This window comes from Mesoplodon mirus (assembly GCF_964341445.2).
Source record: "Mesoplodon mirus genome assembly, chromosome: 3".
NCBI lineage: Eukaryota > Metazoa > Chordata > Mammalia > Artiodactyla > Ziphiidae > Mesoplodon > Mesoplodon mirus.
The window spans coordinates 125403990-125476078 of record NC_138978.1 but is presented as its reverse complement, the minus strand read 5'-3'; the positions used below and the strand labels follow the sequence as shown (position 1 = coordinate 125476078).

The window sequence follows — 72089 nt, the reverse complement described above, 5'->3', positions numbered from 1 at the left end:
CAGTGCCCCTCACCTCCTCCTTTTTTTTTTTTTGAGGGAGGTTTCTCTCTTTCACTCTTTCTCTTTTAAGTATCATTATAAACTCATGAATTTTTGTATAATTCTTTTTTTTAAACATTGCTTTTTAAAAAAATTATTTTATTTATTTTTGGCTGCATTGAGTCTTTGTTGCTGCGCGCGGGCTTTCTCTAGTTGTGGCGAGCGGGGGCTACTCTTTGTTGTGGTGCGTGGGCTTCTCATTGAGGTGGCTTCTCTTGTTGCAGAGCACAGGCTCTAGGCACACGGGCTTCAGTTGTTGTGGAACGTGGGCTCAGTAGTTGTGGCTCTCGGGCATAGTTTCTCCGAGGCATGTGGGATCTTCCCGGACCAGGCCAGGGCTCGAACTGTGTCCCCCAGTGCATTGGCGGGCGGATTCCTAACCACTGCGCCACCAGGGAAGTCTGCATTAGTCTTTTATAATTTCTTTGAATTCTTACACATGAAGGTATTCCAGGCTCAACTTGTTCATAAACTTCCACAGACATAAAAGCAGCCGTTCCTCAAAAGATCCCTTATTCCTTTAATGGGGGAATGCTACTTAGACACCACAATTTTGTCTCTAAGCATACTCATTGGTATTGGGTTGTCATTGCTTACAGACATTTTCAGTGGACAGAATTAGGAAATACATATTCTTTAAAGAAAAAATGGAACAGAAATTTGTATTTTTCCACTTTCTATTTAAATTCTTTGATTTTACATATATCTCTTTCTTTTACAAGAAAACGTCTTGGTTCCTAACAGCACTAATGTAAAAATGTGTTTGTTTTATCCTGGAAAAAAACATATACAGTTTTAAGATAGTAATAATATCAGAATTTTTCATAGCAACAATAAACACTGAATAAGTTTAACATTTCTTTGTAGGTTTATTCATCCTGTAACCAAGCAGGCCTTCTCAGACTAGACCCCCACCCATGTCCTCTGCCTGCCTTTTGTCTGTAGTAAAACTTTAGTTAAAGAACAAATTTCATCAGAAAAGTGAGAAAACACAGAAAGAAAGAAAAACAGTCAAGCAAGACAAAATAATAATACTCTAGCCATTAAATAAAGTCAAGGACCTTTAGTTCTTCCTCAAGGACTATAGATAATATTCTGAGCCATGTCCTCTGAGCTGTTTTGCAGATACTGAAACCCCCATCAGCTTGAAAAAGTTTACTGTATGCTGCCCACAAGCACGTAGACCCCAGACTGGTTGGAACCAGATGTTGATGATGCTGATTCCCGATTACCCCACCACCAACCAATCAGAAGAATGTCCGTGAGCTAATCACACCCTGCTCCTTGAAGACTCCTCACTCCCTCCTCCAGGGTGGGTCACACAGTCTTGCGGGCATTAGCTCACTGTGGCCCTCTTTGCCTGGCAAAGCAATAAAAGCTACTCTTTTCTACTTCACCCAAAACTCCACATTTCTATTTGGCACCAGTGAACAGAGGCCAAGTGTTGGCAACAATCCATAGATATCTTCCACACAGAATGTACAATGAAAATATTAGGGCTGGCTTTCTGCAATCAAATCAGCTTGGGATACAAGAGGAGTCCCCATGGATCTGCCGTATTACCACAGCCCTCTGTCCAAGTGAGACTGTGAGACCTTGCTGCTCAAGGAAGGGGTGGACGGCAACTTTCTGTTAAGAGACAGACAGTGAGTCTATGCCCGGAGTCCTGTGCCTCTGTGTCTCATGAGTAGCCTCATCTTCCACACATTTGGAACCTTATGCTAAATGTAGGACTGATAACCAAGTGGAAAAGAAATTCTACTTCACTGACTTCGCAGCCCAAATGAGCAGAATGAGAAATAGTTAGACTGCCAAGAGGGGATGGAAGGAACGTGTCTGTCCAAGCTCCTTCACCTGCCCTTCTCTCCCTGGTGCAAATGCCATACAAGCAATGAGCAGACTCTGTGGGGCAGCAGAAATGGGACTGGTGAGGAGAAGAGTGTAGGCAGCATGGGAGCGGAGTGGGGAGGCAGCGAAGGTAGCCATGTGAGAAAGGTCCTTTCCTCCATATGTTTATTTATTATGGAAAAGGCTAGAGACCCTTTATGAAATTTCCACCTGAAAGACCAATTATTACATGCATTCTGCCACCTCTGCTTGCAATATTTAAAACACTAATAATATTTCACATTTTATTTAGATTTATAAAAGGCTTTAACATTTATCATTTGCTCTTGTCTCTCTCTGGGTCCACTAAGGTAAGTATAAATAATCGCTATAATTTAGGTGAATAAGCAAGGCCCAAATTTCTCAAATGACTTACTCTTGCTAAAATTCATCTGATATCAGGCCAAAATGCCAGAGCTATCCTACCAAAGTGATTACTTAAAGACTAGTATAGAAAGCAATGCTGTGTGAATAATCACTTTAGTCTCCCAATAAAGTATGGACCACTGAGAATTTTCACATTTTACCTACTATAGAATTAAAATCAAGTCAGTCAAACATAAGGAGAAGATATATATTTCTCTCTGGGGATACAGAGATGAGACAGGTAGCCCTAATTTGTTCTGGGTCTATTGGAAGAAAGTGAGTTTAAGCAAATACTTATAATATTGTATCTTATCGTAGACTTAGAATTTCCAACTCTTGCCCATCTTCCTGTGCCAACCTTGAAACCTCTGGCCTTCTGGGACCAGTTCTTACCTGGACCACCACATATATACCAGGCCAGGCAATGAATTACCACCTTCACCAAGCCTCGACTTCTATTACTCTCTGGGGTCCCAGCCTGGTTCTGCATTGAAGCAATTTTATTATTTGGGACTTCCTATTCTTTGTTTTTCTTCTGTGACCCAGTTCTTCTGCCCTTTTCTTTTTTTTTAAATTTGTTTATTTTTGGCTGTGTTGGGTCTTCGTTGCTGTGGGCTTTCTCTGGTTGTGGCGAGCGGGGCTACTCTTCGTTGTGGTGTGCGGGCTTCTTATCGTGGTGGCTTCTCTTTGTTGCAGAGCATGGGCTCCAGGAGCCCAGTCTTCAGTAGTTGTGGCCCACGGGCTTAGTTGCTCCATGTCATGTGGGATCTTCCTGGACCAGAGCTTGAACCTGTGTCCCCTGAATGGACAGGTGTATTCTTAACCACTGCGCCACCAGGAAAGTCCTTCCCTTTTCTTATACACCTTTCCACTGAGCCTTCTGGACCCCTTATTTCATAGTCAACAAATTTCCATATATCTTTCATCTAATTGCAGGATGTTCACTTTATTAGTTATCCGTAACTGGAATCAGGCTGGCTATCAACATCACTCTCATCTGCTTCTGGGGCATCCCATAACATGTGGAGCAATCGAAGATCCTTAGCAAGTCTTATGAGGACCTGCCATTGTCTGATTTGTCTCTTGAGCCTCATTCTTACACCTCTTTGCCTTGCAGCTAACACCCCAACAAGCTTAAAATGCCTACATCTTTCCCTGTGCTGTATTCTCTCATCTACATTCTTGGCTCCTGCTATGCTATCTGTCTGGAAAGCTCTTCCTCCCACCCTTTATTTCTCCTTCCCCTACATAGGGTAACTCTTAATCATTCTTTAAGGATTAGCTAAAAATAATTAAAATAGTAGCCAACATTTATTGAGGGCTTACTCAGTGCCAAGCACATGAATGTTCTCCTCAAATCCTTTCAGCCCTCAAATGTGGTAGGTTTTATTATTTTTCTCATTTTATAAATGAGGAAAGTAAGGCTTTAAGAGTACTGGGACCTATCCTGCCCCTAGGTTCATCAGACCCTTTTTTTTTTTAGATTCCATATATATGTGTTAGCATACGGTATTTGTTTTTCTCTTTCTGACTTACTTCACTCTGTATGACAGACTCTAGGTCCATCCACCTCACTACAAATAACTCAATTTTGTTTCTTTTTATGGCCGAGTAATATTTCATTGTATATATGTGCCACATCTTCTTTATCCATTCATCTGTTGATGGACACTTAGGTAGAGAATAGACTTGAGGACACGGGGAAGGGGAAGGGTAAGCTGGGATGAAGTGAAAGAGTAGCACTGACATATATACACTACCAAATGTAAAACAGATAGCTAGTGGGAAGGTGCTGCATAGCACAGGGAGATCAGCTTGGTGCTTTGTTACCACCTAGAGGGGTGGGATAGGGAGGGTGGGAGGGAGGCACAAGAGGGAGGGGATATGGGGATGTATGTATACATATAACTCTTTCATTTTGTAGAATGAAACAGTTATATGTATACATGTGTTAGTAGAAACTAACACAACATTGTAAAGCAATTATACACCAATAAAGACATCAAAAAAGAAAAAAGCACTGGACCCCTTTCTCCAGGAGGATCCCACCCACCAAACAGGTTCCCATATTATCCTATACATATTTTTATCATTGCACTTAGTACATAGTATTGAAATAATATTTGTATATGTTTTCTTTTTTCACTGGGCCAATGAATTCCTTGAGAGCAGAGATTGTTTCTTACTTATCTGAATTCTTGAACCTAGCAAGATGACTGGATCAATGAGTATTTGCTGCATGAATAGCTCACTTTATGAACAGATGGATGGATGGATGGATGGGTACCATCATATAGCCTGTTCAACTCTTATGGAAACATAGAAGAGGTAGAACAAACTGCCTAGGAGCAGTAAAAAAGGACTCAGGGAGGAGGTGTCCTTTCTAATGAACTTGAATGAAGAGTAGGAGATGTCAGACAAACAAGTGAATGAGGGCACAGCAATAGCTTCAGTGCATGCCAGGCACAAATATCTCAGATTTAAGGTGTCCCAATGTGTTTGGGCAAGGCTGACAAATAGAATATGTATATTTAGAAGAAGAAGGAGATGACAATATAAAGAGAGAGAAAGACCAGATTGTAAAGGGCTTTGCATTAATTACCTTGAATGATTGTAAGCAGGGAAGAACCTATTAAATTATTTGAATCATCTGTTTAGACAGTGGATGGAGAATGGCTTGGAAGGAATATAGAGTGATCTGTGAGAAGTTAATTGAAACCATCCAGGAAAAAGAAAAGGACATGAGCAACGGTGATGGTGGTGAAGAAGATGAAGATGGGATGGATATGAGTGTTAGGCTGTATGGATATGAATATATGGATATGATGGGATGGATATGAATGATAGGCTGAAGTGACTGAACTTAGTTACAGGCTAATTGTGGGAGGTGTGGGAGAGGAAGAAGTTTCAAATGACTCCAAAGTTTTTGACATGGGAAATGAGATAATAGCAGTGCTATAAACCAGTAGTGACAACCAAAAAAAAAAAAAAAAAAGAAGAAGAACAGGTTTTGGTGAGAGGAGGCACAGACAGACAGAGAGGAAAGATTATGAATTCTGTTTGGAGTATATTAATTCTGTAATACCTATGTGATGTCCAGGTAAGTTACATGCATTATCTCATTTATCCTTTGCAAAGCCATCTTCAGTAGGTGACATAGTGACATAGCCCTATTTTGTGGGGAAAGAAACTGGAGCTTCTTATTAACTAAAACATCCAAGGTCAAACTGTTAATATGTTGTTGTGTTCCCTCTCTTATCAATGTCCCCAGTTCCACTGAAATATGTTCAAGGTGGTCCCCTTAGAACTGTGTTATAAAGTGCCCAGACGGGGGATTTGAGGGTTTGGCAGTAGATCCTGATATGTGGAATCTTGCATTCTGCTTCCTAGAAATGAGCTACCCTTTCTTCTTTGTTGTATTAGAATGGCAATATACTAACTCCCATGCTTTCTCAGATCTAAATGAAGATATTATGGAGGAGGTTAGAAATAAAGGAAGGAAGTCACAGAGGAGAGTTGGCCCAGCAGCATATAGCACCCACCAGAAAGCTATGTATGTGGTAACCATGGACAGGAAATGTTACTTGATCTCACAGCCTGATAGAGCGTGCAGAAAACACCAATGTGCAAAACACTGTCTTTGTAGGTGACATTGTGAGTGTTAGAAGTTGGAACTGGATCTGGCTTTATAATCAGCAGGGTCAAAATGGAATAGTTATTCGGAGATGCAAGGAATTCACCTACAGGTATGAAGGGAAAGGAGGGACTTTCTGTAGTCGTAGGAAGGCTGCAAGTAAGAAGAACCTAAACCCTGACTCAGGGCATGTCCTCACTGAGGAGGAGGATGGCAATTAAAGAAATTGGGAAGAAAGGCCTTTGGAATGTCTCTACGTTTTAGAAAAAAAAGACATTTTATAGAGGTTCATAGTAGAAAAATCAAACAAAATACAAAGGCATAAAGAAGAAAGCAGAAACCCTCTAAAACCTTGCCATTTATAAATGATCCTTATCAATATTTTGGCAAAATTCTTTCTAGACTTCTCTCTGTGCATATACATATACACATACACATACACATAAGCATGCGTGCACACACACACACACACAAAATAACACACATATGTGCTTAGGTGGAATCATCTGATTTTCTGATCTGCAACATTTTGTAACTCAAAAGATATATCAGGGGCCTCCCTGGTGGCGCAGTGGTTGAGAGTCCGCCTGCCGATGCAGGGGATGCGGGTTCGTGCCCCGGTCTGGGAGGATCCCATATGCCGCGGAGTGGCTGGGCCCGTGAGCCATGGCTGCTGGGCCTGCGCGTCCGGAGCCTGTGCTCCGCAACGGGAGAGGCCACAACAGTGAGAGGCCCGCATACCACAAAAAAAAAAAAAAAAAAAAAAAAAGATATATCATAGGCACCTTTCTACATCCATGAAAGCATATATTCATAATACTTTTATAATTGCCTAGTATTCTATTGAGTGCATGTATTGATTTACATAAAATTATGCTAGAAGTGTTTCTCAACAGTGTGACAGTAAAAATTTTCATACTTACATTTTTAAAAGTTTACCTAGATCTCTCTTGAGGTTAAATTCCTAGAAATAGTATTGTTTGGTCAAACACCTGTACATCTAAAACTTTGATATGCATTTACAAAATTATCCTGCTACCCAAATATTGTACCAATTTAACAGATGGAAAATTCTTAAAGTATTTTTATTGACTTGGATTCCCCTGCATGGGTCATGTCATGGAAAAATGAAGGCCACATAAATAACATCACACACTCATGCATTCAATTTTATTTCCTCCAAGTGACTTTCCAAGTTGTTTAGAGCAAAAATTAAAACTCAAGCATGAATATCAGAACAGAATGTGAGCAGGTTTCCCCTGAGATACTGGTCATCTGCAGTTGTTGAGGGACTAAGCACAGACTCAGAGACACATGTTCAGCTCCTACATTTACTCTATAGAAACAGAATGGACTTCCACCCCAAATGTGGTTCAAATGTCAGAGTAATGGTGCCACACACATATACCAAGAGGGTCTGAAAGGCTTATTACTTCTATAATGAGACTTTCTGGCTAGAGGAGCACAGTCTTCCAGAACTGGTCTGAAAAAGTGGAGAGAGCAATGAAAAGTGTTAAAATGAAACACAGAGACCAGACTTAAAAATTCCCTGAGCAAGCAAAGCCAGTTTAGTCAAACAAGCAAAGCTTAATCTGGCTTATTCTGCAAGACAAATGAGGTTAACTTGGGTCACTTCTTGCTTATGCCTCTTGAGAATCATAAACGAAACTTAAGTTCCCCAAAATTGATATTAGATAACCACTAACCAATTCCCGGTCATTTAAGAAAATTCTTGTATTAACAAATCACTGTAAAGAATAAACACTCACTGCTTTCACATTATATAAGCTGCTTTACAGCAATATACCTCTGAGCTTCATTCCATGTTTTGCTTTGAATGCTTCCAGTTTGCAAACTGTCTTTTTGGTGTGCACAATAAACTTGTACTAATCACTACTTATGTGATTCATTGATTTTATTTATATTTTTTAGTGAACTTTGACAAAGGAGTCTGGCTTGGGGCTTTCATAGTACATCAGAGTGGGGCTGGTATGAGTGTTCCTGCATTTGGTCAGAGGCTTGTGTGTTTTGAACTTCTTGATTGTGACAAAGGAAGGAATATCCAGCTTTTCTTATCAGCTTGGTCAACTTGCTCAGTTGTGGGGAAGGGAAAAGGATGAGGTGAGGCTTAAAATCTGTCAGCAGTCAAACATCAAAAATATAATGTCAGATTCTTACTGCATTTACAAGGCCAAAACTTTGTCAAAAAGAGCTTAGCAGTTTCATGAAGAGCAGAAATGTAGAAGGCCTATAGTCTTCTTTAAACCTCAACTGAAAACATCAAGCCAAAGATTGACAAATGGCCTGTAAAAGACCTATGGAGTTCTAATCTCTTAAATGAAAATAAAAGTTCCCACTGCAGAACTGATAAAGGAGGCACTTCAATAGCCTAAGACTTGCAAATATTTGAGAGGATTTCATCCTTCTTGTTATATCTAGAGTGGTCATCCACTGAGGTCCAGCCAGCATCTATATATTGAAAACCTATATCAAATATAGGAAATCTTTTTTCTATATAAAGCTAAATATCCACCTAGAAAACATCAAGATCCACATTTGTCAAATCAACTCAAATTGTTTTATATTATAACAAGAAATTTAAAATGTTCCATTCATAGTTTTAATATCAAGCACAAGATATATAAATTTATATTTAAATAATAATATTAATAATAATGTATTACATTTATTGAACACTTACTTTGTGCCAGATACCCCATGTTTATTGCACATTACTTACAATAGCCAAGATATGGAAACAACCTACGTGGCCACTGAAGGATGAATGGATAAAGAAAGTGTGGTACAGATCTTCCTTGACTTACGATAGAATTACATCTGGATAAACCCATTATAAGTTGAAAACACTGTAAGACGAAAATGCATTTAATACACCTAATCCACTGAACATCTTAGTTTAGCCTAATCTACCTCAAACATGCTCAGAACACTTACGCTAGGCAAAATCACTTAACACAAAGCCTACTTTAGAATAAAGTGTTGAATATATCATGTAATTTATTGAATTCTGTACTGAAAGTGAAAAACATATTGGTTGTATGGGTACAGAATGGTTTTAAGTGTATTGACCATTTCACCATATCATTGTGATTGTGGACTGACTGGGAGCTACGGCTGCTGCCACTGCCCAGCCTAAGGGGACAGCACCGGAAGGCATATTGCTAGCCCAGGAAAAGATCAAAATTCAAAATTTGAAATACGGTTTCCACTGAGTGTGTATCGCTTTTGCACCATCGTGAAGTCAAAAAATCATAAGTTAAACCATCGTAAGTCGGGAACAATTCATATATATATATATATAATATATATATTTTTTATATATACATATATTACTCTGTCATAGAAAGAATGAAATCTTGCCATTTGCGACAACATAGATGAAACCTGAGGGTATTATGCTAAGTGAAATAACTCAGAGAAAAACAGCTTATATGTGGAATCCTATAAAAAACTTATCTGTGGAATCTTGAAAAACAAATCAGGCTCATAGATAAAAAGAACAGGTTGGTGGTTGCCAGAGGTGGGGAGTGAGGGAGGTGGAAGAATGGGGGAAGAAAGTCAAAAAGCACAAACTTCCGGTTATAAAATAAAGTCATGGGGATGCAGTGCACAGCATGGCGACTATAGTTGATAATACTAAATTGCGATACTTGAAAGTTGCTAAGAGAGTAAATCTTGAAAGTTCTCATCACAAGAAAAAAAATGTAACTGTGTGTGGTGACAGATGTTAATGAGACTTACTGTGGTGATAATTTCACAATGTATACAAATACTGAATCATTATGTTGTACACCTGAAACTAATATAATGGTATATGTCAATCATACCTCAATTTTTAAAAATTTTTAAAAAGTAGAACCTTTCAATGAAGTCATTTGGGTTTGAAGTTTTCTTAGTGGGAATTATTTTTCTAATTATATCTTTATTGAACTGTAATGTACAGAAAAGTGTGCATATGATAAATGAAGAGTTCAGTAAACTACCAGACAGTGAGCCTATCATTGTTAGCACTACTGACACCAAGAAATTAAAAATTACCAGCAGTCCTTAAGCCTCATCTGTTGCCCTGTCCCAATATCAACATGCAATCTCTCCTGAAAGGTACCAGATATTCTGGCTTCTAATACCATAGGTTAGTTTTACCTATAACCAAACTTTATACAAATGGGGTCATACAGCATATGTATTTTTTCCATCTGACTTCTTTTGGTTAACATTTTGTTTGTGAGTCATTCATGTTGTGGAGGCTAGCTGAAGTTTCTTCATCTTCGTTGCTATATGGTATCCTTCTGTATGTGTACACCACACTTTATTAATACATTCTACAGTGATGAGCATTTGTTTTTTCAGCTTGGGTCTATTGTAAATAATACTTCTATCAACACCATGTACATTTATTTATTTATCTATCTATCTTTTTATTTATTTATTTGCACTTACATGCTCTCATTTATTTAAGGTATATACCTAGGAGTAGAATATTACTGGTTCATAGAGTATGTCTATATTAACTTTAATAGATAATAAAAAACCATGTTCCAAAGCAGTTGCACAATTTATCCATCCATCTGCAGTATATGTGGGTTTCCATTGTTCCAAGCAACATTGCTCCACTGATAACACCTAGTATGATTAGTCTTTTTATTGTAACTGTTCCTTGTGGGTGTATCTTGGTATCTTATTTTAATTTTAATTTTTATTTGCCTGATTACTAGTGAAATTGAAACCTTCACAAATGTTTATTAGTTACATTGTTACATATTTTTCAACTCCTTTGCTCATTTCTCTATTGAATTGTCTGTCATTTCCTTTTTATTTGTATAAATTCTTTATATATTTCAGGTAAGAGCTTTTTGCTATATGTTTTGCAAATATTGTCTTCTATTCTGTGCTTTGTTTCTTTACTCTCTTAATGGTGTTTTGATGAGTGGAATTTCTAAATTTTAATTTAGTACATCTTATCATTTCATTTAGGCTTCTTTCTTTTAGGTTTTGTTTAAAATTTCTTTCCCTACCACAAAGTCATACAGAGTACAGATATTCTTCTATAAATACAGTATCTTTTAGATTTGTTGTTTTACACTTCACATGAGGGTCTACAATACACTTAGAATTTTTTCATTTCTTTCCCACATGGATAGCCAATTGATCCAGCACTATTTGTTGAAAAACTGTCATTTCTCCATAGCTCTGCAATACTTTTTGTCATACATAAGTGTTTATATACATCTGGGTGTGTTTCTGGAGCTTTTATTCTGTTCCATTTTTCTATTTGGGCTTTCTTTTGCTTCAACCACACTGTCTTAATTGGAGTAGCTTTATAAATAGATTTTGATATCTGGTAGAATTAGTTCTGACCTCTTTTCTCTTCTTCAACAGTGTCTTGGCTGGTAGTAATTCCTTTCATTTTCATATAAATTTCAGAAGCATTTGTCATTTTCCACACTAAAAAAACCCTGCTGTGTTATTGTCTGGGATTGTCTATATATATTAATCTGGAGCTATTTACATCTTTACAATATTGATTCTTCCAAGTTGGATACATATGCATTCATTTATTTAGGTCTTCCTTTATATCTCCAAATAATGCTTTATAATTTGATTCTGGAAATCTTACACATCTTTTCCTAGATTTACTCTTAGGTCCTTGAAGTGTCTTGATATCATAAATGGTGTCATAAAGATTTTCAAGTTTACTTTTCTAAATGTTATTGTTATATGCAAATACAATAAATTTTTACATAGACTTTGTATCTTGTGCTTTTCTAAACTCACTTATTGATTTTAACAAATTATCTGTAGATTCTTCGGATTTTATTGTCCAAACAATATTGTTTGTGAATATGGATGGTGTTATTTTTTCTTTTTTAATCTTCCCCCACGCCCTGTCTTACCACTCTGGCTAGAACCTCTAGTACAATATTAAATATTTTCCTTTTTCCATTATTATTTCTTCTTTGATACATAGATTATTTAAAATTGTATTTCTTGTTTCAAAATATAAGATTTAAAAAAACTTGTGATAATTATTCATAGCCTACATTCATTATCATAAGAGGACATTATAAAGAGAGTATGTCAAAATATTTCACTTTGTGGATTTGTCTATTTCTCCTTATAGGTCTATCAATTTTGTATTATATAGCTTAAGATTATCCTACTAGGTGCATGCAAATTTTAAATTGTTACATATATAGTTATATTTTAAGATTGTCTTACTAGGTGCATGCAAATTTTTAAATGTTATGTATTACTCATAATTATATGATATATTATAAATTGTTATATATTAAACCTGTTTCATTACAAGGTGAATCTGTTCATTAACACTTTTGTCATAAGCTCTATTTTGTCTGATATTAATATAGCTACTCCATTTTCTTTTGGTTCATATTTACATGCTATAATCTTTCTCTATGATTTTACATTCAGAATTTCTGTTTATATGTTTTATATGTCTCTTTAGTAAACATTACAAAGTTAAATTTTGTTTATTTTAATCCTATCCATCAATTTTTATGTTTTACCTAGAGCACTTAGTCCATTTACATTAAATATAATTACTAATATACTTGAGTTTATGATTCATATTATTCACCAACTTTGTAATTATTCAGCTCTTGATTTTTTTCTGATTTAGGGGGATTTGGAGAATATTTAGTAATTCATGTCACACTTTTTGATTTGCACTATTCAAAATCTTATTAAATATAACCTGTCACTATATTTGATATACAGTTCAACAATGTAATCTTTTTTGAGTTTTTTTAATCTCCTTTTATCTTGTGTTTTTGTTTGCTTGTTTTTTTGATTGACTAACTTGCATATCACTGTGTACAAAGAAGGGAGATATGACAAGACTCTGCTTATGGGAAAGGGGCAAGGGTGTCAAAGAGAGTTCTTGACATTTCAGTTGGCTGAAAAGTCACTCTGTGGAATCAGAATGTCTAAATATATTTCTAAGTTATTTTGTTGTGGAGTGTGCAAGGCAAACCTCTCCTCCCCTACCTCCTCTTCAAATCTTCAGTAAATTCTACTTTGCTCACCAATCCTTTCTTATGAGTGAATTTTGATTTTGGCAGGGAAAGGCATTAGAAAAAGTGTTGCAGTATTGCTTTATGGGTCCACATGGCAGTTTTAGGAGAGAATGTGAGGCACAGGAACTTGGAGGCAGAGGAGATCATAAAAAAGTAAGTCCCTAGGAATTTACAGAAACACTGGAGAAATTTCCCAAGGGCACGGACTTGGGGAATTGAGGTAATTCTACCTAAATTTCGAGTGCTGGGGAAGGGTCCACTGCAAGCTGTGTTGTACACTACTGGAGTTATTCCTACATTAGCCAATCAGGCAGCTGCATCGTCTCTGAAATGCCCAAGAAAAACAATTTATACTTGGGAGAAACCCCTTAGACCTCTGCCATCAGTGCCTTTGGGTGGACATTAATTAATTAAATTTATTGAACCAATGGTCTTGTGTACAGAAAACCTCTCAGGACTAACCATGCTGAGCATTCACTGCCTCAAGTTAGTCACACTGGCTTACTGAGCCTCTGGAGGGACTGCCCTGACCAGAGCTAGCCAATTCCTAGAGATACTAAACAGCTCGCATCACTTTTCAAATGCAAAGACAACCAATCCAGAGCCCATACTCCTAACCACCTCCATTATCTCACACTCCCAGACACTATCCACCAGCCCTAACCACCCAGGGCGAGGTACCAGGCAACTAGGAACAACCCCTATGCTCCAGAGTCCACTGAAATGATTCAAACTAGCCAATTCTAGAAACAGGAAGTATTCTGTGCTTTTGGATACAAGGGTCCCTAGATAGTTAAGATGCATGTCTAGCGGAGAATTTCAATGACCCCAAATTCTTGCATCTTCCTATATGTAAAAAAAGCACTAAAATCATTAAGTTGAGATATCTGTTCTTTATGATAAGCATTAATAGTTTTATGTTTGAATACATGTATTTCTCAGACCCCCCCGCAAAAAAAATCACATATATCCTGGCTCCTCTCCCACCTCTTCAGAGCAGTTCCTCATAGCTATCTGAGAGACTGCCTCCCAGGTTATAGTCCTCAGTAAGGTCCTTGTATAAAACTGAAACTCACTACTCTTACATTGCACTTTTTTTTTCAGTTGACATTCTCTATACCAGTAAAGAAATGGACCAGCAAAACATTTCACTGAATTCAAGTTATGTGGCCAAAGAACAGCATAAAGCTAATTAGCTTAGATAGAAAATTAGCTCATCCTTTTCAACTCTTTAGAACTATGGTCTAACCACTAACTGAGATAGTTAAATCATAAAGCAGTTCCTAAAACTGCCAAGACATTTGTTTTTAATATCAAGTGTAATCCATGGTTACTGTTTGAGATTCTATTTCTCACCTAACAGTTATTCAACTAGATAATAAACTACCTCCTAGTTAGAAAGCACCAACATACACTCATACACACACGTGCACTTTCTCTTCTCTGTATACTGTGTAGGAAAAAAAGACCTGTGATCTAAGGAATGCAAGTTAGAGGAGATGCAGATAAAATTAGTTTTATTTGGAATGAAGGATTGTGGGACTTTTGCCTGACAAGTAATAGAGACTTCTTAGAAGAAACAAACAAACAAACAAACTAGCCAATTCTAGGCCTGCTTACCCTGCCTCGCCTATTCCTTCCCAGGGAAACCACAATAGAGGCTATGGCCTCAGTTCCCCCCCACCCTCTCTGCTCTTGTGCCTGTGACCTATGTTTTTCCGTGTGCCCCCTCCTCTTGGGAACTGTGAGAAAAAAAGGTGTTTTTTCCATGGCAATGGTCTCCTGATCTGTAGGCCTTTCTGATCTTCAAACTTTCTATGTATTCACTATATTTTAGAGCAGCACAGTACCTGGATGTGCCAAGTTCCTAAGATGTCCAGGATCACAAGGAGAAGGGACACTTGTCCCAGGAGAATTTACATCACTGGGCAGTAAGTACCTGCCACTGCCCTGACCTGAAAAAGAAGTGAGAGAGGCCAGAGCACGTATGTGGACAGTGGAGCGTGTGTGTGTGTGTGTGTGTCTGTGTGTCTGTGCCAGGAATGGGTGTGTCCTTTTCTCAACACTCCCTGACCTTCTCAGAGCATTTCCCAGGGGTCCTGGAGATGCCAGAAGGATCAATTACCTGCATAAGGTGTGTGGATGGAATACTTGGACCTTTGGCAATCATCTTGGGACCACAAGAGCCAGGCTGCCTGCTGAGAAGGCCAAAGTGGAAAGAGAGAAAAAATCTGGGTCTTCAACAGCGGCATTGAGCTGCTTTACCAACTGGCCTAGGAGGCCATGCCTCCTCTGGACTTCCAGTGGGGTGGAAGATGAATTTCATCCCTGTTTAAGCTATTTGAGTTGGGGCTCATTTTTGCAGCAAAAAGGATCCTAAGAGATACACTGACACAGGGCATTGAATTGTTAAATTAGTTTAGATACTATCTTAATTAATCTGGGTTTTTTTTAATGTGGTAGATGTTACTCATCTACTAACAGTGTGTAGATGTCACTACAATGTTGAACTCCCCCTATTTTCTGATTTCCTCATATCTTGAACTAACAGCTTTCCTAAAGTCCCTCTACCACAGATTGACTATCTATCATTTTCTCCTTATCATTCATTAAGTAAAATTTTAAAAGCTGTGTTATAATTGTATTGAATATTGAAAATAATAACTTGGTGTTAAATTAATATAAGCATACCTATGACATCTAAGAGGTGAAAACAGATAATGTATCTGTCTTACTGCTTCAACTATTTTGTATACTGGAAAATAGTTTTACATGCATCACTTTATTTAAAAATTGAAATACTCAGAAGTAAACAAAAGAAAAAAGCAAATAATTCATCTGAGGTTATTTAATCTTCAGCCTGGATCTGTAGGTGAGTTTTATCACTGAGATAAATACTTTCTCTGCTCTATAGTTTCTCTGAGGGCCTTGGAGCTCATTTCTACAGTTCTTATTTAGATGGTGCTCATCTCATAAACCACTTTGAAGTTTAGAAGAGGACGAGGAAGTGGAAGGAGAGGGGAGTAGGAAAGTACACTGGGTTGGATAGTGTCCTCCAAAAATTCATGTCCAGCATGAATGAAAAAAGAAAACCCTGAAGAATGCAAACAAAAATCTCAAAAGCGGCTGAGACACTCCAATCAAATATAAAAGGTAAACTTGGTAAGTATGAATTTTAGGAGAAGATGTGATTAGGAAATTTGTTCATTTGGCAAGTAAACATTAGGTAACTTTTTTTTCATGCAGTTTGATTTAGATGAACAGGCTTGACTGTTCATGGAGCAGTGTGAGAGAAAAGGAAGTTAAAATGCTTTTCCTGCAACAAGGCTTGGTTGCTGGGCTAATTCATAGTAAATAGGATCCTACTCTTCAATGTAACTACAGATGAGTGAGGAGAGAAAAGTTAAGGGAAGCTGCTTCAGCCTCCATGAGAGAAATCTGGATTTTCTTCCTGAGGTACTCAGATTTGTTAGGTGTATTAGTTTTCTATTGCTGCTATAACAAATTACTACATATAGTATTTGTCTTTGTCTGACTTATTTCACTTACTATAATGCTTCCAAGGCCCATCCTTGTTGTTGTAAATGGCAGGATTTCTTTCTTTTTTAATGACTGAATAGTATTCCATTGTATATATATTTACCACATCTTCTTTATCCATTATTACATTGATGGGCATTTACGTTGTTTTCACGTCTAGGCTATTGTGAATAATGCTGCATTGAACATGGGGGGTGCACATGTCTCTTCAACATAGTGATTTAGTTTCCTTCAGATATATGCCCAGAAGTGGAATTACTGGATCATATGGTAGTTCTATTTTTAATTTTTTGAGGAACTTTCATACTGTTTTCCACAGTGCTAGTACCAATTTGCATTCCCACCAACAGTGCACAAGTGTTCGCTTCTCTCCACATCCTCACCAACACTTGCTATCTCTTGTCTTTTTGATCATGGACATTTTAACATGTGTGAGATGACTTCTCATTGTGATTTTGATTTCCATTACCCTAGTAATTAATGATTGTGAGAACCTGTTCATGTACTTGTTGTCCATTAGTATATCTTCTTTGGAAAAATAATTGGTGAAAGATGTTACCTCGGTATGGATTTAATTTTCATTTCTCTTATGATGAGTGAGGATGAAGGGACTGGGTTTTAAAACAGGAAAAAAAGGCATGAAAGCCCCTGTGATGATAAAGACCTTGGGTGTATATCCAATTATTTCCTCTGTTATGCCCCAAAATATCCTCACACCAAGCTTAGCACCCAATTTCCTCTGTCATGAGTAAAAGTTCTCTCCTCAACTGCCATAATTCTCAAAAAAATTATACACCAAATGGCCTGAGTTCACACAAGAGAAACTGGGGTTTGAAAGCATATCTCTCTGATACAAGCTCCTCAGTTAGTGTCACTCCATTACACTACATTAAACCAAGAGCAGAGCAGTGGGACTTCCAAGGAAGAACAAAAATCTGCTACAGGAAAGTTCAATGTAAGACAAATCCCCAAGAGTGGGTCAACAGCTGGTAAGCAAAGCAATAAGATAAAATAATCATCTGAGTTAAGAAGGCATTAAGAGAAGTAAGGATGAGCCCTGAGCACACAGGGCTATCTATTTTTATAGATAGGTACTTGAGATATGTACAAATTCCTATAGATATTTGGATAAGGCAGGTGAATCAGGAGAGAAATTTTCATATAGTTCATACTAATTGACATTGTGTGATGGTAATTGTTAAAGTTAAGTAAACGTAATTCAATTTAAAACATTGGATTATAGATATGTTTACATGGCTTCTATCTGAAATTAATTAATTAATAGCTAATTAAGTAATACTATGTAGGATGCTAATCTATATTGACACTAACTTTAGTCACATGGTCACAGATAGCTACAAGGCAGGCTAGGGAAAATAGCCTTTAGCTAGACAGTCATGTACTCAGTTAAAAATTTTACTACTCTAAATCAAGGATTGACAAACTATAGCTGGCGACAAAATCTTGCCAGTGTCTCTTTTTGTAACTAAAGATTTATTTGAACATAAAACAATACTATGTAGGATGGTTTAGCTGCTCAAAAAGCCTTGGAGGAAATGGGGAGGTATTCGTCAAAGGGTACAAACTTCCAGTTATATGATGAATAAGTTTTGGGAATCTGATGTACAGCATGGTGATTACAATTAATATTGATAATACTGTATTATACACTTGAAAGTTGATACAAGAGTAGATCTTATATGTCCTCACAACAGTAAAGAAATGGTAAGCATGTGACAAGATGGCAGTATTAGCTAATGCTATGGTAGTTATCATTTGCAATGTACCAAATTAACACGTTGCACACCTTAAACTTACACAGTATTACATGTCAGTTGTATCTCAACAAAGCTGGGGAAAAAAGGCCTTAGAAATTACTCTTAAGACTAATTCTGATTCTCAGATAACAGAAACCATCTTTTCCAAGCATATCAGTTGACCAAGGTAGAAAGGCTCAGCAGAAAAAAAGAGATTTTTCTCATCAATACCAGGTTGTCTAAAGGGGGCTAAGTGTCCCTGGCTAGATAGACTTTTCTCAGTCATCACTGCTGTCCTGCAGGATGGAAACTTCAAAGGACCTGAGACTCTTCAAACCCAAGCCTAATATATTCTTTTCTTCCACCTGGAGAAGTATCCCTGCACTAATTTTGCATATCCAGATATCCCTCCCACATGGACCAGCTCCTTCCCCAAAAGGCACGATGCTTGAGGATGTTAAAAATGGCCTTTGTTCACCAGTGGCTAGGAGCCTTAGCCAGGGGATATTCCCCCCCAGCCATCCTCCCCCACAGCATCCAGTTGCTTTCTATTCCTATTGCTGTCTTACATTTCTCATGTCATTTGACCCATAGATGCATCCTACCTTCTCAATTGTTCCATTGCGTCTGGACAAATTTGGATTCATTCAGCATCTGAACGGTTTATGAGCACCTGTTCTGAGCTAAGCATAGCATAATCATAGGCAGCTTCAGCAGAAAATGGGCATTCATTTCAGCCAAAAGCAGTGATGTGATCTCGGGAAGGGATGCCATGAGCCAGAGAAGTTAAAAACTGGTGATTTAGGGTGACAGACAAGGCTGCAACCCAGTTCTGGGGAGCTTGTCTTCAGCATTGAGCTTGAGCCATGAATATCGTTGATTCCAGTGTGTACCCAAATGCACTTTAACCCACTTCTATGAGTCATACTTGGTCTATTTACAGGCTGAAAAGTCTTGGTCACTTCACTACCCCACCTCTCACATTTCCTGAATCTCTTGACACTACCTCAATCCCACAAGTAACGTCAACCCACAAGCCAGAGAAGGAAGAGGTATTTCCACAGGCTCCATTAGGCCAACTGCTTCCTCTTCTCTCCTCAGAGTTGTCCCTGAACTTGGGCTATGAGAGGGCTCACCATGGATCTGCCTTATTACCACGGCCCTCTGTCCAAGCGAGACTGTGAGACCTTGCTGCTCAAGGAAGGGGTGGACGGCAACTTTCTGTTAAGAGACAGTGAATCTATGCCCGGAGTCCTGTGCCTCTGTGTCTCGTGAGTAGCCTCATCTTCCACACATTTGGAACCTTATGCTAAATGTAGGACTGATAACCAAGTAGAAAAGGAATTCTACTTCACTGACTTCGCAGCCCAAATGAGCAGAATGAGAAATAGTTAGACTGCCAGGAGGGGATGGAAGGAACGTGTCTGTCCAAGCTCCTTCACCTGCCCTTCTCTCCCTGGTGCAAATGCCATACAAGCAATGAGCAGACTCTGTGTAGCAGCAGAAATGGGGCTGGTGAGGAGAAGAGTGCAGGCAGCATGGGAGCGGAGCGGGGAGCCAGAGAAGATAGCCATGTGAGAAACGGCCTCTCCTATAGAGGTTGATTTATTTGGTATGGAAAAGACTAGGTGCCCTTTATAAATTTTTTATCTGAGAGGCCAACTTTTTACATAGATTCTGCTGGCTCCACTTGTGATTCTTAAAATACTAATAATATTTCGAATTTCGTTGGATTTGTAAAAGGCTTCAGCGTACATCATCTCCTTTCATCCTGCTTGTAATCTATCAAGAAAAGCCACCATTTTATAGATGAAGAAACAGAGACCTGGGATTTCTCAAACAACTTGGTTGTGTTACACTTCATCTGGTGGTTCCAAAGAGGCTGAGTTCAGTATGCAGGTCCAAGCCAGAGCACCAGAGCTACACTGCTGAAGGAACTTGTTTAGCCCAGTTTAGAAAGCAATCCTGAACAAATATCAGGGGAAATCTACTGTCTTTAAAGATTCTTGTCTTTGTGGATACCACTGAAATTTTTCTTTACCTGTTATAAAAATTAAAACCCAAGTATCTCCATGGATGCACTTCAGGGCTTCTTAGAATTCGGGAGCTATAAGGACAAAAGAGATTGTCATTACTAACAGAATAGGCAGGGATATATTTCTTTCTCTATATGATACCGGGAATACAGATATAAGAAAGGCAGCCTTAAGGTGTCGGCAGTTTGAATTTTCAAGTCACAGATGATGTTGGGGGTGTTTTCATATATTTTTAGGCATTGTTAATTCCTCTTTTGAGAATTGAATAATCATATCGTTTACCCAGTTTTAGCTTGAGTTGTTCATCTTCTTACTGATTTTTTTCAATTTCTATGTATGAAGGTAAAACTTTTTTTTTCAAAAAAAAGACAGACACAAGAAAACTACAGACCAATTTCAATTTCATTTACTATCCACTTCCAATAAACTACTAACAAAATGGAAGCCAGTAAAATATTAATGGAGAAAATACACTATGCTCAAGTATGGTCCAATCCAAGAAATCAAGGATGGTTCCCTGATAGGAAAATTATTAGTTTAATTACATATTAATAAGTCAGAGGTTACAAACTGCATAGCTGATTCAAATTTGCTTAAAAGGTATTAGATAAAATTCAGCATCAACCCCTCAATTAAACACACACTCATGTGTGCATATGCATGCACACACTTACATACTCTTAACCATGTAGAGCTAGAAAGATGCTTCCTTAAACAAAGGCCAGATGAAGCACTGGAAGAATTACCCCCAAAATCATGAATGAGTCAAAGATGTTCATTATAAGCACTACTATGTAACATTTTCTGGGAGATGTTAGCAAGTGTAATTAGTCAAAGGAAATACATGTAAAAATTGAAAAGGAAGATGCAAAATTATTATTATTTGCAGTTGACATGACATTATACCTGTGAAATATAGATTTAACTAAAAAGAAAAACTACTAAAAACTAAGAAAATCCAATAAGGATATCTGCTTATATTATTGAAATCTAAAAAATCAATAGCTTTTTCATACAGAAACAATAACCGGTAAGTAAATATAATAATACATCTCATTTACATCAGCAAAAAATTAATAATACCCAGGAATAAATGTAATATGAAATGTACAAAATTAAATAGCTACTGGGGAGTTTACTAGAAGACTTCAGTGAAGGGAAGGATTCAGTTTGAAAGCATATCAGTTCACCATAATTAATCATAAATTCAGTATGTTTCCAGTGAAAAATCAACAGAATTTAAAATTTTTTCTTCAAAGATAGTAAAGTTTATCCAGGTGGGAAATGAAACACAAGGAACCTGACAGAGAGCCAGAAATTTTTTTATTAAAAAAGGGGGACTAGTACCAAATATTAAAATACATTATAAAACTACAGTAACTACTACAGTAATTAAAAGAGTTTGGTACTGAGAAATCAATGGAATTGAATATAGAATCTGGTAGAAATGAATCCAAATACATATGGAATTTAGCATATGCGTAAAATAGCATTTCAAATCAATGAGGAAAAGATGAGTGATAATTGTGTTGGGACACTTGGCTGGTCACTTAGAAAAAAATAAACCTGAATCCCTTTCTTACTTCTTGAAGTAAAATTAATTCAAATTGGTTCTAATACAGAACTTATTTTTCTAAATGAAACTGTGTGTACTAGAAGAAAACGTGAACTATTAAAAGATATTCCTGGAATTGAGAAAGACTTCCTAACAAGATATAAAACACAGAAACCAAGAAAAGATTGTTAAATATGACCATTATAACAAAAAACTGTTGTTAAAAAAAACTTATTGACAAACCAACAGAAAAAATCAAAACTTCATTAACATATAATGAAGCTTTTAAAAAACAATAGAAAACTAGGTAAAATGCAAGAGTAGGAGATTCTCTGAAATAGAACGTGAAAAAGAAGGATAAGAAAAAAATGCTAGATCTCACTCATAACTTAAAAAACACAAATTAAAAGAATAACGTGGGCTTCCCTGGTGGCACAGTGGTTAGGAATCCACCTGCCAACGCAGGAGACCGGGGTTCGAGCCCTGGTCTGGGAAGATCCCACATGCCGCGGAGCAACTAAGCCCATGCGCCTTAACTACTGAGCCCGTGCTCCTAGAGCCCACGAGCCACAACTACGGAGCCCAAGTGCCACAAATATTGAAGCCTGCGCGCCTAGAGCCCGTGCTCCGCAACAAGAGAAGCCACGACAATAAGAAGCCTGAGCACAGTGACGAAAAGTAGCCCCCGCTCATCACAACTAGAGAAAGCCTGCACACAGCAACGAAGACCTAACAGAGCCATAAATAAATAAATACATTTATTTATAAAAAAATGAAAAAGAATAATGTGATACCATTTTTACCTCTTCAAGGGTTTAGAATTAAAACTATGAAACTACCCAGAGGAATTCAACTGCTGAGAAGCAGAAGTGCTCGCACATGCTAAATACAGCCTCTTTGGATAGAAATGTGGTCAAAACATAAAATGCACAGGTATAACCTTTGACCCCAAATTTCATTAATAAAAACGTATCTTATAGTTATTACTGCATAAGTATGTGCAAATTGACATTAACAAGATTTAGTAAATCCATATATGGTATGAAAAGAACTCCAAGATCTATTGTTGTGTGAAAAAGGCAAGATGCAATGTATGATCCCGTCTGCGTAAAAAAAAAACAAAACAAGTATGCCTATATCCTTCTATATTCATAAACAATTTTTGAAAGTTATATAAGAAACTTATAATAGTGGTTACAGCTGGGGAATTTAGGAGGAATAAATAGGAAAAAAAGGTTGTGGATTCACTCTTTTTATTTGATAACTTTTTCACACTTTAAATGCTTACGTGCATGTATTTACTTTGGTAATTTAAAAAAATGTTTATAAAAATGTAGTGAATCCCTACTATCTATTCAAACACTGTGCTAAGGCCTGGGGAGATTCTAAGGAGATTCCAATAGGGGACTTGCAATTTTTTTCAACATGTAAATAAATAAAATAAAGGTAAGACAATATTATACAAATTCAAGGACAGAGGAGATGAGCAGGAAAGTCTTCTTAGAGGAGGCGGTATTTGAGCTGGGATTTAAAAGAGTTGATAAGATTTGGTTTCACAGAAATGGGATGGAAGGCATTGTAGGTTGGGGAAAAGGAAGGAACTTAGGTCTAGAAATAGCATATTTTAAAACACATAACAATCATACAGGGTTCTGGAAAGGTAGTTTGGAAACCAACTTTTGGAAAAGTCAGTTTGGGGTAATATTATGGGGTCTTAAAAGAATGATTCTGTAGCTAATGGGGAAACATGGATGGTTTCTAAGCAGGGAAATGACAAGACTACTTCTGAGTTTTAGGAACTCCAGTCTAATAAGGAGAGTGTACTGAAACTGGCAGATGATGATGGCAATACAGATGGGAGATGGTGAGGAACTAGCTACGGTGGGGCAAGCAGTGGGAATGGAGATTAGAAGAAGTTGCAAGAGATGTGATAGAGACAGGAGAGACCTTGGTCAAGGTTTCAGGGTAGGTAGTCAACACTGGGATTCTCTTTAAAAATTGACATTTATGCTCAACTGCTCTGTGATACATCATGCTAGCTTATATATTCATTCAAAGCAAAATTCATTGAGAAATGTAATACAAATAATAATAACTAATCAAATGGAGAGGCAGAAATAAATATTTGTTAAACACCTGCACTTGATCAGGGCTCACCCTCTTCCCTGCCCACATCACTAAAAGGCAAACAAAATTTCAGGCACCCTCAGGCTTAAGGCTCAGATCAAATGGTCCCCATCAAAACGGTCTTTTTCATAATTCTTGTGAAATTTTGTTATCACAAAAATCAGACAGACCATTCAGTTGTTATTGTTCAACAGTTATTTAAAGTTTCCCATGTCAAGCACTATGGTAGACACTCAGCTGATGCCTTCAACACAGCTCACAGTCTAGTGGGGAAAATAAAGAAGTAAAAGGACACTGTGACATGTGTGATAACTGATGACTGAGAGCAAGGAGTGATTCATTCATCAAGGAGTAGAGAGCCTACATGGGAGCTGGGACTTGGAGGATGACTAGAACCTTCATTCGTTCATTCAACAAGCACACACTAGCACCTATTATATTCCAGGCATGTTCCTATGCATTGGTGAAACAGTGATAAACAGTACAGATACTAGTCCTGCCTCCATGAAATGACATTCCAGTGAGAGGAGACAATACAGTGAAAACAAAACAGAGGGGTATTACAGGGAGGGACAAAGAGTCTTCTTTAGGTTGGGTACAGGAAAGATTCCTCTGAGAAGGTCACATAAAGCAATTCATATTCCAGTATACAACCCTAAGTAAACAAAGCCAAAATTATCTACAACACAAGCGTTAGACTGTTTTTCTACATCTGTGCAGCAAGAGCCATTATGAAGGTGCTTTTTATGAGTCAAAAATTGTGCTAAGAATGTTACATCAATTATCTCATTTATCTTTTGCAAAGCCATCTTCCATAGGTGATATATCCCTATTTTGTGGGAAAAGAAATGGAGCTTCTTATTAACTAAAGTGTCCAAGGTCAAACTGTTAATATGTTGTTATGTTCCCTCTCTTATCAATGTCCCCAGTTCCACTGAAATGTGCTCAAGGTGGTCCCCTTGGAACTGTGTTATAACGTGCCCAAGCAGGGAACTTGAGGGCTTGGCAATAGATCCTAATATGTAGAATTTGCATTCTGCTTCCTAGAAATGAGCTACCCTCTCTTCTTTGCTGTGTTAGAATGGCAATATGCCAACTTTCATGCTTTCACAGATCTAAATGAAGATATTATTGAGAAGGTTAGAAATAAGGGAAGGAAGTCACAGAGGAGAGTTGGCCTAGCAGCATATACCACTGACCAGAAAGCTATGTATGTGGTAACCATGGACAGGAAATGTTACTTGATCTCACAGCCTGATAGAGCATGAAAACACCAATGTGCAAAACACTGTCTGTGTAGGTGACATTGTGAGTGTTAGAAGTTGGAACTGGGTCTGGTTTTATAATCAGCAGAGTCAAAATAGAATAGATATTTGGAGATGCAAGGAATTCACCTGCAGTTATGAAGGCAAAGGAGGGACTTTCTGTAGTCATATATAGGAAGGCTGCAGATGAGAAGAACCCAAGCCCTGACTTAGGGCAGGTCCTCACTGAGGAGGAAACAACAGAAAGAGTGAATGAGAGAGAACCCAAGAGTCATTTCCAGCTCTCAGATTCTGAGATCTCTGGAAAGACTTGAGTTCAGAAAGAAAAAAAAAAATTCAAACTTTTTTGTATTTTTAGAAAAATCAAATGTTGAGAAAGGTATAAAAAAGAGAGCAGAAATTATCTCAGTCTCACCACTCAGAAATCACCTTTTCTAATCTCTCCAGACTGTTCTCTATTCATATGCATGTATAAGCAAATATTATATATGTACATAAATGGTTCATTTTATATATGATCATCTGCAACCCTTTTTTTCAGTGTATAATGGGTATCTTTCTACTTCAAAGAAAGCCAATACACATCATCCTTTCATGATTGTTTACTATTTTATTGATTGCATATATCATAATTTATACATAATGATACATTTAAGTTATTTCCAATTTGGTCCAATGGACCCAATGTAATTTGAGAAGATTAACATTTTTGTGTTTACATCTTTGAGAGTTTGCCCAACTCTCTCCTCAGGATAATATCCTAAACATTTTAACATTTTTACACACATTGACAAATTAGTACAACAAAAGATTATATGGATGCACACTCCAATCAAGACCAGTGAGAAAGCCAGAAGTTAAAAGTCTTAAAACATTCCGTATTGACTTGTAACTGTTTTTTTCATCATCTTAGCAGTATATTTCAAAGAACAGAAGTTCTTGATTTTGATGAAGTCAAATTTATCATGTTTTTCTCTCATGAATTGTGATTTCAGCATTGTATATAATAAACCCTTGCTTAATGCAATTCACAAAGATTTTCTCCTTGTTTTCTTCTAGAGTGCTATACTTTTAACTTTCACATTTAGTGTAGCCTATTCTGATTTAATTTTTACAATCTGGGGTAAGGTTGGGGTTGGTGTTTTATTAAATATCATCACCTATTTGTTCCAGCTCATTGTGGAACAGACTATCCTTTATCCCAATAAATTGCTTTGGTGCCTTTGTAAAAAACAAAAACAAAAACTATTGACTATATAAGTTTGGATCTATTTCTAAGCTCTCACCATGGATCTTTTTTTTTTGTCTTTATGCAAATTCTGTATTGTGTTGATTACTATCACTTTATAATAAATCTTGAAATAAGATGATTTAAATCACCCAACTTTTTCAGGGTTATTTTGGCTATGATAGGCCCTTTGCATTTCCATACATATTTTAGATTCAGCTTTTCAACTACCCGTCGCCCCCACCAACACACACACAGACTGATGACATTTAGATTGAGATTGCATGAATCTAGAGATCAATTTGGGGAGAACTAACATGGTAATATTAATTCTTCTGATCCATGAATATAGTTTAATCTCTTTATTCATTCATATCTTTTAAAATTTCTCTCAGAAATGTTTTGTAACAGGTCTTGTACATCTTTTGTCAAATTTATCCCGAAGATTTCATACACTTGATGCTATTTTAAATTATATCAGATTTTAGTGATTTAAAATTTTAAATTATTTTATTTTCATTTTCCACTTGTTCAATGCAAGTGAATGGAAACACAGTTGATTTTCATATACTGAACTTGTATCCTGCAACCTTGCTAAACTCACTTATTGGCCCATTGGCTTTTTTGTAGAATCTCTGTATGATTTTCTACATGCCATCTGCAATTAAAGGTGATTTTATTTCTTCCATGCCAATTTTTCTGTTCCATTTTTTTCTTGCCTTATTGCACTAGCTAAGACTTCCAAAACAATGTAGAATAGAAGTGATGAGTGCAAAAATCCTTGTCATTTTCTGATCTTGGGGTAAAAGTATTCAATCTTTTCCCACTAACTACATCTTTAGCCCTCCTGTTCCTAGTAGGGCTGAGAGTTTTTTTCTGCATCAACTGAAATGGTAGTATGAATTTTTGTTTCTTGTCTGTTAATCAACAGATTAAATTTTCTAGATTCCACATGTAAGTGATACCATGCAGCATTTATCTTTCTCTGTCTAGCATGGTTGAATAATATTCTATTGTTTATATATACTGCATCTTCTTTATCCATTCCTCAGTTGACGGACACTTAGGTTGTTTCCTTATCTTGGCTTTTGTGAATAATGTTGCAATGAACATGGAGTACAGATATCTCTTTGATATCTTGTTTTCATTCCCTTTGACTGTATACTCAGAAGTGGGATTACTGGATCATAATTTTTACTTTTTTGAGGAACCTCCATACTGTTTTCCATAGTGGTTGCACCAATTTACATTCCCACGAACAGTGCACAAGTGTTCCTTTCTCTCCACATCCTCACCTATACTTGATATCTCTTGTCTTTTTGATGATAGCCATTCTAACACATGTGAGGTGACATCTCATTGTGATTCTGATTTCAATTTCCCTGATGAGTAGAGATATTGAGTTCCTTTTAAAGTACCTGTTGGCCATTTTTATATCTTTTTGGGAAAAACATGTATGCTTTATGTATTTTGAAACAAACATTTAGGTGCATAAACATTTAGAATTGTTATATCCTCTCGATTAATTGACCCCTTTATCTTTTTGAAAACCCCACTTCTTTATTCCTGGTTATAGTCATTGCTCTGAGCTGATATTGCTAGCTTTCTTTCTATTAGTGTTAATAGTATATACTTTCCCCATCAATTGACTTTTTTTTTTTTTTTTTCGGTATGTGGGCCTCTCACTGTTGTGGCCTCTCCCGCTGTAGAGCACAGGCTCCGGACACACAGGCTCAGCGGCCATGGCTCACGGGCCTAGCCACTCCGTGGTATGCGGGATCTTCCTGGACCAGGGCACGAACCCATGTCCCCTGCATCGGCAGGCGGACTCTCAACCACTGCACCACCAGGGAAGCCCCCATCAATTGACTTTTAATCTAGTTGTGTTTTCATTTTTATATCAGATCTGTTGTAAGAATCATACCCCTGAGTCTTGCTTTTTTATCCAATCTGACAATAACTTCCCTTTAATAGGGATGATTAGGCCATTTGTATTTAATGTGATCATTAATATGACTGTGTTTAAATCTACTATCTTGGTATTTATTTTCTATTTGTCCCATCTGTTCTTCTTTTCCCCTTTCTGCCTACTTTGGAATTGATTGAATATTTAAATTATTTCCAAATTATCTCTTTTGCAGGCTTGCTACCTATAATTCTTTGTTTTTTGGTAGTTTATTTAGTATTTATAGTATTCATGTTTAACTTATTACAACCTATATTTGAGTAATATTATACCACTTCACCTATAATACAAGAACCTTACAATAATATCCTTTCATTTCTCCCACACTCTAATTAAGCTTTTGTGCTCTTATTGTCATCCATTTTATTTCTATATATTTTATTACCCCTAGAGTAGATTGTTATTACTTTTACTTTTAGCAATCAATTATCTTTTAAAGTGATTTTAAATATAAGAAAAATAATTTTTTCTTTACCCACATAATTACTATTTCTGGTACTCTTCTTTCCTTTGTATGTACCAGGGTTTCTCAACCTTGGCGTTATTGAAATTTGGGGCCAGCTAATTCTTTGTTGAGGGGAATGCCCTGTGAAACTTGTGATGACTAAAAATATCTCAAGACATTGCCAAAAGTCACTCCTAGTTGAGAAATATTAGTATTGTTTCAGATTTTCACCTGGTACCATTTTCTGTCTGTCTAAAGGACTTCCTATAACATTTCCTGTAGTGTATATATACTGGTGTAAATTATTTCAGCTTTTGTGTATTTGAAAATGTCTTCTTTTTACCTTCAGTTTTTGAAAGATTTTCCCTAGATATAGATTTCTAGGCTAATTTTTTCTTTCAATACGCTTAAGATTTTGTTCCACTGTCTCCTGACTTGCAGCGTTTCTGATAAGAAGTTTGCTGTCCTTATATTTGTTCTTCTGTAGGTATGTATTTTTTTTCTTCAATTGCTTTTGAGATTTTCTCTTTATCATTGGTTTTAGGCAATTTGATTGTGATGTACCTTTGTGTAATTTTCTTTGTGTTTCTTGAGTTTGGGGTGCATTTAATTTTTTGTACATGTGGTTTATAATTTTCATCAAACTTAGAAAATTTTTGTCTGTTGTTTCTTTAAATAGTTTTGTTCCCACTCAGGGAATTTAATTACAGGTATATTAGGTTACCCAAAGTTGTTCCACATTTCACAGCTTCTCTGTTTATTTTTTTCAGTCTTTTTTTCTCTCTGATTTTCATTTTGGATAGTTTCTATTGCTTTGTCTTCAAGTTCACTAATTTCTGTCTTCTGCAATGTGAAATTTGCTGCTACTCCCATCCAGTGAATTCTTCATTTTATACAATGTAGTTTTTATCTCTAGAAGTTTAATTTGGGTGTTTCTTTAATATCATCCATATTTCTACTTAGCAAGCTCTCTTTTCTCTAGATTCTTGAACATCTGAGATAATAACAACAACTGTATTAATGTCCTTGTCTACCAAGGTAGAGCCTTATGTCTCCCTAAGTTGATGAAATAGAGCTAGGAGTCCAGGAAGGCCAAGGTGCCTAGAGTTTATGGGGGTGAGAACACAGAAGAAAAGATACACTAAGAAAGAGCTCCTGGGATCTGCAGAGGGGTTCCTTGAATCTTCAGCTTAGTGTTGAATGGCTCATGTGCATGAGGTAAATAACCAGGCTGGGTAAAAAAAAATCACCCTAAAAGCCAAGGGAACAATCTCTGGAGCTCATGCTGGTCTGGAAATAGTTTGTATTCTCACCAGAGTAGAAAATTTTATAATTCATGGACCTCAGTTAGAATAATCAGAAGCATATTGACTCAGTAGTGGGATAGAATTAGCTCTGTAATAAAGGCTGCTCTTGTCTCACCTAAAAAAGATTTAAAACAAGTCTCCAAAAGATTGAACTATTTCCAAGTAGCTTAACTGTACCCTAGAAAAAAGTTCAAGAATCTTTATAGGAAAATGAGAATATCCAGCACCATAAAGATAAAATTTGCTACTTCTGGCATTGAATCAAAATTTACCAGGTATGAGGACTTTCCTCATGGTCCAGTGGTTAAGACTCCATGCTCCCAATGCAGGGGGCAAGGGTTAGATCCCTGGTTGGGGAACTAAGATCCCACACGTTGCATGGTGCGGCCTAAAAACAACAAAAACAAACAAAAACAAAATTTACCAAGTATGAATAGAGGCAGGAAATACAATCCATAATGAAGAGAAACGTTAATCAATAGAAACAGACCCAGAAATGAACCAACATTATATTTTATAGGATACTAATATAATCAATGTCCTTCTGTGTTATATTATGCCACAGAAAGAGAACTGACACATCTGTGTGATAAGGCCATGGTTGTGTACTCTTATTCTTATCAAATGAAGGCAAATGGTTCTGACTACCTTGCTATTAGGAATTTTAGCTAGCTAGCTAGATAAATTGCTTTTGTTTGATCTACAGCAAACATTTTCTTAGATCTAGATGCCAGATCTGTGATTATTTTATCCACAAAAATATGCACATCTGGAACTGCAGTTGAAAATACAATAAACTTTGATTAAGGTTGTAATAATCCATAGTCATTCTTCAAGATATATCTGGTGTTTGCACTGGCCAGTAGGTCAGTTAAATGAGAATGTGGTAGGAATCAACACACCGTACATTTCATGATTTGATGGTGCCCTTAGTATAGAAATCTCTTCCAGGGATGTGATATTGCTTTAGTTTACTGTCTTGGCAGATGAAACCAGTTATAGGAACTTTTGCTTTGTCCTTTCCACTACAATGGTCTTCATTCTATGATTCAAAGAACCAATGAAAAGATTTTGACAATTCCTAAGTGTGTAAGTGCATTCTGGAACTGGGGAAATAACCATAGGATGGTCCCGCGGTCCCATTGGATCCACTTGAAGTAGACTCGGGCCAAGATTTCGTCTATCACCTGACTCCCATGAGTTCTACTTCTGACTACTGGATCATGGGAACATTTGAGTCTCCAAAAATTAGTGTCAGTTCAGAGCCAGTATCAAATAACCCTAAAAATTATTGGTTATTTTTCCTTTTCCCAGTACACAGTGTCCCTAGTAAATGTTGTACATTCTTCTGGAAAAGGCTTGGGGAAGTGTGGTCACATTCCTTCCTTAAAGGAATCCAGAAACCCAACACCCCTCTCAGTAAAAGGGATCTGAGTCTGTCAACTAGATTAAATCTGTAAATTAGGTAAGACATCCAAGAATCCCTACTCTGTGACTTAAGTCAGTGTTGTGCCACAAGACCTAGAAGTTCTCTGCTTACTTTATATCCAACAGAACTTTAGGCTGCCCATCATTCTATGTTTTGGAATCCAGTGAATCAATTAAACATCACCACAGATCCCTGTACAGCAAATTGCTCTTACAATGTTACATCCCTCTGGCTTATGATAATTGTGCCGTCTTTGTCTCTCATTGAGTGCTAACACCTAACTATTCCTCGATGCCATTATTTCCACTAAAATCAGGGCACCCAACAATTTCAGGATTTCCCACTGTCAATTCCAGCTTACAGCACAGAGATGCAGTTTTCAAAGATGCTGGTTCTCTCCTCACAATTTATTTTTTAGTTCATCATGAAGGTACTGACCTTCAGACACCTGAAGAGGGGTGAGGAATAATTAGACAGTTTGCATTAATAGATTTATTATAATATTCCCATCTTCCTGAGTCTTCAGATTCCTTTCTCTATAGAATTCCAGGGAAGTTTTGGCATTTTGATCTCTATTGAATGTGAGCCACCATTAAATCCATGCTTCAATTAACCAGTCAAGCAGAATGTTTATGTCACTCCCCAGTGCATGAGCTAGCACATTAATTCCAAATCCTGGGTGAGTGTGCCTTTATTTATGAATTCAGCCAACAAATCTTCTATTTTATCCTTCTTGGTTTAACATCCTAATATCCATTTCTGTGTATACTCTTTATATATGTGTCTCCCACTGACTGAACCCAATCAGAGGCCTGAGAGCAAGGGAGCCCATAGAGGTCAGAGCACAGAGCAGAGTGGGGAAAGTTAGAAAGAGGATCTGGAGATACAGAAAATATCTGGCACATGTATATACTGGTACAGTAATTCCCCTACATAAGAACCTTCAAGTTGTGAACTTTCAAAGATGCAAACATGCATTGGCATGTCCAATCATGTAAGTTAGTTCACATGTCTGGCGTACCTTGCCACGTGCGTGCATCCTCTACAAGTGGTTGTGCTTTTGTGTACTTTACTGTACAGTACTGTATAGAGTACAGTAGTACAATATCTTTATTTCAAGCCCAGGATGTCTGGTAGCAAGCATAAAAGCAGCAGTGATGTAGGTGGTACTGCTAAGAAGAGATTCACGACACAGAAAATGGCAAGGGGATTTTCTTTATTTGAGGAGGCACTGTTAGTTTTTGAGGCATAGGACCTGAATGTAGAATGGTACACGAAGGTTGCAGCAGCCATTCAGAATGCAATCCAGTGCCACCGTGTCGTCTATGGTGAGAAAAAAAGAGCTACCCAGACATCACTGGATTGTTTTTTTCAAGAGGGTAGATAGAATTGAATCCAGCAAGGAACCAGAACCTGTGCCATCAACGTCAGGCATGAGTGAAACTGCAGCTTGCCTTCTGTCTCCTATTGCTGACGATCCTTCAGCTCTACCATCTCCCACCCCCTCTCCCTCCTCCAGTCAATAACTCTTCTTGCCTATTCCCTCGATGCCAGCCCCTGGAAGCCAGCAATTGTACTGTACTACTATACTTTTCAAGGTACTGTACTGTAAGATTAAAAAGTTTTGTTTGTTTGCTTGTTATGTATTATCTGTGTGAAAAGTATTATAAACTTATTACAGTACGGTACTGTATAGCCGATTGTGTTAGTTGGGTACCTAGGCTAACTTTGTTGGACTTACGAACAAATCGGACTTACAAACAAATTGGACTTATGAACGCGCTCTCAGTACAGAACTTGTTCGTATGTAGGAGACACTGTTCTGGACACGTTAGGTTTGAAATATCTAACATCCAAGAGGAGGTGTTAAGTAGTTAATGTTAAGTAGTTAATGTTAGGTAGAAAAAATGAGTCTGGAGTTCAGCGGCAGGTTGGAGGCAGAAATACAAATTAAAATATAATTTGATAAGTGTTCATATTTTCACAGTAGTCAGTCTTTCCATTCAAAAACATTCCACCTCCTTTTATTTTGTTCATTTATGTCTCTTGGTAAGATTTTTCATACACACTTGGCACATTTCTTATTAAGATAATTCAATGCAACTCAGCAGTTATTGAGAATGTATTATAAGATTGGCAATGGTGCTAGAGTGAACAAAGCAGACATGATTCTGGCCCGAGTATGAAATACAGATGAGGAAATGGATAATTAAAATTCGGTATGATAAGTTTTTTTTTTTTTTTTTTTTTTTTTTTTGGTGGTACGCGGGCCTCTCGCTGTTGTGGCCTCTCCCATTGCGGAGCACAGGCTCCAGACGCGCAGGCTTAGCGGCCATGGCTCACGGGCCTAGCTGCTCCGCGGCATGTGGGATCCTCCCGGACCGGGGCACGAACCCATGTCCCCTGCATCGGCAGGCAGACTCTCAACCACTGCGCCACCAGGGAAGCCCGATAAATATGTTTTGATAGTAATGGACTACTTTTTCCAAAGGTTTCCCTCCTTTCCCCCTGATGGAATGCCCCACCCCAGGGTGCCTTACCTGAAGCACTAGGTGCCTTGAATCAATTCAGCTGTCTTTCTCTGCCAAGTCTTCGAGCAAAGGTTGGATGGCAGAGGTGGCATGTGGCTGGTTATCGTGGTATGTAGTATATAGATAGTGAGGTTCTTGTGATATTATCACTTGAGACCTGTTAAGACAGGAATACATACACCAACTAAACCCCATCTACCCATCATTCCTCTTCTCTCCCCATGAGAATCAGCCTGAAGTTACCCCATCCCCCATTCCATACTCTTAAAAACACAGGGAGAAAATCAGGGATACAAATTTTAAGACTATATTCATTTTAGGTCTGTTTTTTGAAAAATCTAAAATTTTTCTTGAATATTGAAAAAAGTAAAACCACTCTAAAAGAGAATTATTAGAGAATTAAAACATAGCCTTTACCACAAAATAGTGTACTTCAAAAGAAGTGAGGTTGTTGGCAAAAATAATAAATACTTAGTGGTGGGCACTTTTTATCTGTTTAATTGTTTTGCTTTTGTGTTTGGATAAAGGCTGTTTCAGAGCAGTGAGTAAGCATCTGGAATCTAGAAAGTTAACCACTGTGATTACTAAAGGCTTAAATAACAAACTCTGTAGCTTGTTTTCAGTAAAGAGATATCAGCTCCCACAAAGAGCCAAAATGTTCATAATAGATTTTTTTCAAAGTTGCAGAACAAGAGATGTTTGTTGAAGATCAACAAATCATAGGAAAAGATTTACTTAGCCTATTCTAACATCTTTAGCATTTCCCAACTAGTGTAAACAGATAGAACTTTTCCAACAGATGGAAAAATTTGCACCAAAACCCCTCAGAACTCAATGATGACACCACTGATACCCCTCCCTCCCTGCCTTCCTCCCTCTCCCTTCCTCCCTTGTTCATTTATCTTTAATCTCAAAATTGCACTAAAAAAGCTATTTTACTTTAAACTTTCTTTATTAATTATAATTTAGTAAGTTTTACAGAGTATGTGTTATTTTTGAATACTGTATTTTAAGTTAATCTAATAATAGTTCATATTAGAAAATACGTATTTTCCATTAATTTACACTTTTATTTGTACTTTATAATATACTTATTTTTAAAGTACATTTAAATGTAATAAATACATAGTTTCACTGATCTTTGTTTTGTAATAAGTAATAAAATATTGGCATTGTCAGTTTTGTTTCAATAGTGCCAATCCGAAAGAGTAGACACTTGGGCTCATGGATTATACACATTTCAACTTTACTAAATTTTGCCCAATTGTTCTCCAAGATATTCGTATCTAATTACACCCCAATTAGTAGTATATAAAACTTTGTATAGCTCCAAATCACAGCCAGTATTCTGAATTAGTTAACTCTTACATCATTGTCAATCTGGTATGAAATTATATCTAATGTGGTTTCATTTCTATTTCCCTGATTGTTAGTGAAGTGAAGCACCTTTTCCTATGTTTACTGGCCATTGTACTTGTCTTTTTCTTATTGTACATTAATGTTCCCATTTTATCAATATATTAGGGTTGCAATTATCTTCTCCCAATTTGTGGACTTCTTCATTTTGTTAATAGTATATTTTGATAAATAGAAGTTTTAATTTTAATATAGTGAGTTTATTAATCTTATCTTTTAGCTTGTACTTTTTGTGATTTAAGAACTCCTTCCTTAACTCAAGGTCATTAAGTCAGTCACTTACATATCTCCCAAGCTTAGTGTTTTATTTTTTCATAATTGGATCTTCAATTAGAGTGTGAAGCAGGAATCCAATTTTATTTGTTTACACATGAAAACATTACCATTACCATTTAAAAAACAGCCTATCCCTTTCTCATTCATCTGCTATGCCAGCTCTGTCCTATATCAAGTTTTTATACATATATGGGTCTGTTTCTGGGCTATTTTAGTCCATTAATGTCTTCTTGACTCCAGAGCCAGTTCCTCACTATCTTTTTTTTAAATACACAATTCATTGGAGTATAATTGCTTCACAATGCTGTGTTAGTTTCTGTTGTACAACAAAGTGAATCAGTCATATGCATACATATATCCCCATATCCCCTCCCTCTTGAGCATCCCTCCCACCCTCCTTATCTCACCCCTCTAGGTGGTCACAAAGCACCGAACTGATCTCCCTGTGGGATACATCTGCGTCCCACTAGCTATCTATTTTACATTTGGTAATATATATACGTAAATGCTACTCTCTCACTTCGTTCCAGCTTACCTTTCCCCTTCTCCATGTCCTCAAGTCCATTCTCTACGTAAGTGTCTTTATTCCTGTCCTGCCCCTATGTTTGTCAGAACCATCTTTTTTTTTTAGATTCCATATATATGTATTAGCATACAGTATTTGTTTTTCTCTTTCTGACTTACTTCACTCTGTATGACAGACTCTACATCCATCCACCTCACTACAAAAAACTCAATTTCGTTTCTTTTTATTGTGGAGTAATATTCCATTGTATATATGTGCCACAACTTCTTTATCCATTCATCTGTTGATGGACCCTTAGGTTGCTTCCATGTCCTGGCTATTGTAAATAGTGCTGCAGTGAACATTTTGGTACATGACTCTTTTTGAATTATGGTTTTCTCAGGGTATATGCCCAGTAGTGGGATTGCTGGGTCATATGGTAGTTCTATTTTTAGCTTTTAAAGGAATCTCCATACTGTTCTCCAGAGTGGCTATATCAATTTACATTCCCATCAATAGTGTAAGAAGTTTCCCTTTTCTCTACACCCTCTCCAGCATTTGTTGTTTGTAGATTTTTTGATGATGGCCATTCTGACCTGTGTGAGGTGATACCTCATTAGTTTTGATTTGCATTTCTCTAAAGATTAGTGATGTTGAGCATCCTTTCATGTGTTTGTTGGCAATCTGTATATCTTCTTTGGAGAAATGTCTATTTAGGTCTTCTGCCCATTTTTGGATTGGGTTGTTTGTTTTTTTCATATTGAGCTGCATGAGCTGCTTGTGTATTTTGGAGATTAATCCTTTGTCAGTTGCTTTATTTGAAAATATTTTCTCCCATTCTGAGGGATGTCTTTTCATCTTGTTAATGGTTTCCTTTGCTGTGCAAAAGCTTTTAAGTTTCATTAGGTCACATTTGTTAGTTTCTGTTTTTATTTCCATTTCTCTAGGAGGTGGGTCAAAAAGAATCTTGCTGTGATTTACGTCATAGAGTGTTCTGCCTATGTTTTCCTCTAAGAGTTTTATAGTGTCTGGCCTTACATTTAGGTCTTTAATCCATTTGGAGTCTTTTTTTTTTTCTTTTTTTTTTTTTGCAGTACACGGGCCTCTCACTGTTGTGGCCTCTCCCATTGCGGAGCACAGGCTCCGGACGTGCAGGCTCAGCGGCCATGGCTCATGGGCTCAGCCACTCCACAGAATGTGGGATCCTCCTGGATTGGGGCACGAACCCGTGTCCCCTGCATCGGCAGGCAGACTCTCAACCACTGTGCCACCAGGGAAGCCCTGGAGTCTATTTTTGTATACGATGTTAGGGAATGTTCTAATTTCATTCTTTTACATGTAGCTGCCCAGTTTTCCCAGCACAAATTATTGAAGAGGCTGTCTTTTCTCCATTGTATATTCTTGCCTCCTTTATCAAAGAAAAGGTGACCATATATGTGTGGTTTTATCTCTGGGCTTTCCAGCCTGTTCCATTGATCTATATTTCTATTTTTGTGCCAATACCATACTATCTTGATTACTATAGCTTTGTAGTATAGTCTGAAGTCAGGGAGTCTGATTCCTCCAGCTCCATTTGTCTTTCTCAAGATTGCTTTCACTATTCAGGGTCTTTTGTGTTTCCATAAAAATTGTGAAATTTTTTGTTCTAGTTCTGTGAAAAATGTCATTGGTAGTTTGATAGGGATTGCATCGAATCTGTAGATTGCTTTGGGTAGTATCATCATTTTCACAATGTTGATTCTTCCAATCCAAGAACATGGTATATCTCTCCATTTGTATCATCTTTAATTTCTTTCATCAGTGTCTTATAGTTTTCTGCATACAGGTCTTTTGTCTCCTTAGGTAGGTTTATTCCTAGGTATTTTACTTTTTTTGTTGCAATAGTAAATGGGATTGCTTCCTTAATTTCTCTTTCTGATTTTTCATTGCTAATATATAGGAATGCAAGTGATTTCTGTGCATTAATTTTGTATCCTGCTACTTTACCAAATTCATTGATTAACTCTAGTAGTTTTCTGGTAGCATCTTTAGGATTCTCTATGTATAGTATCATGTCATCTGCAAACAGTGACAGTTTTACTTCTTCTTTTCCAATTCGGATTTGTTTTATTTCTTTTTCTTCTCTGATGGCTGTAGCTAAAACTTCCAAAACTATGTTGAATAACAGCAGTGAGAGTGAGCAACCTTGTCTTGTTCCTGATCTTAGAGGAAATGGTTTCTCTTTTTCACCATTGAGAACAATGTTGGCTGTGAGTTTGTCATATATGGCCTTTATGATGTTGAGGTAGGTTCCCTCTATGCCCATTTTCTGGAGAGTGTTTATGATAAATTGGTGTTGAAATTTGTCAAGAGCTTTTTCTGCATCTATTGAGATGATCATATGCTTTTTATCCTTCAATTTGTTTATATGGTGTATCATATTGATTGATTTGCATATATTGAAGAATCCTTGCATCCCTGGGATAAATCCCACTTGATCATGGTGTATGATCCTTTTAATGTGCTGTTGGCTTCTGTTTGCTATTATTTGGTTGAGGATTTTTGCATCTATGTTCATCAGTGTTGATAGTTTTCTTTTTTTGTGACATCTTTGTCTGGTTTTGGTATCAGGGTGATGGTGGCCTCATAGAATGAGTTTGGGAGTGTTCCTCCCTCTGCTACAAATTGGAAGAGTTTGAGAAGGATAGGTGTTAGCTCTTCTCTAAATGTTTGAAAGAATTTACGTCTGAAGTTATCTGGTCCTGGGCTTTTGTTTGTTTGAAGATTTTTAATCACAGTTTCAATTTCAGTGCTTGTGATTGGTCTGTTTATATTTTCTATTTCTTCCATGTTCAGTCTCAGAACATTGTGCTTTTCTAAGAATTTGTCCATTTCTTCCAGGTTGTCCATTTTATTGGCATATAGTTGCTTGTAGTAATCTCTCATGATCCTTTGTATTTCTGCAGTGTCAGTTGTTACTTCTTTTTCATTTATAATTCTGTTGATGAGTCTTCTCCCTTTTTTTCTTGATGAGTCTGACTAATGGGTTATCAATATGTTTATCTTCTCAAAGAACCAGCTTTTAGTTTTATTGATCTTTGCTATTGTGCCCTTCATTCCTTTTTCATTTATTTCTGATCTGATCTTTATGATTTCTTTCCTTCTGCTAACTTTGGGGGTTTTTTTGTTCTTCTTTCTCTAATTGCTTTAGGTGTAAGGTTAGGTTGTTTATTTGAGATTTTTCTTGTTTCTTAAAGTAGGATTGTATTGCTATAAACTTCCCTCTTAGAACTGCTTTTGCTACATCCCATAGGCTTTGGGTCATCGTGTTTCCATTGTCATTTGTTTCCAGGTGTTTTTTAATTTTCTCTTTGATTTCTTCAGTGATCTTTTGATAAAAATATGCTCTTATTTAGTAGTGTACTGTTTAGTGTCCATATGTTTGTATTTTTTTACAGTTTTTTTTCCTGTAATTGATATCTAGTCTCATAGCATTGTGGTTGGAAAAGATACTTGATACGATTTCAATTTTCTTAAATTTACCAAGGCTTGATTTGTGACCCAAGATATGATCTATCCTGGAGAATGTTCCATGAGCACTTGAGAAGAAAGTGTATTCTGTTGTTTTGGATGGAATGTCCTATAAATATCAATTAAGTATATCTTTTTCAATGTGTCATTTAAAGCCTGTGTTTCCTTATTTATTTTCATTTTGGATGATCTGTCCATTGGTGAAAGTGGGGTGTTAAAGTCCCCCACTAACTGTATTACTGTTGATTTTCCCCTTTTTTGGCTGTTAGCATTTGCCTTATGTACTGAGGCACCCCTATGTTGGGTGCATAAATATTTACAATTGTTATATATTCTTTTTGAATTGATCCCTTGATCATTATGTAGTGTCCTTCTTTGTCTCTTGTAATAGTCTTTATTTAAAGTCTATTTTGTCTGATATGAGAATTGCTACTCCAGCTTTCTTTTGATTTCCAATGGCATGGAATATCTTTTTTCATCCCCTCATTTTCAGTCTGTATGCATCCCTAAGTCTGAAGTGGGTCTCTTGTAGACAGCATATATATGGGGCTTGTTTTTGTATCCTTTCAGCCAGTCTATGTCTTTTGGTTGGAGCATTTAATCCATTTACATTTAAGGTAATTATCGATATGTACATTCCTATTACCATTTTTGTAATTGTTTTGGGTTTGTTTTTGTAGGTCTTTTCCTTTTCTTGTGTTTCCTGCCTAGAGAAATTCATTTAACATTTGATGCAAAGCTGGTCTGGTGATGCTGAATTCTGTTAACTTTTGCTTGTCTGTAAAGGTTTTAGTTTCTCCGTCGAATCTGAATGAGATCCTGCTGGGTACAGTAATCTTGGTTGTAGGTTTTTCCCTTTCATCACTTTAAATATGTCCTGCCACTCCCTCCTGCCTTGCAGTTTCTGCTGAAAGATCAGCTGTTAACTTTATGGGGATTCCCGTGTGTTATTTGTTGCTTTTCCCTTGTTGCTTTTAATATTTTTTCTTTTTACTTAATTTTTGATAGTTTGATTAATATGTGTCTTGGCGTTTTTCTCCTTGGATTTATCCTGTATGGGACTCTCTGCATTTTCTGTACCTGATTGATTATTTCCTGTCTCATGTTAGGGAGGTTTTCAACTATTATCTCTTTAAATATTTTCTCAGATGCTTTCTTTCTCTCTTCTTCTTCTGGGACCCCTGTAATTTGAATGTTTGTACATTTAATGCAGTCCAAGAGGTCTCTGAGACTGTCCTCACCTTTTTTCATTCTTTTTTTCTTCATTCTGCCTTGTGGTAGTTATTTTCAGTATTTTATCTTCCAGGTCACTTATCTGTTCTTCTTCTTCAGTTATTCTCTTATTCATTCCTTCTAGAGAATTTTTAATTTCATTTATTGTGTTGTTCATCACTGTTTGTTTGCTCTTTAGTTCTTCCAGGTCCTTGTTAAACGTTTCTTGTATTTTCTCCATTCTATTTCCAAGATTTTGGATCATCTTTACTATCATTACTCTGAATTCCTTTTCAGGTAGACTGCCTATTTCCTCTTCATTTGTTTGGTTTGGTGGGTTTTTACCTTGCTCCTTCATCTGCTGCATATTTCTCTGTCTTCTCATTTTGTTTAACTTACTGTGTTTAGGGTCTCCATTTCTTAGGCTGCATGTTCGTAATTCCTGTTGTTTTGGTGTCTGCCCCCAGTGGATGAGGTTGGTTCAGTGGGTTGTGTAGACTTCCTGATGGAGGGGACTGGTGCCTGTGTTCTGGTGGGTGGGTCTGGATCTTGTCTTTCTGGTGGGCAGGGCCACATCCAGTGGTGTGTTTTGGGTTGTCTGTGAAGTTAGTATGATTTTAGGCAGCCTCTCTGCCAATGGGTTGGGTTGTGTTCCTCTCCTGCTAGTTGTTTGGCATGGGACGTCCAGCACTGGAGCTTGTTGGCCATTAGGTGGAGCTGGGTCTTGATGTTGAGACGGAGATTTCTGGGAGAGCTCTCGCCGATGGGCAGGAGGTCTCTGGTAGCCCAATGTTCTGAACTTGGCTCTCCCACCTCTGAGGCTCAGGCCTGACACCAGGCCAGAGCACCAAGACCCTGTCAGCCACATGGCTCAGAAGAAGAGGGAGAAAAAAAGAAGGAAAAATAATAATAAATAAATAAATTATTAAAATAAAAAATGTTTTAAATAATAATTTTTAAAAAAGAAAAGAGCAACCAAACCAATAAACAAATCCACCAATGATAACAAGCGCTAAAAACTATACTAAGATAAACATAAAAATCAGAAACAAATCAGTTGCAGACAGCAAACCCCAAACCCCACAGTTTCTTCCAAAGTCCACCACCTCAATTTTGGGACAATTCGTTGTCTATTCAGGTATTCCACAGATGCAAGGTACATCAAATTGACTGTGGGGATTTAATCTGCTGCTCCAGAGGCTGCAGGGAAAAATTTCCCTTTCTCTTCTTTGTTCACACAGCTCCTGGTGTTCAGCTTTGGTTTTAGCCCCACCTCCGCACATAGGTCGCCCTCAGGCATCTGTTCCCACCCAGAGAGTACAGGGTTAAAGCAGAGGCTGATTAGGGGGCTCTTGCTCACTCAGGCCAGGGGGAGGGAAGGGTACAGTAGTTATAATTGGAATGTGGGGCGAGCCTGCAGTGGCAGAGGTTGGTGTGACATTGCAACAGCCTGAGGCACACCATGTGTTCTCCCGGGGAACCAGTCCCTGGATCACAGAACTCTGGCAGTGGTGTGTTGCACAGGCTCCTGGGGGGAGGTTGTGGATAGTGACCTGTGCTTGCACACAGGCTTCTTGGTGGCTGCAGCAGCAGCCTTAGCATTTCATTCCTGTCTCTGGGGTCCGAGCTGACAGCTGCAGCTCACACCCATCTCTGGAGCTCATTTAGGTGGTGCTCTGACTTCTGTGGGCAGTGAAGGAATCCCCTCTCCTCATGCACCCCGAAACAATGGTCTCTTGCCTCTTAGGCAGGTCCAGACTTTTTCCCAGACTCTCTCCTGGCTAGCTGTGGTGCACTAGCTCCCTTCAGGCTGTGTTCATGCAGCCAACCCCAGTCCTCTCCCTGGGATCTCACCTCTGAAGCCTGAGCCTCAGCTCTCAGCCCCTGCCCACCCCAGCAGGTGAGCAGACAAGCCTCTCAGGCTGGTGAGTGCTGGTCAGCTCTGATCCTCTGTGCAGGAAGCTCTCCGCTTTGCCCTCTGCACCCCTGTTGCTTTGCTCTCCTCCATGGCTCTGAAGCTTCCCCCTGCCACCCATCCCCTGTCTCCACCAGTGAAGGGGCTTCCTATTATGTGGAAACTTTTCCTACTTCACAGCTCCCTCCCATCCTTATTCTTTTATCTCTGTTTTTTTCCTTTTTCTTTTGCCCTACCCAGGTATGTGGGGATTTTCTTGCCTTTTGGGAAGTCGGAGGTCTTCTGCCAGCGTTCAGTAGATGTTCTGTAGGAGCTGTTCCACATGTAGATGTATTTTTGTTATATTTGTGGGGAGGAAGGTGATATCCACATCTTACTCCTCCGCCATCTTGAAGGTCCCCTGGCTATCTATTTTACGTTTGGTAGTGTATATATGTCAATGCTACTCTCACTTCACTCCAACTTCCCTTCCCCCCTCCCTGCATCCTCAAGTCCATTCTCTATGTCTGCATCTTTATTCCTGCCCTGCCACTAGGTTCATCAGTACTGTTTTTTTTTAGATTCCATATACATGCGTTAGCATACAGTACTTGTTTTTCTCTTTCTGATTTATTTCACTCTATCTTAATTATAGCTTTATAAGAAGACTTAAGACTTGAGCACCCCACTGCATGCACACACACACACATACACACAGACACACACACACCAGTTTTATTTTTCTTTTTCAAAATTGACTAGACCAGATTTTTATGCAGAGGAGTGACATGATCTGACTCACAGTTTTTAAAAGGAGCACCCTGGCTGTTGTGTAAAGAATAATAATGACATCAGAGAGAGAGGAAAAATTGCTAGAATTATGTCCTTGAATAGATGAAAGCGGATGGCAACCAGTGGAAATAAGAGGGATTAGCTTTGCAGAGCAGCATGCAAAGTTCAACTACGGTAATAAAGGCAGAGTCTATGTGTGTAGATGCTATTATGCTATTATGGTGTTGGGAATCTGGAGATTCTCTTCTGATTGTTTTAATCTTTTTGGTGAAATCATCAGTTAAGAATGAGACATTGAAGTTTTAAGAAGAAAGGAAATGGTGTAGAATCATTGTTGAGGAGAATAGGAAAATAATTGATCACCTGGAGGCATTAAGAGCCCACTTGAGGTTTGTGGTCATTCATTTAAAGAGAGAACAGTGAACATGGCTGTGTCTCCCAACCACATACAGCTGTAGAGATTCGGGCTTAATCAGGATTCTGCTAATTAAGGAAATAAAGTGAAAGATGATAAAGGAGTTGAAGGGAGTGATTGTAATGGTTGACAAGCAATCTAAACTGGGTAAAGAAGGGAGTGAAGACATGTGAGTGAGAACACTGAAAAGTGGTAGGATCAATGGATTGGAAAGTCTATGGGGTCAAGGGAATGTTGCGGAAGGGATCTGGAAAGGCGGGAAGCAGGAGAAAGAGTGGGATGCATGAAATTCACATTATGAGAGGGTTGCCCATAGTGGCAATTACAAGGTCAAAGTTATGAGTGGGGCTGGCTTCGTGGCGTGCAACCTTATGCAGCCACCCAAGGCCTTATACACTCAGAGGGCCCTGCACTTGGTTTACTGTTCTGCTGTCACCATCTCAAAATTCCTAATAATTTTTTAAGAGGGGTGTTAAATTTTCATTTTTTTCTATAGGCCCCACAAATTATGTAGCCAGTCCTGGTTGTGAACATGGGAGTGAGAAGGCGATGTAGGTGGAAGACAAGATTATTGAAGGAGAGGAATTCGAGGAACTGAGAAATTGGGATGTTAAAAGATAATCTACATGTGAATTGAAATTGCCAACAATTTAATCAGGAATAGTACTGAAGACAGTGACAGTGAGCTAGGAGCTAAATCCTGGAGAAACCAGTCACAGTAACACAGAGCTGAGGAGCTGTCAGCATAGTGACATCTTGATTGGGTAGGAGGTGATATAATCTACATGAAGCTCAAAGCTGAGGGTTTGGAGACAGGAAACAACACTGAAGAGCTGCAAAAGCAAGAACACGGGCCTCCCCTCCAGGCCTGCAGTGAGGAGAGAGCAGCAGTTAGGAGAGAGCAGCAGCCTTTTAGTGGGGTCCTGGGGAAGCAGTGTCGGTGGGACAGAGCCAGGTTTCCCTTAGAGTGAGAAGGTGACAAGGATGATTAGAGAATAGGTTGAAGACATAGAAGACTTTGATGATGGCAGACATTGTGTGCTAGAGAACACATGGAAGGATTTCAGGAGCTGGGGAGAGGACACAATACAGGCTGTACAGAGCCTTGTAGGATTAGAAAACAGGAGAAAAGATATCCTGAGAGACTGGGGTTCTTGCAATGACTAACAAACAGGGATAAAGGGTATGATGAGATTAGCCCAGTGGATTCCAGACAGAGGGCGGAGACAAGACTGCGAGTGCTGGGGGATAAAGAGGGGCTCCCTCGTCACCGTGGTGACAGGGGCAGAAGGCCCAGGGGAAACATGGTCTTTATAACTGCCTTGAGTGTAAATGCACACTGAAAAATCATGTACCTTTTAAAAGTTTTATAAGTGGCATCTATAAAATAATAATTAGAATAGGAGGCATTACAATAAGTCTTTATGTTGACCCAATAATATTGCTGTTGTATAGATACTAATCTCACTGCTTTGTAATCTCTTACAGCATTTTTTGGGGTAAACATTCCAAAATAAATGCATATAGGTATCACAAGATCAGTAAATCAATTTCTTGTAAAGCATCACTGCAATGTGGCTTATTTCATTAAAAATACTTTGCAAAGAATAAGACTATATTTGAGCAATGTCTGTCTTTCTAACTTGAAGTATATGGCTTTTGGATTAATTAATATAGAACCTCCATTTGTTTTATTCTTTCAAACTCCTCTAGTAAAGATTTTCTTAGGCTGATAATACAACAATGTAATTAAAACTAAAGTCATTTATTTAAGAATTTAACTTAGGCTATATGATAGTTGAGTTTCAAGAAACCATGTGAGCAACCAAAAGCAACGTATGGACCTTGTTTGGATCCCGATTTGAATGAATAATACTTCTGTGAAAAGACACTTGTGAGACCTCTTCCCAGACCATGGAATACTTTAATTTGTCACATATAGACAAGGATTCATGTAAAAACTTTTTGTTGCTTGTCATGTGATTTAAAGACACCCACTAGCTTCTTCTGGCCTCAGGAAACCCCACAAAAAGGATTGGGATTTGAAGTCAATTGTCAAAGCCGCCAGACAATCAGCAATGACATCTCCTGTACCTTAAAGCTATAGCTATCTGCCTTCCCAATTCAGTCAAAAGATGGGTCATCTGATTCTTTGGCATGGGTGCAAGTGAAGGGGTGAGGACCGATCAGTCAGATAATTTGAACTTCATGTCAATGTTGTTCATCCTCATTTTTTACATTTTAATATTCCTTTGGAATCAGAACATAGTTAACAGTTGATAGAGACATTTAATGTATGCGTTTTTCTCCTCAAAAGCTATTATTAAATTGACTGTATCCTACAATTGATGACATCTTGGAATTGAAGAAATATGGTAATGTACGTTATTTCCTGTTTTGGAAATTGCTCAGTTGAGTCTGTTATCTAAATTCTAGTTAGATTACTTACCCAGTGGCTCCTGTTCCAGTGAGGAGCAAGAGCACAATACATCACTTCCTTGCACAAAATTCCCAACCTTCTCTATTTTAGTTACATTAACTATCTCTAACAAGGTCAATGACCTGTCACTTAATAAACAACACAGGAATGGCTTGATGGTGTTTTGTATGTTGTATCAACTTAGGGCTAAGTGAAAAAACTAGAGAGAAATACCAAGACAATGGAAACTGTAAAAGTTCTTCCTTATTCTCTTTGCTACAGCCCAGACATCCACCACAGAATAAAGGTCTCCATTTAAAAACCTCTCTTTCAAATTCCCACAGATGAGAAGGCCTGAAAATGATCAGTTTCTTTTTGGGATCCAAGATTGACAAAGACATTGCACACAAAATACAGTGGAAGGTGTTACCTGGATTTGCATATAAGAACACTGTGATTCACACAGTTATCTTTCCACAGGTTTAAAAATTTGGTCTACACATACCGAATCTTCAAAGAGAAACATGGGTATTACAATATACAGGTAAGAACATACAAGAACTCCTATAACAAAAACAACACAGGCTGGGGGGAGAAAAACCTGAGAACATCTCTTGAACCTGAGATGCCATGAAGAGGCATTCTAAACAGGGAAGCACTGTGGAGAGTTAGAATCAGATCAGTAGTTGACCTTGTTTTTCTTTCAGAGAAATAGGAATGCACTAGAGTTGGGTTTCATTTTCAAGAAAAACAAGGCTGTTGTTCAAAAGTGTAGAGGCACAAAGTTCCTCCAGGGGTCAAATATACCAACCTGAACTCCATATAAGACTACTGTCAAATTATAAGACTAAACAACGAACAAGATGAGTGGAAAGAGAAGGTGGGGAGAGGTCCGAATGTTTAAGAAGTCAACATTCGGGGACACCATAGCTGAATGAAAATGCAAAGAGGAGCATCAGTCAACTGGTAATTTAGGGATTTCTTTAATGTTCCTGGTTTACTGAGAGCTAAGCAGAAAAACCTTTTTTCTTTTGAAGTTACTTCTCTGGTAGGAAATAGAGTATAATAAATGTCATTGAATCTTTAATTACTAACATAGACTCCTGAAATAATCTTTCTGAAACACTTGCATAAAGGTTAAGCAGATTTTTTTACTGCAGGATTTCTCAGAATCTTCAATATGCTAATGTTCATTGTGACTATCTGAAAGAGATTAGAATATACAATGATCTCCAGACACACACACACACACACACACACACACACACGTAATTTTTCTTTTGCCACAAAGGACATTATTGAGGCAATTGACAAAATCTGCATCAGGTCTGTAGATTAGTAATAGTATTGCATCAAGATTAAATTCCTCATAGGGAGGGTTGGAGGGAGACACAAAAGGGAGGAGATATGGGGATATATGTATATGTATAGTTGATTCACTTTGTTATAAAGCAGAAACTAGCACACAATTGTAAAGCAATTATACTCCAATAAAGACGTTAAAAAAAAAAAAGTTCCCTATAATGGCCATTGATATTCTAAACTGTCTTTGGTAAGGTCTGTTCATTTAGTTAGAAATGTACCTGAAAAAAAACAAAAAAGGATTAATTTCCTCATTTTAGTGTGGATATGTAATGTTCTTGCTTTTTAGGAAATACAAAGTATTTAGGGTCAAAGGGATATCATGTCAGCAACTTACTCTCATAATTTTTTTTAAAAAAAGAATACATATATATTTAGAAAGAGAGAATGAAAGGCAAATACAATAAAATGTTAACATTTGGGGTATGGGTGAAGGTTATATATGGAAATTAAAAAATATTTTTGTAGCTTTTAAAGCAACATATTTAAAACATTTATTTCTTTGCTGCACATATTTTGGGAAATTCTGGATAATTCCTTAATACCCCGTTTTGTCTCTTGTCTGAACAAAACAGAGAGGCATCCAAATCAGTTATAACAGACACAGAGGGGCATTTCATTGAGGAGCAGCTCTGTATCAGGGCCTGTGCTGGATGCTACCTTGGGCTGAAGTGACAGCCTTTCGTGGAGCCGACTTCCATGTCAGCCTGCATCTCTGTCATGGAGGTTAACCACGCCCCAGGTCACAGAGCCTTCCTGTCACCACCCCTCTATAGAACAACACTGTGGTCCTAAGAGAACCACAGTGATCATTAAGAAAATCAAATACATAAGAGCCAAGGAAGCCCTTGTGTTTTTAAATTATTTCTATAAGATTATATTAGAAAATTGTACTTGGTTTGTAGGTGGTAAAGAGAAAACAACTATTCACAATTTACCTGAGTCATGTTGACATCCCCATTTTCAATTTAAATCGGGACTTTTTTTGTCTTGTTTTCCTCTTATGGAGAGTCTGAATTCATCAAGTATGTAAGTTGCATATTTTGCATTTCCCATCAGAAGTCCTCCCATATTAGTCCCCTACACTCTGACATAAGCTCTTAGAGGGGTATGCTCCACAGTGTACCTACAAGAACTGTTCCCAAATTGCCAAGAATGGGGGCTCATTCGATACTGCAGACTGAGGTGGGGACCTTTGATTGTTAATCTTCTTTACTCAGAGTAGCTCAAGTCAGAATTCCGTTTTAAAAAGGAGGGTTTCTGGTTATTGCATACGGTGTGAGCTCCCACACAAGAAGTGTCGGCCACCTGTTTTCAATTCACCGCTCAGAGGCAGCCCTGAAAACCACTGTTTTGAGAAGTGTCATCTTTCACACACAATTGCACGATGATGAGTGATCTTGCATTTTTGCAGACCGTGGAAGGCGCTCAAAGACAGATCTTTCCAAACCTAGAGGAACTGATCTCCAAGTTTGAAAAACCAAACCAAGGGCTGGTGGTTCACCTTTTAAGGCCAATAAAGAGAACCTCTCCCTGCCTGAGATGGAGAAGATCGAAGATAGAGCTGGATGGTATTTATGGTAAAAATACTTACACACGGGTGCCAGACAGGAACCTTAGTCCCATTTCCACCACTGGCCTACTTTGCAGAACCGATACAGATAATTTCCCCTTTCTATGATGTTAGCTCTAAAAAGCTTCATCCTACGAAGAGCACTTTCCATTTTGTTGGGAAGTGGTGCCTTCGAGCTCCTGGAGGTGGCAAACACATAGAGCTCTCTGTGCTTGGACAGCCCGGGGAGCAAGAGTGATTCCTGAGCGCTCTCCAAGAGCTGACTTCAGACTCATTCTGTGACCTTGTGCAAACAACACAGGTTTGGGAACAGATGGCCAACGAGCAGAATTTTCAAATGAGAAAATTGCTTCAACCCTCTCCCCAAGCCTCATCCTGTTACATTTTGCTCAATATTTGCTAAGCATTCATTTATATAGTGTTAGGGGAATAATTATTTCAGATACACCCCAAAAGTTATTAAGCCATGGTGGAAAAGGAGAGATGGTCAGTAAATCTGAGTGAGGAGAATCCAGATCATATCCCAAGCAGCTACTCTTGCTTACATCCCTGCAAGTCTGCTCCCAGAAGAGAATCTAGTATCTGTCAGCTACAACATAGTTCGAATTTAACTCAGACTTCCTGAGACATTTACAGTTTAACCCTGTCTTCTCAAGGTGGGATGTGTGGTGATAGCCCCATGAAAGGGATTTCAGTCATCAGTGGGTAGGTGATGGGGATGGGAGCAGAAGTGCTAGCTAGGGAGAAGGGTGCAGGACAGAGAGTTCTGGGGAGCCTGCGATCACTCCACACCCATTGTACTCTGTCTATAGCAAAGTTGCCCTTTAGACTGCCAGAGCAAACTTCTCACCTCCCCAACAAGACTAAGCGTGGCTTTTTAATTATGGAAAAAAACCAAAAAACCCTCCTCTACCATTTTCTCTGTCCCCCTTCTGCCACGTAGAGGAGTGTGCACCCAGAGGAGAAGCAACCCATGCACCCGCTTCCTATAGGTTCAGCTGCAGATGTAGTCCCACGGCCATTTTCTACCATAACATAGATTTTGAAGGTGTGGTTCCTGTTCCCAACTAGGTTTTAAAGCATCGTTGGGTCTTCCCTGAACCCTCCACAGCACGTAGAAGAATAAAAGGGGGCAGAGTAGAAACCGAGGGATGTACCTGTGCTGCAGTCCTCAGGCAAGCCCAGATGAGTTGCTCAGGATGCTTGGGGTGGTGGTAGTATTTGTCTCAGTGATGATAAAATAACCACAAATTCCAACAGGAGAACCCTTTAGAGTTCGTCCCCAAGAACTGGGCGAGAGTCTCGCCATACCAGTTGTCCATGCTTGGTCAGCCTTGGCAGAGCAAGCTCCCAAATCCTCGGCTACCAAAGTAGGAACTTCCTCCCATTAGCTCATCTTCTTCCTCCCTTTCCCTTGGCCTCCTTAGAACAAGCCTTAGGTGTTCTCACTCTGAGGGAGGCACAGGTGTTCTGCTGGTGAGTGGGGGCATCTGGTCCTGGAAACTCTGATGTTCGACTTATAAACAGACCCCCTATTTTGCCAGGAGAGCTCCCTGTGGTACCCCAGCCCTTGAAGGTGTCACTTTGATGTGGCATCAAGATCACCCTCTGCCTGGGGAGAAGTCTTTCCCTTGACGGGTGTTGGTCAATGTGACGCCTGGGTGTTGAGCCTCATGGCTGGTCTTCTGCTTTTTTTTCCCCCAGAGAACAGTAACAGCGATTATGTGGATGTCTTGCCTTGAAGATAAGGAGACTGGACAAAGCACTTATAGAAGAGATGGGGTGATAGCTCTCACCAGTAACCCTGCTTCTCCTGCAGGTGTAGGTCTGCAAGGCCAAACTCTAGGGGACAATTCAGACTCTCCTGGTATGAGTGACTGTCCACCAGTCTCAGAGAAATCACTCCCCCTGCCCCACCTCCCATGCATACACCTTGAGCAGCTTCAAAACCCCTTTTCCCCTCTCACTCTTCTTTCTTGCAATAGGACAGCCTGAACCTATTCTTGACTTGTTAAAGGTGCCACCACTACATCACAGTTGACGTGCCCCTTTCAACCACGTGACCAGAGGGGAGAGAAGAGAGAGCGCTGGCTGCTAGTTAGAAGCCTGAGTTCCAGTCCTGGCTCCGTGACTGCGGACAAACCTCTTCCTCCTTCTCTGTTTCTTCATCTATAAAACAAGTGTCTAAGCAGAAGGGTACACAATGCCCCAGCCTCTCTGCTGAGCCTGGTTATGTCCAGTGGAGTTGGGGAACCCTGGAGTGATGGACAAGTATACAGCATCAGCAAGAGATTAGGATCCCAGCCCTCCCAAAACAGCCAACACATTCTCTGCACCTGCCTGTGCTGCTCTTGGTCATGGTGGGAGCCCTGACCCACTCATGCACACTTCTCCCTTCTGCCTGGGCTACTCGCCTTCTTTCTAATCTTGATCCCTGCCGAATATTGCCCTGGAGACACTTCCTCTCTGATTCTGCCTAATTTCATTTATGCACTAACCACTTCAGCAGCAGGGATGTGGTTTTGTATTGTGGTACGTGCGGGGATTTTGAAGGTGTGATTCCCGTTCCCAACTAAGTTTTAAAGCATGGTTGGGTCTTCCCTGAACCCTCCACAGCACGTAGCAATGCATGCTGCACAGAGCTGTGCCCCATTCAGAGACATTACTGACTAGAAGCTCATTCCTGAAGGGTTTGTCGCATTGGTTCTAAGGCCCTTTGAATTTTTCTGCTAGTTCACATTTTAAATTAAGACCTGATTAGTGTGGAATGTACCAAATTCTATGCCCATTCTATCACCCATCTTCAAACCGTAGTGATTCATTTCACCCCACTAGCCTTACCTTTTAAAGTTATTAAAGAGAGGAACTTAGATCTCTAGGAAACATGAGCAGACATTGTGGCTGGAATCCGAGCCATTCTGACTTTTGGGTCACAGCAAACCATAGTAGAGAAGAAGTGCACTGTAGCCATATTCAGAGAGCTGAGGGGGCCAAATCCTTCTGGTTGGTTCGGTAAAGCAAACCTGCTCTCCAGGGTCCTGGGTCTTTGATCCTTTCTCCATGGTACAAAGAAGCATGTTCCAGTTGTCAGAGCCTGCAGCAATCCGTGGCACAGAAAATATATTCAGTGAATATTTCTTAAATAAATGACTGAATAAATCAATATACATAAAATGTGGCCATTTATTCTGGATAGCAGAGATTTGTTTGAACTTTATACATTTCAAAATCCAGTAGAACGTGACTATTAATTCAAGACCTTTCAGTTATAACTCATGGAAGTGATCTCCTTTTTTCTGAGCAGCTATGTGTAGCACCTTACATGATGCTTGGTCCCAGTGGGTTTTCAGCATATATTTCAAACGAAGCAAGCCACATTTAATAGCTGATGTGGATGTCATGCTATAGTTCCCTGAAATTTAGAAGACCCTGAACAGGTTATATGAAGAACAGCTGAAAGTTCTGAGTATGTGGGACTGGATGAGGGAAAACTTAAACTAAAGCAGTCGTTTCAAGTGTTTGAAGTGCTGTTCTGTGAAAGAGCATTAAGATTCACTGGGTACAATGCCAGACAGCAGAGTTCAGACCAATGGCTGGGTGTTTATAGGAGGGCAGTTTTAGCCAAATATAAGAAAGAACTCTGAACCCACTGGAGCTATCCTACATTCAAACAGTCCTCCCTCTGCTGTGGTCCAAGTGACTTAGGTATGGAGAGTAGAGTTAATCACATTCCTTTCTTCATAACTCATTACCACCATCACACAAGACTCTTGTTTTATTTCATTTTTCTTCCCTTCATCCCTAATTCCCATTTCAATGGAACGAGCTCTGTACTATTTGATACATGCCCTTGGTATGTATGCACCCTTGTAGAATATACAGAATTGGTTGTGACTATATATATCTTTTACACTTAAGTGCATGATATGGTGCTATTGCTCCAATTCTGTTATTACTTTTTTTCACTCAATAGTATGTTTAGTTCTATTCCATATTGTTGAGTGTACATCTAACCCAGTGCCTCTAACTGACGCATGGTATTCCACAGCGTGCATCCACCACATTTTGCTTCCCTCTAGAGATAGAGATATCTAAGTTGGTTCCAAATGCCTGCTACCAGGAACAACACTGTGATGAGCAACCTTGAGCAAGTCTCTTTATGGAAGTGTAAAAGACTTCCTCTGGATTATATGGGTGGGTCATAAAGTGTACTCAGATTTAATTATGATGTAATCAAGCCCATTAAGTGCTTTTTTTGCCTTATGCTTTGTGCTTTTTGATCCTTGTTTTACAAGCCCTTCCGCACTCCAAGATCGTGAAAAAAAAAATATCCTACATTTTCTCCTACTGACTTTATACTTTTACACTCTGCAGTTAGGGTTTTTTTTTTTTGCGGTATGCGGGCCTCTCACTGTTGTGGCCTCCCCCGTTGCGGAGCACAGGCTCCGGATGCGCAGGCCCAGCGGCCATGGCTCACGGGCCCAGCCGCTCCGCGGCATATGGGATCCTCCCAGACCGGGGCACGAACCCGTATCCCCTGCATCGGCAGGCGGACTCTCAACCACTGCGCCACCAGGGAGGCCCTGCAGTTAGGGTTTTAAAGATGGCAAGGACTTTTGTCTTTTTCACTGGCATATATCCAGCATCTAGAAAGGTCCTTCACCCATAGTAGATGCTCAATAAATATTTATTGAATAAATGATTAATCTGGGGTTAACCTTTGTTCATGGTGAGAGGTGAGAATCCAGCTTTGTATTTTTCCATATATATTTAAGTGGTTTCTGATTTCAACCCGCTTAATAATTCATTTTCCCCCTTCTGACTTATGGCGTCTCCTTTATATCACAACTGTTCTAATACTCTGGCTTTTAATTGTCTGGTAGGATAAGCACTCTCCCTTATTTTTTAGCTGTTTGTGGACCTTGATTCCTCCACATACATTTTAGAATAAATAAGTTTCTCAAAACGTCTTCCTGGAATTTTGTGTAAAGTTGCAATGAATTTTTAGAGTAATTAGGGGAGAACTGATATTCTTGTGATGTTTTCTCATGCATAAACATGCTACATCTATTTTGTCAGGCCATCTTTTTTGGTTTTTAATGCAATCATAAATTTTCATTACAGAAGTCTTGTATATTCTGTTAGTTTAATTGCTAACTATTTTTAGTTGTTATAAATTTAAGTCATATGTTTTATTACATTTCTTTTTTTTCTTTTGATTTGAGGTTTCTCTTTATTTTTTTTTAATTGGGGTATAGTTGCTTTACAGTGTTGTGTTAATTTCAGCTGTACAGCGAAGCGAATCAGCTATATGTATACATATATCCCCTCTTTTTGGGATTTCCTTCCTATTTAGGTCACCACAGAGCATTGAGTAGAGTTCCCTGTAGACTACAGCAGTAGCAAACTGTTTATGCTCTGATTAGATCTACTGGTTTATCTGTTGATTTTATTGTAAATTAGATTGTAAATTCCATGTAAATGATTTTGTCAGCTATAAATGATAGAATTTTGTTCTTCTCCCTTTCATCAGTTATACATTTTATTTATTTTCTATGTTTACTTGGTTGGCTAGAACCTCCGGTATACATTAAATACTAGCCATGAAGGTGGACATTCTTATGTTGTTCCCATATTATATGAAATGCTTAGAAATTTCCCCATTTAAGCACAATGATTGTTGCAGCATTTAAGAAGGCTATTTTAGTTTTTATCAGAAATGTTTTGAAATTTATTAAATGATTTGTTTCTGTATCTACTGAGATAGTCACATTCCTTTAATCTTCATTCCATTATAGAGGTAAATTACATTAATTAAATTTCTAATATTATACCATCCTTGCATTGCTTAACTTGATCACGTTACATTATTTTTAATAGACTGTTGGATTCAGTAAGTTAGTATTTCATTTAAGATTTTTGCATTAAAACTCGTAAACCAAACAGAACTATAATTTGCTGAATCATGGTTATACTAACCAGATCAATATAAAGTGAATTAAGGAGTCTTTCTCTTTTTTCTATTATTTTTTGACAGCTTTGTAAGGTACGGATTATCTGTTGATTGAAAGCTCATTAATACTCTCTTGTAAAACTGAGTTTGAAGTTCTGGTGAAGAAGGAGAGGGTGTCTTTTATTACTATTTAAATATCTTTTTTTTTTTTTTTTACAAAATTTACAGAGTTTTATTAAGTGTCAGACACATGCATTATATCTCACACATGTTAAAATTTGTATTTGAACCCCAAATTTATTTTATTAAGAATTTCTCCCCCAGAGCTCTCATGTGAGCTATAGTTGGTCCCATAGGAAGAAGAACAATAATAAAGACTTTAATGGGGAAGTTTATTTACAAATATATGTTTTTTAAAACATAGTCTGATGAGAGGGAATTAAACATATAATTTTTATTACAACTGGTTTGTGCAGCAAAAGAACTTGCTTATTACTCTCTTTAATGCATATTGGTTTATTCAATTATTTTGCCAAATTTGGTATTCTTTATTTTTCCAAGAATTTATCCATTTTGTCTAAGTTTTCTAAAGTATTAGCATATAGTTAATAATAATATTTTATTATTTTTAAGAATATGTTGTGACAGTCATCATATCTCCTTCTTCACTCTGTATCTTATTTGCATCTTACTCTTTTTACTAATCAATTTTATGCATCTTAAATGGTCCTTTCAAAGTCAGCTTTTAGCTTTAATATTTTTTGTTATTGTTTTTAGATTGCTATTCTCTATTTCATTGACTTTTATTCTCATTTTTGAGCTTATTTGGCTTATTTTCAATATTTATTGTTTTCTAATAAATATACTTAAAGCTATGAATTTATCTCATAGTACTACTTTAGGTATACCCCACAAATTTTAACATGGTATTTACTGCTGTTCAGATCAAAGTATTTTTAATCCCTGTAAAAATGCCCTCTTCAATCCAAAGAGAATTTAGTAGTTTGTAATTATTTTCAAACATGTACAGTACTTTAGTTTTCACTTTAATACAGATTCCAAACTATACAGCATTAAAGTTAGATAGCATAGATTGACTTGATGAGGCTTCCTTGATGACCTAGTATATGTGAACATTACATTTGTTTGGAAGAAATGTTTTTTTCTACCCATTTTAAAGCTCACTCTCTTCACCACTGCCACCAATGTATTCAAGATTATAGATCATATAAACCAAAACTTTTATATTTTTTCTTATTTTTCATTTATTTGACCTATCAAAGAGAAATAAGTCTCTCATTTTAACCCAATATATAATAGAGTTTAGCTTTCTAATTACAATAGTTGTACAGATTTGTCTTCATAGTTCCGCCATTCTTGTTTTAACCATTTTGAGGTTATATTTTTAGGTGTGTATCTTTTTATAATTATTTCATCATCTTAATATCTTTCTTTTATGAAGGGTTTCTCTTTGTCTCATAAATTTATGCCTTTAGGGACTTCCCTGGTGGTGCAGTGGTTAAGAATCCGCCTGCCAATGCAGGGGACACAGATTCAAGCTCTGATCTGGGAAGATCTCACATCCCACAGAGCAACTAAACCTGTGCTCCACAACTACTGAGCCTGCGCTCTATAGCCCACGAGCCATACCTATGGAAGCCCGCGTGCCTAGAGCTCATGCTCTGCAACAAGAGAAGCCACTGCGATGAGAAGCCTGCTTACCAAAACGAAGAATAGCCCCCACTCTCTGCAACTAGAGAAAGCCTGCATGCAGGAATGAATACTCAACGCAGCCAAAAAATAAATTAATTTTAAAAATTAATTTATGCCTTTAATTTTATCATATTAAAATTGCTATCCTGACTTTCTTTTTTTAATTTTATTATTTTTATACAGCAGCTTCTTACTTGTTATCAATTTTATACATATTAGTGTATATATGTCAATCCCAATCTCCCAATTCATACCACCACCACCACCACCACCCTCCTCCCACCCCATTTTCCCACCTTGGTGTCCATACGTTTGTTCTCTACATCTGTGTCTCTATTTTTGCCTTGCAAACTTGTTCATCTGTACCATTTTTCTAGATTCCACATATATGTGTTAATATACGATATTTGTTTTTCTCTTTCTGACTTACATCACTCTGTAGGACAGTCTCTAGGTCCACCCACGTCTCTACAAATGACCCAATTTCGTTCCTTTTTATGGCTGAGTACTATTCCATTGTGTATATGTACAAAATCTTCTTTATCCATTCATTTGTCGATGGGCATTTACGTTGCTTCCATGACCTGATTATTGTAAATAGTGCTGCAATGAACACTGGGGTGCATGTGACTGTTTGAATTATGGTTTTCTCTGGGTATATGCCCAGTAGTGGGATTGCTGGGTCATATGGTAATTCTATTTTCAGTTTTTTAAGGAAACTTCATACTGTTCTCCATAGTGGCTGTATCAATTTTCATTCCCACCAACAGTGCAAGAGGGTTCCCTTTTCTCCACACCCTCTCCAGAATTTGTTGTTTGTAGATTTTCGGATGATGCCCATTCTGAATGGTGTGAGGTGATACCTCATTGTAGGTTTGATTTGCATTTCTCTAATAATTAGTGATTTTGAGCAGCTTTTCATGAGTCTCTTGGCCATCTGTATGTCTTCTTTGGAGAAATGTCTGTTTAGGTCTTCTGCCCATTTTTTGATTGGGTTGTTTGTTTTTTTAATATTGAGCTGCATGAGCGGTTTATATATTTTAGAGATTAATTCTTTGTCCATTGATTCATTTGCAAATATTTTCTCCCATTTTCAGGGCTGTCTTTTCATCTTGTTTATAGTTTCCTTTGCTGTGCAAAAGCTTTTAAGGTTCACTAGGTGCCATTTGTTTATTTTTATTTTTATTTCCATTACTCTAGGAGGAGGGTCAAAAAAGATCTTTCTGTGCTTTATGTCAAAGAGTCTTCTTCCTATGTTTCCTCTAAGAGTTTTATAGTGTCTGGTCTTACATTTAGGTCTTTAATCCATTTTGAGTTTATTTTTGTGTATGGTGTTAGGGACTGTTCTAATTTCATTCTTTTACATGTAGCTGTCCAGTTTTCCCAGCACCACTTATTGAAGAGGCTGTCTTTTCTCCATTGTATATCTTTGCCTCCTTAGTCATAGATTAGTTGACCATAGGTGCGTGGCTTTATCTCTGGGCTTTCTATCCTGTTCCATTGATCTATATTTCTGTTTTTCTGCAAGTACCATATTGTCTTGATTACTGTAGCTTTCTAGTACAGTCTGAAGTCAAGGAGTCTGATTCCTCCAGCTTCATTTTTTTCCCTCAAGATTGTTTTGGCTATTTGGGGTCTTTTGTGTCTCCATACAAATTTTAAGATTGTTTTGTTCTAGTTCTGTAAAAATTGCCATTGGTAATTTGATAGGGATTGCATTGAATCTGTAGATTGTTTTGGGTACTATAGTCATTTTCACAATATTGATTCTTCCAATCCAAGGACATGGTATATCTCTCCATCTGTTTGTGTCATCTTTAATTTCTTTCATCAGTGTTTTATAGTTTTCTGAGTGCAGGTCTTTTACCTCCTTAGGTAGGTTTATTCCTAGTATTTTATTCTTTTTGTTGCAATGGTGAATGGGATTGTCTCCTTAATTTCTCTTTCTGATTTTTGGTTGTTAGTGTATAGGAATGCAAGAGATTTCTGTGCATTAATTTTGTATCCTGCAACTTTACCAAATTTATTGATTAGATCTAGTAGTTTTCTGGTGACATCTTTAAGATTATCTATGTATAGTATCATGTCATTTGCACATAGTGACAGTGTTACTTTTTTTTGATTACCTTTTATTTATTTATTTATTTTTAACATCTTTGAGTATAATTGCTTTACAATTGTGTATGTTTCTGCTTTATAACAAAGTGAATCAGATATACATGTACATATATCCCCTATCTCCTCCCTCTTGTGTCTCCCTTCCACCCTCCCTATCCCACCCAATATATATACTTCTTCTTTTCCAATTTGTATTCTCTTTATTTCTTTTTCTTCTCTGATTGCTGTGGCTAGGACTTCCAATACTATGTTGAATAATAGTGGTGAAAGTGGACATCCTTGTCTTGTTCCTGATCTTAGAGGAAATGCTTTCAGTTTTTCACCATTGAGAATGGTGTTTGTTGTGGGTTTGTCATATATGGCCTTTATGATGTTGAGGTAGGTTCCCTCTGTGCTCATTTTCTGGAGAGTTTTTATCATAAATGGGTGATGAATTTTGTCAAAAGCTTTTTCTGCATCTATTGAGATGATCATATGGTTTTTATTCTTCATTTGTTAATATGGTGTATCACATTGATTGATGTACAGTGAAGAATCCTTTCATCCCTGGGATAAATCCCACTTGATCATGATGTATGGTCCTTTTAATGTGTTGTTGTATTCTGTTTGCTAGTATTTTGTTGAGGATTTTTGCATCTATATTCATCAGTGATATTGGTCTGTAATTTTCTTTTTTGGTAGTATCTTTGTCTGGTTTTGGTATCAGGGTGATTGTGGCCTCGTAGAATGAGTTTGGGAGTGTTCCTTACTGTGTAATTTTTTGGAAGAGTTTGAGAAGGATGGGTGTTAGCCTTTCTCTAAATGTTTGATAGAATTCACCTGTGAAGCCATCTGGTCCTGGACTTTTGTTTGTTGGAGGATTTTTAATCACAGTTTCAATTTCATTACTTGTGATTGGTCTGTTCATATTTTCTGTTTCTTCCTGGTTCAGTCTTGGAAGGTTATACCTTTCTAACAATTTGTCCATTTCTTCCAGATTGTCCATTTTATTGGCATAGAGTTGCTTGTAGTAGTCTCTTAGGATGCTTTGTATTTCTGTGGTGTCCACTGTAACTTCCCCTTTTTCATTTTTGATTTTATTGATTTGAGTCCTCTCTTTTTCTTGATGAGTCTGGCTAAAGGTTTATCAATTTTGTTTATCTTCTCAAATAACCAGCTTTTAGTTTTATTGATGTTTGCTATTGTTTTATTTGTTTCTATTTCACTTATTTCTGCTCTGATCTTCATGATTTCTTTCCTTCTACTAACTTTAGGTTTTGTTTGTTCTTCTTTCTCTAGTTGCTTAGGTGTAAGGTTAGATTGCTTATTTGAGATTTTTCTTGTTTCTTGAGGTAGCATTGTATTGCTATAAACTTCCCTCTTAGAACTGCTTTGGATGCATCCTATAGGTTTTGGATCATTGTGTTTTCATTGTCATTTGTCTGTAGGTATTTTGTGATTTCCTCTTTGATTTCTTCAGTCATCTCTTGGTTATTTAGTAACGTATTGTTTAGCCTCCATGTGTTTGTGTTTTTTACGTTTTTTCCCCTGTAATTGACTTCTAATCTCATAGCATTGTTGTCGGAAAAGATGCTTGATGATTTCCATTTTCTTAAATTTACCGAGGCTTGATTTGTGACCCAAGATGTGATCCGTGTGCACTTGAGAAGAAAGTGTAACCTGCTGTTTTTTGGTGGAATGTCCTCTAAATATCAATTAAGTCTATCTGGTCTATTGTGTCATTTAAAGCTTGTTTTCCTTACTAATTTTCTGCCTGGATGATCTGTCCATTGGTGTAAGTGAAGTGTTAAAGTCATCCACTGTTATTGTGTTACTGTCAATTTCCTCTTTTATAGTGGCTAGCATTTGCCTTATGTATTGAGGTGCTCCTATGTTGGGTGCATATATATTTATAATTATTATATCATCTTCTTGGATTGATCCCTTGATCAGTATGTAGTGTCCTTCCTTGTCTCTTGTAACATTCTTTATTTTAAATTCTATTTTATCTGATAAGTGTATTGCTACTCCAGCTTTCTTTTCATTTCCATTTACATGGAATCTTTTTCCATTCCCTTACTTTCAGTCTGTATGTGCCCCTCGGTCTGAAGTGGGTCACTTGTAATCAGCATATAGATGGGTCTTGTTTTTGTATCCATTCAGTGAGCCTGTGTCTTTTGGTTGGAGCATTTAATCCATTCACATTTAAGGTAGTTATCAATATGTATGTTCCTATTACCATTTTCTTCATTGTTTTGGGTTTTTTAAAAATTTTATTGGAGTATAGTTGATTTACAACATTGTGTTAGTTTCAGGTGTACAGCAAAGTGAATCTTTTATATATGTATATCTCCACTCTTCTTTTTGTAATATTCTTTTCCCATGTAGGCCATTACAGGGTATTGAGTACAGTTCCCTGTGCTATACAGCAGGTTCTTATAAGTTATCTATTTTATATATAGTAGTGTGTAACATAAAAAAATTAAAAAGATATTCTGAACTATTTGGGATGCTCTAGTCTACAGCATTAGGGAGACAACTTGGGTAGATAAGTGTGGATAAGCTGTGAAGGGAGGTATTCAAATCTCTACTCTCTCACTAGCTATTTCTGAGCTTTTTGGTTAATTTTCAAATTCTTTAAGCCTGTTTTCTCTCATCAGTAAAATGGGGATGATAATTATATTTATTTCAGACAGTTCTTATGAAAAATTTCATGTAAAGTGTTTAACACATTGCCTAGCACATACTAAGTACTTGAAAAATAGCTATTTCTTTTTATAGGCAGAATCACAACTATTTTGTAACACACCTTTCCAAAACTGAATTAATTTAAGACTTCATGGAAACATTTAGCCAGTAAGTCATCACTTATTAAAGCAGACACACTGGGGGCAATTCTTTAAAATGTTTCTGTTTATCAAAAGTTATCCAGCTAGATATTCTTTAGAGATCGTTCAGCTGGTAACATACACCCCAAATACTTTTAAGGATTTGGATAACACTTTCTTGTTAATATGATGCAGAACTTGAAAACCTCAAGCAATCACTGGCTCAAAAAATCAAAAGCTCTTGTCCAGAAATATTGCTGAAATAATGACTTATTTTATAGGTGCAAGCATCACTGTGTCTTGACAGTTGATTTAAAGTCTTTGTCTAGTATATCCAATGTCTGGGCTTGCCCAGAGATGTTTCTGTTCATCTAATTTTTTTCCTTTGAATGGGCAACACTTTCTTGTTTCTTTGCATGCTTTGTGATTTTTTCTTGTCAAAAACTAGACAATTAAATATTATAATATGGTAACTTTGGAAATAAGGTTCTTTTCCTCCCTCAAGGTTTGCTATTCTTTTTTAACCTTTTTTTTTTATTAGTTTCTGCTTTATAACAAAGTGAATCAGTCATACATATACATCTGTTCCCACATCCCTTCCCTCCTGCATCTCCCTCCCTCCCACCCTCCCCATCCCACCCCTCCAGGCGGTCACAAAGCACCGAGCCGATCTCCCTGTGCTATGCGGCTGCTTCCCACTATCTATCTACCATACGTTTCGTAGTGTATATATGTCCATGCCTCTCTCTCGCTTTCTCACAGCTTACCCTTCCCCCTCCCCATATCCTCAAGTCCATTCTCAAGTAGGTCTGTGTCTTTATTCCTGTTTTACCCCTAGGTTCTTCATGACATTTTTTTTCTTAAATTCCATATATATGTGTTAGCATACGGTATTTGTCTTTCTCTTTCTGACTTACTTCACTCTGTATGACAGACTCTAGGTCTATCCACCTCATTACAAATAGCTCAGTTTCGTTTCTTTTTATGGCTGAGTAATATTCCATTGTATATATGTGCCACATCTTCTTTATCCATTCATCCGATGATGGACACTTAGGTTGTTTCCATCTCTGGGCTATTGTGAATAGAGCTGCTATGGGTTTGTTTTTGTAGGGCCGTTTCTTCTCTTGTGTTTCCCACTTAGAGAAGTTCCTTTAGCATTTGTTGTAGAGCCGGTTTGGTGGTGCTGAATTCTCTTAGCTTTTGCTTATCTGTAAAGCTTTTGATTTCTCCATTGAATCTGAATGAGATCCTTGCCGGGTAGAGTAATCTTGGTTGTCGGTTCTTCCCTCTCGTCGCTTTAGATATATTGTGCCACTCCTTTCTGGCTTGTAGAGTTTCTGCTGAAAATCAGCTGTTAACCTTATGGGAGTTCCCTTGTATGTTGTCATTTTTCTCTTGTTGCTTTTCATAATTTTTCTTTGTCCTTAATTTTTGTCGATTTGATTACTATGTGTCTTGGCATGTTTCTCCTTGGGTTTATTCTGTCTGGGACTCTTGCACTTCCTGGACTTGGGTGGCTACCTCCTTTCCCATGTTGGGGAAATTTTCGACTATAATCTCTTCAGATATTTTTTCGGGTCCTTTCTCTCTCTTCTCTTTCTGGGACCCCTATAATGCGAATGTTGGTGTGTTTAATATTGTACCAGAGGTCTCTTAGGCTGTCTTCATTTCTTTTCATTCTTTTTTCTTTATTCTCTTCCACAGCAGTGAATTCCATCATTCTGTCTTCCAGGTCACTTATCCGTTCTTCTTCCTCAGTTATGCTGCTATTGATTCCTTCTAGTGTATTTTTCATTTCAGTTATTGTATTGTTCATCTCTGTTTGTTTGTTCTTTAATTCTTCTAGGTGTTTGTTCTTTAATTCTTGTAGGTCTTTGTTAAACATTTCTTGCATCTTCTCAATCTTTGCCTCCATTCTTTTTCCGAGGTCCTAGATCATCTTCACTATCATTATTCTGAATTTTTTTTCTGGAAGGTTGCCTATATCCACTTCATTTAGTTGTTTTTCTGTGGTTTTATCTTCTTCCTTCATCTGGTACATAGTCCTCTGCCTCTTAATTTTGTCTGTCTTTCTGTGAATGTGATTTTCGTTCCACAGGCTGCAGGATTGTAGTTTTTCTTGTTTCTGCTATCTGCCCTCTGGTGGATGAAGCTATCTAAGAGGCTTGTGCAAGCTTCCTCATGGGAGGGACTGGTGGTTGGTAAAACTGGGCGTTGCTCTGGTGGGAAGAGCTCAGTAAAACTTTAATCCACCTGTCAGCTGATGTGTGAGGCTGATTTCCCTCCCTGTTGGTTGTTTGGCCTGAGGCGACTCAGCACTGGAGGTGACAGGCTCTATTATGGGGCTAATGGCAGACTCCAGGAGGGCTCATGCCAAGGAGTACTTCCCAGAGCTTCTGCTGCCAGTGTCCTTGTCCTCATGGTGAGCCACAAAACCCCCCCACCTCTGCAGGAGACCCTCCACCACTAGCATGTAGGTCTGGTTCAGTCTCCCATGGGGTCACTGCTCCTTCCCGCTGTGTCCTGATGCACACACTACTTTGTGTGTTCCCTCCAAGAATGGAGTCTCTGTTTCCCCCAGTTCTGTCGAAGTCCTGCAATCAAATCTCACTAGCTTTCAAAGTCTGATTCTCTGGGGATTCCTCCTCCCGTCGCCGGATCCTCAGGTGGGGAAGCCTGATGTGGGACTCAGAACCTTCATTCCAGTAGGTGGCCTTCTGTGGTATAACTGTTCTCCAGTTTGTGAGTCACCCACCCAGTGGTTATGGGATTTGATTTTATTGTGATTGCGCCCCTCTTACCGTCATTGCAGCTTCTCCTTTGTCTTTGGATGTGGGCTATCTTTTCTGGTGAGCTCCAGTGTCTTCCTGTCGATGATTGTTCAGCAGTTAGTTGTGATTCCAGTGCTCTCACACGAGGGAGTGCATGCACACCCTTCTTCTCCACCATCTTGAACCAATCAAGGCAAAAAATCTATACAGACTTTTTCATCCATACTTTTCATTATATAATTTTCCATCCCTTTGTTTTTAAGGTTTTTCATATCTTTTGTTTTAACCCTGTCTTCTGTAGACAAAGTATTGCTGGATCTATTTTTTTCCCAACTTAAGTTTTCCTCGTTTTGTTTGGTGAGTTCAATACACTTATATTTATTATTATTTGTTCTATTTGAAATTATTTCTGCCATTGTTATGGGCCAGATGTTTTTGTCCCTCCCAAAACCATATGTTGAAGCTCTGACCCCTGATATGATAGTATTTGGAGGTGGTGCCATTGGGAAGTAATTGGGCTTAGATAAGGTGGTGCCCTCATAATAGGTTCAGGGCCCTTATAAGAAGAGAAAGAGACACGAGAGCTCTCTCTCCACCTGCAAGCGCAAGGAAAGGCCTTGTGAGAACACAGCAAGAAGGTGGCTGTCTGCACCTCAGGAAGTATCCTCACCAGACACGAATCTGCTGGCACCTTGACCTTGGACTTCCCTGCGAGAAAGTCGAGTAAAATGTCTGTTGTTTAACCCGCCCATTCTATGGTATTTTGTTACAGAAGCCTGAGCTAAGATAGAAATCTTATTCCATTCTTTCCATTTACTATACATTTTGTTTCTTCTTTTTTTTTTCTCCTCTTCTGCTTTTCATTGGATTTCCCCCTGCTGATTTGAAACCTCTATTAAAAAAAATTTTTATGGTGGTTATCCATAGCCTATTAATGCCTGTATTTTTGTTTTTCCCTACCTAAAAACTTAAAATATGTTGTTATAATTAAGCATACTCTCATTTCCCTTTTGTCACCATAATTAATCCCACCTCATTTTCTGATCTAAAATTTGAATTATTATTATTATTATTATTATTATTATTATTATTATTTTGCAGTACACGGGCCTCTCACTGTTGTGGCCTCTCCCGTTGTGGAGCACAGGCTCCGGACGTGCAGGCTCAGTGGCCATGACTCACGGGCCCAGCCACTCCACGGCATGTGGGATCTTCCCGGACCGGGACACGAACCCGTGTTCCCTGCATCGGCAGGCAGACTCTCAACCACTGCGCCACCAGGGAAGCCCAAAATTTGAATTACTATTATCTACTCCTTTTGGGTCCTTTACCATTTAAATAACAGTAAGCTTTAGTGAATCAATTACTCATCCTTACTTCCTACATATTTACAAATACATAGAACTCTTCTGAGTTCAATTCTTTTCTTACTGCAATATTTCCTCCAAGAATATTTTCAGAGATGGTCTTTGAGAAGTAACCTTTTGTAGTCTTATATGCTTCATAATATTATTTTACACTCATTCAAATGATAGTTTAACTGAATATAAAATACAGGTTTAGTGGTTTTTTTCTTCCAACAATATCAAATAGTAAGCATTAGTTTGTATCTAGAATTCTTATTGAGATGTCTGATGTCAATCTGATTCTCCTTTATAGCCAATCTTCTTTTTCTGGAAACTTTAAAGATGGTGTATTTTTTTTTTTTTTTTGACAGGTAAGAAGTGAAAGGTGGTTTGTCTTTATGATCTTAAATTTTGCTGTAAATGTGTCTGAGTTTTTCCTCCTCTATCCTGTTTGAAGGTCTATATGTCATTTTATTCTTAAGATTTTAATCTTTCTGTACTTTTGGAGAATTCTCATTTTTTTCAAAGATTTCCTCCCCTTCTATTTTCTCTCTCCTACTGGAATTCCTAGTAAAGAAGTATCATCTGTTTTACTTCTCCTTTCCCATACTATTTGTTCAATGATCTTAGGAAAATTACAAGCCTTTCCAAAGGAGGTAGTACTTATCTCATGGATGTATGTTATTTTTATCACGAAAAGCTGCCTCTTGGCAGAAATTAGCTGCCAGAAACTGTAATGCCTAAAGTCAGCCACAAGAGGTCAGACAACCACCAAGAAAACAGGTACTGAGCGGAGGGTTTTTTGTTTGTTTGTTGAGCACTGCTGAGGAATTATGGTAGCTACAAAACCGGAAACATTCCTCTCACTAATACTCATCTCTCATTTGAATGCTTAATCTCCAGTGTCAATAGCAAGATTAGTGTTTGAGCCAGCCTTCCCTGAGCTTGCAATTTGAGATGCAATAGAAATACTTCTGCCACTCCTGCTTGGGGCTGAAATTCTTGCAATTCATAGAGCAGATTTACACCAAAACCATTCAGAATGGATGTTTTCAAGAGGCACCAGAGTCAGCTCTGTCACTTACTGGTAGAGTGACTTTGGGCAAGTTGCTGAAACTCCCTAAGCCTCTGGCCAGCATCACCTAGAAAATGGGGTTAATGATTCTTACCGCATAGAGTTATTGTGAGGAATCAGAAACCATGCCAGCACAGGTTAACACTGAAAAACTAAAGCCTTTGCTGTTTCCTCTTCTGTAAAATGAGGGATTGGTGAATGGTTCTCTAAATTCCCATCCCACATGAATATTCAGTGTTTAATGAAATTGCATTCACCCCTGGAGATGGTCCAATTCAACAAGATGTTTCTGGGCCATGAACATTTCCGGGAAATTTTTATCAGACTGGTGTGATGGAAACAGAGAAGAACCATGTGGTGGTGGGAAAGCTGTCTGCTCCTTGGTTCTAAAAACCTAGGCCTACACATCTAGCTCTGCTTTTTATCAGTTGTAAGACTCAGGCAAATCTGCTTAGTCATTACCTCAATCTCAGTTTACCCATCTATAAAACGGGGCTGAAATAACTACCTCACAAGATATGAGGATTAATTAGAGCATGTGTGTGAATTATTTGAATGCAGTAAGGTTTTGTCTGTATCTAAAGAACGGGCGTAATAGGACTTCCCTTGCAGGGCTATTGAGAAAAACAAATGAGATAATGAACATAAATTGATTAGCACAATTCCTGGAATGTATAGGAGCTTTAGAAATACAATAAAGCATCAATAAACAGCAAAGCCCCGAAGAGTAAAGTACAAATATTAAGAACTGGACCTGAGAGAAGCTGGAGGAGCAGCAACCAGAGGTGGGCAGGTGCCTGGCACTGGAGCACAACCCTTCTTACAAGTCCCTGCTTCTGCCGGTTCCATGGCAAGGTGTCACTTGTCCGGGAGGCAGAATTAATGAAGGCTCTGTCTGGAGAGAAATGAGCTACACACTGGCCCATTCATCATTTTCCATTTTGAAAACGGCCTTTCTCAATCCTTCTCCGCAGTGGGTGATCAGGTACAGAGACTGCCTGTGGGTGAAGGCCCTGAGGAAGGAGGCTGAAAGGGGTGGGGTTCACTTGGCACTAGATTGTGTGTGGACATGTATATAAAATGTCCCAAATCAGATGACACGTTCTGTGAGTTTAGCTCAGCTCAAAGCACATCCTTATCAAGTGATGTGCCAGGTGCTATGCCTGGGACCGAGGAGTCAGAGATGAAGATGACAAGGCCCCCGCCTTTGAGGAGCTCAGCAACTTGTGGGAGAAACAACAGGAGGCAGCTCTTGATACTTCCTACGTCACATGGCAAGTGCCAGCACAGAGAAACACACAGGGTGCTACCCAGGCGCAGAGGATGGGCTGGGGGTGGTGTCTGGGCAGGGACCCCAGAGGAAGGGATGCCTGAGCTGAAATCTGAAGGATGAACTAGCATAGCCTGGAAGAGTCAGAAGAAAGAGAAGGAAGGTGGGGGTGATGGGGCCGATGGACATTCTTGAACAAAGACATGGAAGTAATTCTGAGCAGTTTGGGGTGGCGGGGTACTGGGACATAGAGGCAGTGGTAGCAGATGAAGCTGGCAAGGTCAGCTGGGCAGGACTGTGGACGGTCCTGAGCACAGAGAGCCCGGCTCCCCCTCCCCCATGCGCTTCCCAGAAGAGTCCCCAGCCTCGTGACAATCTATACTACCTACATAACTGCTGACTGATGAATGAGGGGGACGTGGGGAGAGGCATGGGCAGGGCTGCTGACCATGAGCACAGCCTCCTCCTCCAGCTTTATTACACGTGGGATCACCCTCCACAAGACCTTTGCAACCTCTGCAGAAGGCTCAGTTCCTAGAAATGTCACACCTTGGCCCAGCCTACAGGGAATTTACCAGGTCTGCTGCAAAGACTTTCTGACAGTTCTTGACGCAGAGGACCCAGGATTTAAATTGAGCAAGGAAGGTTGACAAACACAACTTACCAGATACCCAGAGACTGACCGGAAGGTTGTACAAGCTTGTCCTGGGTTTTCCTATCCAGCAACCGGGTCCATCCACTGTGGGCTCGGGATGCAGAGGGAGCGCATCCACTGGCTGAAGCTGCAGGGCTGATGGAGTTCCAGTCCCTCCATCTCAAAGGCCAGGCTGCCCCTTTGCTGCCATAGTGGCCTGGACTAACCAGTACCACCCCATGGTAGCCACAGGGAGATGCTGTAAGTTGCCATGAGTTAGCCCACGAAGCAGGCTGGACACTTGGCTGTGCTTACACACCAGACCAAACCGGCGGGAGTTTTGTAATAAACAGGATTGTAGAGATGCTACTGGCGGCAAACACGGAGGGTGATCTAAGGCAGGGGTCCCCAACCCCCGGGCCACAGCTTGGTACCAGTCCTTGGTCTGTTAGGAACCAGGCTGCACAGCAGGAGGTGAGTGGCGGGTGAGCAAGCAAAGCTTCATCTGTATTTACAGCCGCTCCCCATGGCTCGCACTACCGCCTGAGCTCCGCCTCCTGTCAGATCAGCCGCGGCATTAGATTCTCATAGGAGCGCGAACCCTACTGTGAACTGCACATGTGATGGATCTAGGCTGCGCGCTCCTTATGAGAATCTAATGCCTGATGACCTGAGGTGGAGCTGAGGCAGTGTTGCTAGCGCTGGGGAGCGGCTGCAAATACAGATTATCATTAGCAGAGAGGTTTGACTGCATAGGGACCATAATAAATCAATTGCTTGCAAACTCATATCAAAACCCTATCAGTGAGTGACAAGTGAAAACAAGCTCAGAGCTCCCACTGATTCTGCATTATGGTGAATTGTAGAATTATTTCATTATATATTACAATGTAATAATAATAGAAATAAAGTGCACTTTTTTTCTCTTGGCCAGAAGAAGGTCACTTGACAGTGTTTACTTCATTAGTCTGAATGCTACAGAAGACCAAAAACAAAAACAAAAAAAAAAACAGCACATGCACACACACAAAACCCCAAATCACTAAAAACTGCTTAAACACTGACTTGTTAAGCAGAACAGAAATGAAATTTTTCTAGCAGAGAAAGAGTAAAAAGGTAATGTGGGCCTTTTAAACCTTTAGTCCATTTAGCCAGGCTTCAGTTGGGATAAATGGAATATCAAAATCAGGCTAGTCTAGATGAAAACTGCATGGCTGTTTAAAAACCACTGAATAGGAGGAATGTGTTAGAAGGAAATAGATTAAAAACAATTAGACAATCGTTGACCTGCATCTATTTTTCTAATAAATTTCTATCAAGCGCCTCAGTCTAAAAATCTAATATACCTGGACCATTACTACTACCAGCAAGTCTTATTTATTTCTGGCCATTTATTCCTGAAAGCCTTGTGAGAAGACATGGTGAGAAGCAAATCCAACCACACATAGGATGGCGGACAAGAGAAAACATGCGTGATGCGCTTGAATCATCCCAAAACCATTCCCCACCCCCCGCCGGTCCGTGGAATAATTGTCTTCCATGAAACCAGTCCCTGGTGCCAAAAAGGCTGGGGACTGCTGTTCTAAGGAAGAAGGTGGCCAAGCAGATGGCAGTGGAAACCACTGACTTGTTAAACAGTAAAACGCAAAACAAAAGTTGCAGTTTGTTGGGAGACTGCTTTTTGCTTTGGGGGATTTTCTTTTTTCCTTTTTTTGTCTTTTCCAAGAGAGAGAAACTGGCAGCGTTTCCTACTCCGAAAAGGACAGATTCCTCAGGCACCTCCCACGAGGGAGAAAGTAGCCTGGTGTCTGAGTTTGTCCTTAAATATTTCCTCAAGCTGGCTTCCCTGTATGGTCACTAACCAAGTGAATCGTTCCGTGGGGTAGAGCTTCCCTGGGCTCCCTCGAGCTGGACTATTTATCATGGCAGCAGCTGGAGATAAGCTGGACACAAAGAAGATTTGTGTCTCCACGGGTCGGGCCCTAGATACGAACGTGGAGGAATTTTCTCATTAGTGGTAAGTCAGGGAGGGGACTCCGGGCTTTCATCGTGCGACCCAGTGCAAACGGCAGCAGGGAGGAGGGCACCCTGGAGGGGCAAAGTCCTTGAAGATGCTTTCACTGGACAACTGAAATGAAGGTTTCCAGAGTGGATTTCCTTGGGAGAGAGGAAAGACACTGAATGTTGTCCGCAGCTGTTCGGGGGTAGGTGGGGCTTCATCTAGGAGGGCTGCATTTCTTTGTGTGGACTTAATTACTTGTTCCCACTCAGAGGGGAGCCACAGTGGGGGGCTCCAGATCGGGCACCTCAAACCCAGCGGTTGGCTGGCAGGGGCGATGCTGAGTGAAGCCCAGGGGACCCTGAGGGCCAAAGTCTCAAAGGCAAGGAGGCGTAACCAGCAGCTGGCAGGCTGATCTGGGGAGCCCCGCGGTGGTGGAGATGTGGGTAGAGAAGGGACAGGGAGTTGAAGCACAGACAGTTCTAGAATACTCCCAGGATTCACAGACTTCAAGGGCATTCGGAAGATGTCCGAGAGCAAACAGACCAGGAAGGAATTCTCTGAGCTTGGAGTAGTATCTGAGGTGCAGTCCCAGACTAGCTAATTCCATAAATTCTGAATCCCAGCTGGGGTTCCTCACCAGCACAGGCACAGACTTTAGGAATGAAGTGGGCTTCCTGATGACCTCTGATTTGTTCGTTTCCTTCAGCAACCACTATAGGCAGATTAAGCTCAGAGGAAAAACATTTAGTTGAAATTACTTGCCCCCCTCCCATTTGGTACTTCATTGCTTAACAGGCAGGCAGGTTCCGTGGTGTCCTCACCCATCGTGGGCATAGTGAGAGACAGAACCAGG

General features: G+C 38.6%; 1 protein-coding gene across 2 annotated transcripts; it reads left to right on the top strand.

Moving 5' to 3' along the window:
* Positions 1–19403: 19403 nt before the first annotated feature.
* SH2D1B (SH2 domain containing 1B) lies at positions 19404–52183 on the top strand (the record flags this gene model as incomplete). Of its 2 annotated transcripts, none has more annotated exons than XM_082615540.1 (4): positions 19404–19552; positions 47090–47153; positions 49386–49542; positions 51249–52183. In XM_082615540.1, the coding sequence occupies 4 exons, from the start codon at positions 19404–19406 to the stop codon at positions 51284–51286; spliced, it is 408 nt and encodes a 135-aa protein (XP_082471666.1). In that variant the 3' UTR covers positions 51287–52183. The 2 variants fall into 2 exon arrangements, with proteins under 2 accessions (XP_082471666.1, XP_082471665.1); XM_082615539.1 differs by having other exon boundaries at positions 49386–49551.
* Between the last annotated feature and the right edge of the window lie 19906 nt (positions 52184–72089).